Here is a 72,089-nt window from a genome sequence, read left to right as displayed (position 1 = left end):
GAGCTGAAGATAGTGTTGCATTTTTTTATTGTCAGAATAATATCATATACTGGTCTGTCAGTTCCATGGATTATTACCCCAGCTAGACTGCTTGCTCTTATTTCACCTTATTGGTGGTCATCTTAAACTCAGTGTATCAGTCATTTACATCTTCACACCAACTTCTGCACCATCTGTTAACTATTAAAAGCTTATTAAATCCATAAGCAATCATATTATGGGCATACACATAGGTTTTTTAGGGGTTTGTACCATAGACTGGTGCTCCATCTGTAAGAAAGATCTAGAAGGTTCCTATGACATTTTGTTCCTGTAGCAGTTAAGTACTTTCCCAACTTAACTCAGCAAAGACATTGTTGGGCAATCGCTGCTTAACTGGGTTCTTTCCACTTCCCTTCATGGATTCTCACCTCCAAAATTCCATTCTCTATTGTTTATTGACCAGTACACCATTTCCTTCAACTTCTCTACCAAAATGAATGACATTCCATGTACCCTTACCACTTCAAAACAAACACAATAATAAAGCCTATGTACAGTCTGATCTTGCTGTTACTGACTGGCCCTGGGCACTAGATTGGTCACATTATTTCCATTTCTAATATTTTATATACCAAGGTCATAGCTGAATATGGGATCCTGGTTCCAGTCTATGTCCTTTAAGTAAATAAAACAAATAATATACAAGCGACTAACCATTCATGTATTTGCAGAGATACACCTGATCTGCAGAAGTTGATTTGAAGCTGCAGTCTAGTAGCAATCTGTCAGAGATGACAAACTGTGCATACATGTCGCACATGGCCTACATGCTTTCTGTCACGAGAAGTCTAGACATTCATGTCACCTGCTGACAAATGTATGTTAATGACCAATAGTGCTCCAAAGGCAGCAAGATCACATGCCAGCTAGTTAGTATACCACATGAATGAAGAGCCACAGCATTGTTCAGAAGGGCAATTAGTGGCAGATTTAGTTGGCTAATATTTTCTTAGAGATGGAGCACCATGAACAGCTTCATGTAGAGATCAGTTTCAGCTCTAAATGTCTATTGATCTAATGCCTGTAAGTATGAGCTTCTAATTGGATTAGAAACTTGTGATAATCACCAAGGGCATAACGGCCATTAATATTAATTCCCAGAAAACTTTAGTCTGGTGTAACACTCTTCTCTACTTGATGTTAATTAAATTAGGCCTGCTGTCATTGTTTCTATGCTAGTTAAATTTAGCAGTAAAATCTGGAACCAAATTAAAAAAGAAAGTTAACAGACTTTTTCAAGAGCTGTACAGTAATGACATAAAATGTGCTAATAGCTGCATCTATGTAACTTCATTATTTCTAGCCTGTTCTTTACGTTTTGTGCATAAAGCATATGTTCAAAGAACAGTGTTATGTTGCATGTAGTTTCTGCCTTTATTTCTTATTTGATTTTTGTTGAAAAGCAGTTCCTTAGTGACAGAGTGTTTCTGCAGCAAGAAGCCTCATGTTAGTGATGACATTAGAGCAAATCTTCAAGAATGAACTTCAGTCTTCTGACAAATGCTGATTGATAATTTCTTCAAGCAAGAGAAGCTTTTTTTTTTTTTTTTTTGCTGTTGAAGTCTGCATTGGTGTCTTGTTTACCTGACACCACTTCTGTCAGAGTTCAATGTTCAGTGAGTCAAATCAATAGACAGTTATCTTCTGACCAAACAAGCACGATTGGAAAGTTTTCATGACTTCGCCTTTCTACAGTACAGCAACAGGGTTATTATTTAATTAAAGTCAATAGTGTAAGTTGGTGTCTGCAGCAGTTTACCATATTGCAAGTAATACTGAATTACTTGAAGCAGTATTATATCTTTTATAAAACAAAATCATTGCAAATAGAGAAAAATAAGCAAAAAACTTTTAATGGATTAGCACTTCCCACTCATTCAATTCTTTATCAGAATAAAATCAATCACTTTAGAACTTTATTATATAACCCTAAAACAGTCATATAGTACAAACACTTTACCAATCATTTGTTGCAACTTCTTTTTCATATTTTAATATATTTCATGTTAACTGCTATTTTAACCTGGGTAGTATCCTCCATTTAATCAAATCTAATATAATACGTTTACTGCAAAAAATAAACATCACAAAAAATAAAACATTATTTAACTGACCTGACTGATACATTTTTATGTTTTTGTAATAGATGTTTTGCAGTGTGATGAAAGGGAAGGTGATTTTAATACCCTTCTAGAAAAGAAGGGATATGAATATGCCTAGGCAACCTTAGATTGCTTATCGTGTTTACCTAAAGAGTGAAGCTTAACAAAGATATGCATGGCCCAAGAAAAGAGCTGCTATAAGAATTAAAGACCAGCTAACAATCTGAAGTTTATTAGCACTGGTCACTAGCAATGAGAGATTTAACATTCTTATGGATAGTTAGGCAACCATTAAATACGGCAATCATTGTTGTGGAACTAGACACTTCCACATAGGAAGGCACTTGAAAATGAAAAGAATATTGTTTAGGATCTCAGTAAAGAATCACATATTTTGACTTTAACACAACTGGTAGCTGATACAGGTCTACATGACCTTGATGCCTTTGTATCACAAATATACAATGATCAGAACAGAGGTATTACACAGGTTTACAGATATTGTGTGATGCTGAGAGATACCGAAAGAAAGATAAAGACGTTGTAGCAATTGACTAAGCTACTGAGGTTTTTATAGTCATATGGGCATTGATTTATTCTCATCACAGATTATAAACCACCTGAAAGAAAATGGAATGACTTAAAATCTCAACCATTTTCTAGAACAGGGAGAAAGGAATCAAAGCTGCAACTATACTGATTCACACTTTGGCAGTCACTTTAATCATGGACCTACTCATTGAAAGTACTATTTTGCCAAGTTACCCCTTTTCCTTAAAGTGGTATGACTAATGGGATGTAAATCTCTTTACAAGGAGGGGATCAAGGCAGCAAAGCCCTTCCTGTAAAACTCTACAGTTTTCCACTTTGAAATTTGGACCAAACTCAATAAAACAAGACTGTCAGCAAATTTGTACTTGAGATTAAGCCTTCAAAATGCTATATATTGGATGGAAATCTTGCAGATTAACACAGCAGTGCACACTTTACCCAATATATTTTTGAAATGCAGTAAGCTATCTAAAATTGTCTAGAATTATGCCAGTTTCACAGCCAGATATATTGTGCCCACAACTCTGGCATTAGGAAAACAATAGAGGTGACAAGTAAATAATTGCTCCTTCAGAAATGAAGAAACTATCAAAATTATACCTACTATAAAAAATGACACCTAGTATACAATTCATAACAGTACACCCTATGCTTCCAAGCACAGCCAGATTCAATAATGCCTACAATTAGTCTACTCTAAGTGTGCATGATCTGTATTCAATAACATCACTACCACATTTTTTATGCCTTCTAGTCATTCAGAAAGATTACACTAAGCGTACATGCTATCTACACTTTGTGGTAACCTTTATGAATCCCCCTCAGTATTTAAGGCTGCAGGAAAATCAGTAGGAAAATTAAAATTAGGAGGAAAAAGGTGTGAGTTAATGTTTGTGTGTTGTCTGTTCACTCAGAACTGTGTACACTTCATGTACATTTAGTGTTGGCTTTAACAAATCCTAGTAATAAAGTTTTCAAATTTTCAAGCTGATTTAACAGTTTCAATATATAACCATTTTGTATAAATAAAGACTTCTCATACAACATCTTCAGTGAACAAAACTCTTAGAATTAGCTAAAAAACACTGCGAAACAAGAAAAACTAGGGCGCTAACAGTCCATGAATACCCTTCTAATATCTTAGCCTGCTATGGTACTATTTGCATAGAAGTAGGTATCCCCTCAGCTAAGACAGACAGTCTCACATCAGTAACCCCACAAGAAGTATGTTCTGGTTGTCAGCCCCATCCCAAATTGTGACTTCTGAATGAGGAAACTGATGAAAGGAAACACACATACATTGTCACAAAAGCATATAAAGCATCAGCTTACACAGACACACATAAACACACACACACACACACACACACACACACACACACACACACACACACACACACACACACACACACACATGCTCACAGACGTATACAAACACACATACACACACACGCACACACGCTCACACACACACACACACACACACACACACACACACACACACACACACACACACACACACACACACACACACACACACACACACACACACACACACACCCTGCTATGACCACTTATCATGAAACATATTCTACACAGTACAAAACTGGTAGTATAGTAACATGTAACCCACACAATACATAACTATATTATTGATGCTCCACCTCATTATTGAGATTACATATACTCTGACTTATAAAGCCACTGCACTGCACATGGATGCAGTTTTCTGTCAGCCCTCTTTTCTATGTCATATATGCCTACTTAAAAGTGCATACCAGAAATTAAATCTGGTGCTGCCAGCATATTACCATGCTTCGAAATATGCAGACTGCCAGTGTGGCTCTGCTCTTAATACACATGACAAGATAAGAATGTAGAGTCTGTCTAATTGCATATTGGCAGCCATACCACATGTCTGCAGAAACATTCTACGTCTACCTCCTGCTATGAAGGAGCTCCCATCTCACATGGGCTGCTGATGCACAACATCCAAAATAAGCCTGCAGTGTTTTCACACCATAGTTGAGCACAGACCCTACCATAATGTCACATTATATATCCAACTGCAATACAGAACTGTACTGTACTGTGACTCTGTAGCTTAGAATTAGTATATTATATTACATCAAATGACAGGAGGTCCAGACACAACACTTCATACATTTCAGCATCCAGTCTTTTCCCTTGAATACAACATGTTCTAAATCTATGTACTTAGATTGCACAGGTACCTATGCAAAAACACCTGAATTGTAAATAAGCATGTGGAGACTTTGCTACTCAGTTTCCCCTTACTTATATATTCCCACAATAAAGTCAGAGTAATTTAGAGAAAGAGCGATCATTTTGAAAACATGAAAAAAAATTATGCATGTTTCTTCACTGCCAATCAGTCTAATAGACACATTGCAAATTAATTGCTACAATAAGCAGAATACAACTAGAGTATGAAGAAATGAGAGCTAATGTTAAGACACATGACAATTGTCATCTGCTACTGAGTCTGTTGTTTTACACTATACATATGTACTATAAACTGAAGGCAGCAGAAACACTGCAACTGTTAAAAAAATGCAAACGCATATGAGCTGTCTCCCAGGTAAGACAACACTGTATAACAACAAACTAAGACTAAGCCCAGGGTGTCGGTACTGTGTATCTGATTATCACACCATGCTAAAGATGCTGTAAAACCATAACATTGAAAACACCCACTTGGTAACCTACATGGGAAGACTGAAAGCCCTGTCATTGTACTCTGTATCCTATAATTTGTTTAGATTCAACTTGTTAAAACCAAAAAAAAAAAAAATACAAAAAAACTAATAAATCCAAAAGGCGTACACAGATTTGGAGTACCAAACAGCTTTAATCCTGGTACCTCGGCATTTTGCCTTCAAAGGATATCAACATATCAACTTCTATAGCTTAAATATACTAAACAATTAAACAACTGTGTTTCAAACTTTGTCTGTACATCCACTTTTAAAGTGACCAGTGCACATTATACATAAACATATCCCTTAGTCATGAAAAACTACATTTCCCATTGAACTTGTCTTTGCTTGGATCTTGGCTCATTATCAGCAGTTCAAAATAACTGCCTGCTCACACCCTTGTTCTCTCCCTCCCCCTTCCCTGTTTATTACCTTAAGCCAATCACAAAGTTAATAAATATTACATGTGCAGGCACCATTTTTAAAACTACAACCACCCTTTGAGCACTTTATGCTCAGCCCTGCCATAAAACTTACTAAAACTGCCTGAACTGGGGCACAGCTAACTGATAGTTCGTGGAAATACAGGGTACCTACCTGAGACTCCACATTCACTATCATATGTTCTTATATCAGTTTACTCTGTTACCTGATTGTTTCCAGCCCCCTCGTAAGAGCAACTAACAGGGTCTCTGCCCGTTTTGCTTCCCATCCTGCCCCCAATTACCTCCCGCCCCCAGAAGTCCTACCTTTATTACACACGCAAACCCCTCCCATCTTTCCAACAGCCAACCATGGCACTAAACCCAACTCTACCTTCTCCATCTTCCCACTACTATCACTCCTCCTCAGCTAACATGTATAAGCATACCATACCTATGCTCACTGCATGCACTCTCCTTGCATATTTTACATCCTACCAAAACTCCATCATTCCCCCACTCAACCACTACCACTGTACTACTGCTCACACCACCACTCATGTCTCACCCTCACTCAGTTCCCCTCCCACCAACTCAAGAACCATCCCTATACACCCCCACATATTCTATCAACTATATTACTCAAACAAAAAGCATCCCTACAACTTAACATAGTAACCCTCCCACCATACCTATTACCCACAGAGCACAATCATAAAGTTTCCCTAATAAACAAACACATTCAAAAACTGAGAAAACGAATGCCCTCATGCATATCAAAACTACCCCTAAGTGGAGACATCCACCCCAACCCTGGCCCTGGCATCTCCAACCCCACTCCTCATAATCAGACTAGAAACCACAACTTCTCCCAAATCACAGCGAATAGAAAGCCAAGTGATCTCCTTCTACTAAGCCTAAATATTAGAAGTATATCCAACAAGGTCCATGAACTCCATGCCACCATAGACTTGCACTCCCCAGATACAGTCATCCTGACAGAAACCTGGCTAAAACCTCACATTACCAGTGAGCAAATCTTCCATACCATTACGGCATACTAAGAGTAGACTGGCTAAACAAGAAAGGAGGCGGAATAGCTATAATATTTAAACAGCATCTAAACATCCAGATCTTAAAATCATCAGCTCCACAAATAGGCAATGAAGAAATAATATATACCAACCTCAAAATAAACCAAAATGAAACCATCAGCATCATTGGATGCTACTTCCCACCTGGCCAAAACATCCCTTCACTAGAAAACCTCCTCAGCTGGACTACCCACCATCTCCCCCAAGAAAGTATAATTTTAGGTGATTTCAATATTAACTGGCAATCCTGTTCTGGTAACCATCCAACCCATCATCTAAACCTTCATGGCTTCACCCAACTAGTCCAGTCACCAAACAGGATAAATAAAAACTCCAACAAGCACACTACCCTGGATTGGATACTAGTCAGTAAGAGCCCCCAGTCATATATAGCAGGTTGCTTATCAGATAGCCTCAGTGATCACTCCCACCAACAAATGCGTAAAAAACTAAACTGTAACCCACTCACATTCATCTTATCCCTCAAAGAATGTAACTGGAATCCTCTAAACTACCTCAGTCTTGATGACGCAGTTTAATTTTTTAATACTACCTTCCTGAGCATCCTTAATTACCACGCCCCCATAAGACTTTCCAGAACCAAAGCACAACCCTCCACATGGCTACAGAAAACCACTAAGTCAGAAATGAAAAACAGGGATAAAGCCTGGGAGCACTGGCACAAAACCAAAACCCCCTCAACCAGACAGAAATGCCCAGAACCACACAATAGAGTCAAAAAGCTAATAAAACAGGACAAATTCCAATACTACCAGTCTGCCCTAGACTCTTCCCAACACAACCCCAAACAATTCTGTCCCTGCATAAACTCCATCCTTCACCCAGGTAAAGTCAATACCCATCCTCCTAACATCCCTCACTTCTCCGAAAATATTGCTACCTCATTTAACACACACTTCACACAAATCATACTATCACTAACTAGACAACACAACCCCCCTCCCCTCCAACCCACATTTTCAACTAGTAATCTCCCCACTGTCTTCTCTTTTTCTCCTGTTCCTACCTCCTGCATAAAAATACTCTTAACTAAACTTAAGCCCACTAAATTAGCATCAGACAACCTCCCAAGTGAATACCTACAAATTGCAGCTGATGCTCTAGCCTACCCAGTATCCATTTTGATTAACCGATCTCTGTCAGAAAGTTACGTTCCCACACTATGGAATGTATCACATATAATTCCCCTCCACAAAGGTGGCCCCTCCACAGAACTAACCAATTACTGCCCCATAGCTATTCTCTCTCCACTCTCCAAAATACTAGAGAGATGCATTCACTCTCAGGTCTTAGACTACCTCCTTACTAACAACCTCCTTTCCAATACTCAGCATGGTTTCTGACCAAACCATAGCACCACCACTGCCTTACTCTCCTTTACTAACACTATCCTTCAGTATGAAAACAATGGCCATCTCTCCTCTGCTACTTTCCTAGACCTATCTAAAGCATTCAACATGGTCCCACACAAGCAACTCATCTCTGTCCTCAATAACCTATCCTTCTTTCAATCAGTCACTGACTGGTTTCAGAGTTACCTTCTGACCGCCAACAATCTGTTGTATGGCAGAATGACATTTCTCCCCAACTACCTGTCTCTATAGGGGTTCCCCAAGGATCCATCCTTGGACCCCTACTCTTCTCTATTTTCACCAATAATCTAGCCTTTGCCACCAAACATGGCACATTCATACAATACGCAGATGACTCAACCATCATCTGCTCAGCCCAATCCCTACCCAAACTGCAAAAAATAACACAAGAAGCCTTTTCCTCTGTTGAAACGTGGTTATCCAATGCCCAATTAATACTCTACCCAAACAAAACTGAACTACTCATGTTCCAACACACCAAACATACTCAAAACAACTCTCACCTTAACATCACAGCAAAAGACAATACCACTATATACCCAACTGAACACATCAAATTGCTAGGAGTGGAAATAGATAATAAACTAAAATTTGACATTCACATATCCATGACCATATTAAAAGTCCAAAAAAACTAGGAGCATTATACAGAGATAAGCAACTTCTCACCAAAGCAGCAAATATTTCAGTAGCAAATTCCCACCTTATCTCCACCCTACTTTATGCCTCTCCAATATATACCAACCTAAGGCAATGCAATCTGAATAAGCTCAAGATCTATTCCAACAAAATCACCAAATTCACCACAGGGCTATCCTACCATAGTCACCACTGTCTCTTACTTGTTGATCTGGGCTGGCTTGAACTCCTTCACCTCCTTCAATGGTATCAACTCACACTCACCCACAAACTAGTAAACCATCCACTAAAAGTCCCATCCCTCCAGAGTCTACTCCAACCCTATCGCACCACCAGATCACTAAGATCCAGCAACAGAAATAACTTACAGGTCACTAAAGCCAATAACTCTGCTGGAAAAGCACTATTCTCTTGTGCCATAGCCAAATTATGGAACTCCCTCCCACCCACAATTACCTCTGTACCATCATGCACCCACTTCAAAACTTTACTAAAAGCACACCTAAAAACATGTTGGCTATGCCCTTGCAACTCCCTCTCTAATATCACCCACCCCATCCACCCACTACCTTTCTTTCCACCCCACTAACTACCTTGATTATAGCAAGCTCGGATGCTCATAAGCCTAACTACTTATTATACAGCAGGGACTTCTTATTGTAACAATTGTTAATGTCTGTTATGTACTCCGCAGATGATAAAGATTCTAGTTGTCTACTGATGTTCTTCATCTGTAACTATGTTTGTAATTTTTAATTGCTATGTTGATCAAATTGTTAATTGCTATGTAAATCCAATGTAACTACTGTCTGTATATTTTAACTGTGGAGTTTTTCTCCCCGGGCCTCCACTGAAAATGGACCTACGTCCAGTCGGACACTCCCGGTCAACAAATATAAATGTTGTTCCTTCGGCTTTTACCGGTTAGGGGTCGCCACTGCGGAACTCCAGTCTGCTAATGATTGGCAGTAGATTTTCACGGTGCCAGCTGGATGCCCAACCTTCAACAAAGGAATGCCCACTCACGCATGTCTTTTGAACGCCATTTGACCACAGGGAGGACATGCAGACTCCACACAGAAGGCACTCCAGCGAAGAATCGAATGGGAGAACCTCTTGCTGTGAGGCGACAATGCTACCACTGCACCACCGTGGCTGTCACGGTCAACAAATGTAAATAAATAAATAAATAAATAAATAAATAAACTTCAGCAGCAGCAGCAAAATTACAACAGCAAAATTACAATAAATTCTGCAGCAACACCATCATCAAAAAAAAATTGCAATCAAGTTTACATAAAAAAATACAACACCTTCTCATAACTCCAAAAGGTCTACGTATAGACCAACTTTCAGCTGGAAGGTTCATAGAGGCAGAACAAGATTTATTGCTAGAATGGCATGAGGTTTCATTACAATGTACTTTGGGCTGGTTAAAAATTCTAGTGAAAAGGAACTTGCATACTTTGAAACAAGTTCAGCTAGAGATTACTAGACTAAAATTCAATCAAGTTTACATAAAAAATATACCACCTTCTCATAACTACAAAAGGTCTACGTATAGACCAACTTCCAGCTGGAGGGTTCACAGAGGCAGAACAAGATTTATTGCTAGAATAGCGTGAGATTTCATTACAATGTACTTTAGGCTGGTTAAAAATCCTAGTGAAAAGAAACTTGCATACTTTGAAACAAGTTTAGCTGGAGATTACTAGCCTAGAGAGCTCACTATAACAACAAATTTCTGAGTCCTCTTTTATCACAAAATTTAGTGACATTAAACAAAAACTGAATAAAGTGGAAGCTGAAATGATCAGCAGAAAGAAGAAAAAACTAGAAAGGGACATAAATGATTTTGCCAGTGGTTCTGTATATTGAGTTCATCGTTTCCCTCGAAAGGGAAGGTAGCAAAATAGAAAGAACTTTTTTTTTGTCATCTAGTCGTGATTCTTCATATTCTTCAGCTGAAACTTCGTCAAAAAATATGTCTCTTTTGAGATGCTGCCTAATGGAGGATCAGATGGTCAGGAGAACCAATCGGGTTCAACACAGGGCTCTCAGGGTTTTCAGCACAGCAGCAGCAATGGGAATACAGGCCTCAGGTATCCCTCATGGGCAGACAGGGGCGGTTGGTACTGATCATAGACTTGCTCTGCAAATAACAATGATCTAACCAAGGTCAATTAGAGAACATGGGTATAACATTGCTAGGCTTGTAAAGGTCCTAGGACCATTAGCTTGGCAACCTCCCGTGAACCTATGAACCTATGGTAACACATCCCTGGTATGCATCACTACTGGAATTAAATGGCATATGCTATGCCATCAGTGACAAACAATGACACATGCATCACAGCAGGCAATATGTAATATTGCAGATATACTGCTGTGAGAGGATGCACAATGACACTTGCAGAATTTTTTGCTAATTGACTCAGTTAAGCTTGTCCCTATTTTATTGTCATGTTTATACATGAGTTCACAATTTTAATCTGGAGCATGCATGTATCTGTGTATAAAGTACGGTGGAGACAAATATAAAAATTCCACAGTTGCATAGATGAAGCATTCCCTGACTGAGTGCTGTTGGAAATAGGAGAAAACTTGAAGTACAGTCCTCAGAATTGCAGAACTTCAAGTGCAGATGAAGGAGTTATAAACTAATATTTTTCATGACTGAAGAAGAAATACATCCAATAATTCATTGCCAAATTGCATGCATCAAGAGCCTTTATTAAAACATTCTGAAAACATTGTATCACCTTAGATGAAGCCTTCAAGGAATCTCCCTGAAGCCATTAAATAATATATTTATGATGTTTTAATAAAAGTTCCTGAAGCATGTAATTTGGCAGTGATTTATATGAGGTATAAACTAAGCCATGGTTTACAGAAACTCAGAGAATGGAAGACACAGTCATGGAGCTGCAAGTATACACTCACACACACACACACACACACACACACACACACACACACACACACACACACACACACACACACACACACACACACACACACACACACACACACACACACACACACACACACACACACACACACACACACACACACACACACACACAAAACTGTACCTAGCTATTTGATTACCTGTGCAGATCTCCAAGCTGGTGCTCCCGTCCACTCAAGGATAAGGAGCAAAGCAAAAAAAAAATATTTTAGTAAAACTAACAAACACTTTCCTGCATTCAATATACAATCACTTTTCATACTAAGCACTGAAATGCTTCAGTCATGACTAGAAATCAAATGCAGTGTCAGCATTCATTTATGAAGCCCTGATGTTCTTGTGGCTTCATAAATCAGTGTTGCCTTTGCGTTTTTAAAGCACTGATACTTGATGATCATGCCCCTAACAGCTTGAACCTGGGACAGTTCCCCCTTTCACCACTAATCTACTTATATATATATATATATATATATATATATATATATATATATATATATATATATATATATATATATATATATATATATATGTATATATATATATATATATATATGGGATACGTCAATATGTTTGAAGTTTCACTACTTCGAACTCCACTTCACTGAGTCCACTTGTTCGAACTAGCGAAACTTTGAACATTGACTTCAGCAGTCACACTACAGCACGGAGTGGGAATATTGCCTTTTCCCCACTGTAGCGCAATCTCTGAGTTAGTGTATTTAAGTAGGGGTTGAGGAGCAGAGCCCCCCACATGGGGGATGCAGGGGGGCTTGCCCCCTGCAAAAAGTAGCCTGGTAAAGTGGACTTTCACTGAAGTCTAGGGTCTACTGCTCTATTTCGAAGAAGTGTATTTTCGATGTAAAGCAGTAGACCCATATATATATATATATATATATATATATATATATATATATATATATATATATATATATAGATTCACTTTATAATCCCAAAATACTGAAACATCAAATTTATCAAATTTCAGTATCTCAAGACTATAAAGACAAAAAATCACAAACCTGAAACCCCAAAACCATGAAATTCAAAACCGCAACTATCAAAAAAACACTACATCACACAAACACAAATACACCTACCTCCTGACACTACAACTAACCAAAACAACACACACGATCACAACAAAACAAACACACACACCTACCCTTCCTATAAGCAGCCCCCCACACCCCTGCTACTTATATATACTAACTCCGAGGTCGCACTAAAAAACAAAAGACAAAAAACCCACCACCACATATTCTACACCTCCCTTGCACAAACACACATCACATACATACAAACACCACCACTCTCAACACTTACACACTCACACTCTTACCTACCTACCCTAACCCACACCTAAAACTCCCCAACACACTCACATTCACACAAACCCTCCCCAAAACCCTTAAAAAACATTACACTCACTACTGCGGGTTTGACATTTCCGGGTTTGATATTCTGCAGTTTCGCGCAACTGCAGATTCAACACTTTGGTCTCAAGATACTGAAATTCGACATTTCAGTATTTTGAGATTCCAAAGTGAACCTATATATATATATATATATATATATATATATATATACACACATATGTACATATGCACACACATAACATGGGTGTAGTTGAAAAAGCTCCCTTCACTGTGGAGTGTCTCAAAATGCTTGAAAACTATAACAGTGAGTTTCACAATTTACTCAGTTTTCCCATTTGAATTGCAGTTTATTTTTTTGAATTGTTAGAACTCAATCCCATGTCTCCTGCTTTTACTAGGGACCCTTCGGAGTAATGTTTCTAACTAAACTGACAGGCTTGTATGTATTCCCACATTGCACAATGCTACTACCATACCACGATGCATAGTTAAATATGGAGTATGTATGTATCTTCTAGGTGATAGATCAATCCATTCTGTGCTGTCATTCATTAATCACAGTGAAGAAATGTTGAAATCATGGACATAGTAAGACATGCTTGACACACTCAGCTGAGTGCATTTGTTGCACATGAATCTTAGAATTGGAATATTCTAGAAAGGACAATACATGTCACAGCTGTTTTAAGTTGTACAGGTAGTATCCACAAAAGAAGCAGATGTGTATAAAGCACAACAGTGCTGAGAAAGACGTTTTCTGTGTCTTCAAATTCAAATGTTTACTTGTTGTTTGAGTTTATTTATGCCCTACTGTCCTTTGCAAGTTGTTCATTATCTTTTTAATTGTTTGTTAACCTTGGAATTATTATTACAATATTATTAGTAGATTTATAGTTAACATTCTGGCTTGGTTTACACCTTCAGTATGTTGAATTATACCTATTTGAAACTACTGAATTGCAATTCTTTTCTTGGCTTCCACAACAAATCACTGAGGCCATAGTGATTTAAGTAAAAATTAGCCAATCACAAAACATAAAAACTAGTTCTCAGCATTGCCACAAAGCGCCATGATATTTCCTATTGTTCCATTAAACTGTGCCTCACCCTGGTGCCAGTGAGCTGTTGGTGAAAGTAAATGTACTCCCACTTCTGACAATGGAAATAAATTGTGAGTTAGAGAGGCTAACTACAACAAATAATTTTCTGGAAGTGGCATGAGAAATCTTATAATGTCTATGGGCCAGTGCTATCACAGAGGAATTAACCCATCCTTATAAATGAAGGCTTTTAGTACCACAGTGGAACATATGCTTTATGACTGCTCATATGGGGGCTGTGTTCAAAAATGAACAGGGAGATTCAGAGCACAGTTGACACTTTTGGAACATTAGACTGGGCCAAGTTTGTGAAATATGTCAGCTCTACTTCATCCCTCCACTTTTAACAAGGTAGAAACTGCAAGTATCATGAAAACTATCAAAACAGAAGCCAGCACACCTGTACATATTTCACCAACAAATTGTTGGAATGCCACATAGAATGAGCCAGTAAAAAAACAGTTTGAGCTTTTACTAGGAAAACGGCACTGTGGCAGCTCATATATAAGCACAAAAGAAAGAGTTTGTGTACTGAGCAGAAAGTCATTTTCGCAGTTTTGGATGCATGCCTTGAAGATGTGCCATTACACACTGCAATCTTTGTCTGATGGAAAAAGTTGTGAAGCTATACTTGGGCTGGATTCAATAAAGCTTACACAGTGCTCTAAAACTGTGTGTGTATCATGCCACAATGTGCACACAGTAACGCACTGATTTGTATTCAGTAAGCGGCTCGACATGGTGTGTAGAGCCTGGCAAACAGGGTTGACATCATGGCATGATAAATACAGCATAAGCAGCTGAATTGTATGCTAATCAACCAATCCAAGATGGAGGAGCTATTCAACAAGCTATAAAGCAATCATGTACACTCAGTGCAGGTTTTGGCCTTGAATTCTAAAACCTATTAGAATACAGCCACAGAATCTACTCTACACAGAAAGAATGTTAGGGGCTGCTGTTGCTCTTCTTCATGTGTATGTGCAACAGGCCTAAGTCTATGCTTTTGCTGCTGCTGCTAATAGACCTCGGCTAAGAAGGAGAAGGGTGTCTAGACCCCATTTAACTTTTCCTGGTCTGCATGAAGTGCAAATAGTTGGGCGCTACAGGGTGGATAGAGACACACTACAGGAACTCTGCAATGTCTGCCATCCTCAACTGCAAGCAAGGACAAACCAAGGGAAACCAGTACCTGTGGAAACTAAGGTATGTGTAACAGTTAGAATATTAACTACAAGAACCTTCCAGAGATGAACAAGGGATATTCAGGGGGTGTCACAGACATGAGCATCCAGGATCCTCCATCAATTCCTGAATGCTATTCCACAACATGCAAGTGACTACATACATTTTTCCATGTACCTGAGGACAGAGTTACAACAAGATGTCTATCCTGTAGCACACTTCCCTGAAGTCCTGGGTGCCACAGTCTGCATGCACATTGAGATCAAAGCACCACATGGGGAACAGAGAAGGGTGTACATAAACAGAAATGACTTCCACTCCATTAACTGCCGGGTCATGTGTAATGCTAAGAGAATAATCCTGAATGTGTGTGCTGGCAACCCCAACAGTTGCCATGACTCTAATAGCTGGCACAGCCCTCACCTCTATCACGTGTTTTTTAGGAGGGTTATCCCATAAGGTAATTTACTGGGTGATGCAGAGTATGCACTTGAATCGTGGCTGATGACACACAACAGAAATACACACCCACCTACAAAAGAATGCTATAATTAGGCACATGCTCAAACAAGAACTATTATAGAGTGTGTGTGTCTGGGCTTGTGAAGTCATATTTCCAGTGCCTATATACATCAGGAGGAGCCCTGCAGCACAATCCCCATACTTGTGCCAACATTTTTAGTGTCTGTGCCACCCTTCACAATTTTATCCTGAGAAAACAGCTACCACATGAACACCAAGGGGAAGGGACACACATCCCACCACCACTGGCAAAGTCACCACAGCCACGAGCAGGTGAGGCATCAGTGGCCCGGGAACCACCAGCCACCGAAGGTGTCAGTAGACATAGGTGTGCACAAATATGCACTCACCCTGACCAAGATGCAAGGGATAGCAAACATGTTGACCACTGAAGGGAAACAACTTTCATCCTATGGTTCATAGGTTCATAGGTAGGTACTAAGCTATCGGCCCAAAGGCCTACATAAACCTAGCCAACAAGGTTCCCTGGCTTATGCCACCCAAGAAAGTTAATTTCCTGTGCCTTTGTCAAGCAGAGCCACAGAAGTGATCCCCGGGGTGTATTTCCTATTTCCCATCCATTCATCAAGATTTTTCTTGAAGAGGACTAATGAGGAACTTTGCTTGACATAGATGGGTAGTGTTTTCCAGAGTATAGGAAGTCTCTGGGACAGGAATCTATCCCTTCCACATGTCCTGTTTATTGTGGTGACAAGGTTTAGGTCCCTAGAGCATGTAGCTCAGAGGGATTGGTATTTCTTTAGGTGTAGCATGTCCAACAGCTCTTGGTTTAACATAGCTTTATATGTTAGGCAGAAAACTTCTCGGAGTAGGCGATATGCTACAGAGTAAAACTGGAGTTTTTTGAGACAGTCAGTGTAGGGCATCTGTCTGAGGCCAGTAACCCTCTTTGTGAGGTACTTCTGTTGCCTTTCCAGCTGCTGCAGATGTCTTGTGAGGTACATTCCAAAAGGGGCGTTGTACTCCATAATGGGTCTAATGAGTGCCGAGTAGAGGGGAACAATGACCTCTTTTTTCCTGGATGAGAATCCTTTTATGATGAGGCGTGCACATAGAAGGAGTTCCTGACTACTATGGCGATTTATCAAAGGAGAGCTACTGTCCACCTGGGTCCCAAGGTCTCTTATCACACATTTGGCATTAAGTAGACTGCTGTTTATGTGGTAGTTCATGGGTATATAGTTTTTACCAAAGGGGATGACAATGCACTTTTTGGCATTGAGCTTGAGGCCATGCCTCTGACACCAGGCATCTGTCTCAGTGAGGCCCTTCTGTAGGATGTCCACATCATTTGGGGACTCAGCTTTGGCTCCTAGTTTGGAGTCATCTGTGAACTTTGTTAGCCAGAGGCCTTCTGTGTTAGCTTGTACTTTGGAGAAGTAGATACTAAACAAGAGAGGTCCCAGGACTGAACCCTGTGGTACTCCACTTGTCACTGGTTTGAAGTCAGATTTGGAGTCTGCAACTTTTACAGTGTGGGCTCTGTCAGTGAGCCAGTTGGCAACCCATCTTGTGACGTAGGGACTTATACCTAGTTTAGTGAGTTTAGCTATAATTCCAGAATGGGGGGTGGTGTTGAAAGCCTTGTCGAGGTCAAGATAGGCTGTGTGAACCACCTTGCCCTTGTCTATGGCTTTGGTGACTGCCTCAAAGAAGTTGATCGGGTTCAGAAGGCATGATCTGCCTTTCACAAACCTGAACTGGGTGAGGTCTAGAGTTTGGAGGTTACCAATGTCTTTGTTTATGAGTTCCATGATGATACATTCCATGGCCTTGCAGAACAGGCTCATCAGGCTAATAGGGTGACTGTTCCCGGGATCAGTGGTGGCTCCCCCTTTGTGGAGTGGGATAACTGTTGCTGTGTGCCATTCAGTGGGCACAAAGCCTTAGGTGGGGAGCCAGTTCGTTCTGAAGTTCATGTAAAACGCAGCCTGGAATGTTGTCTGGTCCAATGGATGCTGTGTTTTTGGTTTTAGAGAGTGCAGCTTTTACTTGCATAGATGTGATTACAGAGACACTGCATTCTTCCTGTATAGATATGGGCCCTTTAGGGGGTAGCACTGAAACTATCTGCCAGGATTTTGGCAATATCAGTTGGTTCTGTAATTTTCGTGCTGTTGTGCTGTAACTCAGAGCAGATCTGGGTATTACCATTGCGATTCTTGACATAGCTATTAGAATGCTTTGTGGTTACCCTTAGAATCAGTGGTTATTTTTGTTTTGGTAGCTAGCTAGCTTTGGAGGATCTTATAAGGAATCTCAGTTTCTTACTGAGGCTGAACAGGGAGCTCCTCCACTCATGGGATTTTACTCTCTTTTGCAACAGTTTCTTGCTTCTGTTCTAGAGTTTGTTTATGGCAGGGGACCACCAGACTGGCTTTCTTTTTTTAGAGGATAGCATCTTGGCTCTGTTTGGGATATCACAATCCATGCACTCGTGTAAGTGCTTATAGAGTGCATTTGTGTAGGATTCAGCAGTCGTAACTGTATTGTCCATCTGCATGGGTGTCATGAAGTTCACCACTTCTGTCTTAAGAGGCATGACGTTGGCTTTGGAGAAATTTTTTACAGTGGTTTCCTTAATGGTGGGTGGGGGTGGAATGCGGATATCTAGGGTGATTAGCTTATGGTTGGATCTGACCAACAAGGAGTTGATTTCAAGTGTGAAACACCTGTTACTCATGTTGGTAATGACTAGGTCTAGGATATTGCTGCACCTGGTGGAGGTGTGGATAAGTGTATCCAGGGCATTGGAATTTATGAATTCCAGAAAGCGTTGAGTGAAGGAGTTGGTACATGAGTAGTTTTCCCAGTTAATGATGGGGTAGTTATTAGGGTGTTTGGCTGAACCCTAATATTTTCCAGTATATCAAGAAAAGAGGAGTGGGAATCCTGAGGCATGGTGGGAGAACTGTAGCAAGCTACAATTTGGATTGCAGTTTTGCCCAGAGTAAGTTGCACTTGAATAACCTCGGATGCATTATGCTGCACAACCAGCCTGAAGGTGTAGATATCCTTAATGAATAGGGACACACCTCCCACCTTTGGTGTTCTGGTCCAGGTTAGATGGCTGAGAAGTGTGGTATGAGTTATAGACTGGTAATGCAGGGGTGCTCTCTAGAGCCTTGAACCAAGTCTCAGTCACTGCACAGATATCCATGCTCTCCATTTTGAGGAGTGCCTTGAGTGAGTGCATTTTGAGATTTAGACTTCTAGCATTGAGTAGCATTACCCTCAGTTCTTGCTTGCCTGTTCCTGTTACGGTGGTGAATTTGACATTCAAACCTTGCTTAAAAAACGCACTATAGGGGTGGCAAAAGCCTTAACCAGTATCTGGAATCCCAGGGGCAACAGGTGCAGGCCATCTCTGGCAAAGCATCATGGTCAGTCGACCATGTCGTCCCAGGCAGACAGATACAGGATCCCCTTAGAATGACACCAGTAGCTTAGCCAATTGTTGAAGTCAATCATTTTGTCCTTGTACTGCAGTATCATTCTTGGTGATGGCAGAATGCTACTCAGGGATAGGGTCATACCTGCCTGGGCTGCAAGATTGGAGAGCTCTTCCATGTCTCTTTTCATGTAGTCCAGGGAGGTACATTTCAGATTGTTCATACCAACATGGACAATGACAGAGTCATATTTGTACTTGTTGTGGAGTGACCAGAGTGCGTGTGTTATGTGGCAGATCCTGGCACCCGATAGGCAGCTGACAGTAACCTTCTCCTTGTTTAGTCTGGTTAGTGGGACATCAGTGTGCCTGACTATAGAGCCATCTATGACTAGTGTGTTGGGTATGTTGATTTGCCTTATGGGCTGTGGGTTATTGGCACACTGAGTCTGTGGACTAAGTGTCATTTGGGTTGTGTTGGGTGGTGGAGGTTGCTTGCGTTTCTGCTTTGTAGGTCTCTGTTGCTCGAGCAAATTATTATTGAGAGCTTCTGCAAATGTTTTTGTGTTTCTATGTATGGATTTTAATGGTATATGTTTAGTGGGACTATGTGATGAGTGTGGTGTGGTGGAAGTGTTTACCTTCTCCTCTTGACTGTCAATTTCAGTCTTGGTTGGAGAGAGCTTTACCTCCAGTTTGGCTAGATAAGTGCATCGCTCACAGGAGAATGAGAGGGAGGATTGAGGAATGCAAGGAGTAGAGGTGGTGAAGGTGGATGAGTTTAAATACTTCGGGTCAATAGTTCAGAGTAACAGTGAGTTTGGAAGAGAGGTGAAGAAGAGAGTACAGGCAGGATGGAGTGGGTGGAGAAGAGTGTCAGGAGTCATTTGTGACAGATGAGTACCTGTAAGAGTGAAAGGGAAGGTCTACAAGAGGGTAGTGAGACCAGCTATGTTATATGGGTTGGAGACAGTGGCATTGACAAAAAGGCAGGAGTTTGAGCTGGATGTGGCAGAATTAAAGATGTTACGTTTTACACTGGGTGTGACAAGTGTGGACAGGATTAGGAATAAGTATATTAAAGGCTCAGCCCAGGTTGGAAGGTTTGGAGACAAAGCCAGAGAGGCATGATTACATTGGTTTGGACATGTGCTGAAGAGGGATGCTGAGTAAATTGGGAAAAAGATGCTAAGGATGAAGCTACTAGGTAACAGGAAAAGAGGAAGGCCTAAGATAAGGTTTATGGATGTGGTGAGAGAGGACATGCAGGTGGTTGGTGTGACAGAGCAAGATGCAGAGGACAGGAAGAAATGGAAACAAATGATCTGCTGTGGCGACCCATAATGGGAAAAGCTGAAAGAAGATGATGATAGTTAATTTGAAAGTAAAACTATATTTTCATTGCAGTAATTTATTTTATGTAACATATGATGGTGCTAATTATCTTTTCTTTTTTTTCTGTTACCCACATCTTATCTGTCTTTTTTATTTTTATATGTGTGATCACATTGTTCTGATGTCATAATTTTCTGACAAGCAACAACATAATTTTCCAATGCAGGGAAGTTTGTCAACTGATGCAGCTCAGCCTGCCACCCCTCCAATGTCTGCCACACCAAAGCCCAGCAAATCTGAGACACAACCTGGTAGTACTGCCTCTGAATTCCCTGCACTACCAGGGCCCTCAACATCAGATAGCATTACCAGGGTAGCTGATGTAGTGGTACCCTCTGCAAGTATTGATGGAGGTGGTATTTTGTCATCTACCAGGAGCTTCCAGGCATGGTGTGTGAGATCGTAGAATGTACCATTGGTGCATGCCTCAGTTGTATAGAGAAGATTTTTGTTGGAATCCTGAGAAAACAAAAATGTCAAGCACTCCAATAGGAAGCTGAGGAAGGGGACAGTGTTGAGAGTTCTGAAGTTGAGAACTAGAGTCTCACTGTCCCCATGCTTGATGGGCATGAACCTCCGATGTCCCCTCCCTATCCACAGTCATGATGTCCCCAACCTTTTGTGTCCCTCACCATCCCTGTCTCTGTCTTGTTTGATCTATTTGTCTGTACCCACTTCCTCACCTACCTTATTTACCTGACTCTGACATACCTAAATCCTTTAACCAGTATTACCCTCTTACTGAAATAAAATAAAAAAACTGGGCACCTGCCCCACAAAAAAAAAAAAAAAATTTCAAACATAGCTCTCCACTTCACACGTGTCTTCTTGACACACTCGATTTGGTACAATTGGGTATTCAACATGATTGCAATGTTGTCACCCATCTGTGTTGTGGTGACAATCCAAATTCATCCAATTTTATATACATGCTTATATTACACTGTTGAAGAAGTGGATAGCTATCGTTCTTTCCTAAATTCATCCTGCAAATTCCTATATAGCTTCCTCATTGATCTTTCTTCTGCATGTACACCATTTCACCAGTTTCCTATCTAGCCCATTTTCACATCTTTAATATGGTCAAAAAATCGAATCACATACCACACACACATGGCAAAAATGTCCCCTAATAAAGCCCTTCACATTTTTGTCCTCAGAGTTTGGCATCACCCACCATTGCTTCTCGATGGTGAATGGCTGTTCATGTTGTATTGGCATAGTGCGATCACCTCAGCACAATCTTGTTTAAACTCGCTGCACTAAGGAAAACACAGTTACATCAGATTAAATTTAGTACTAGGAAACATTTACTCCAACATTTATTTAGACTGCTGAATGTATAAAATGCAAATCCATATCCGTAATGTTGACATAATCAGTTGCATGAGTTTCCTTTTCATACAGTACTTTACTGTAATCATTGTCTCTCATATTTGCAGACATTATCACATTTACTTATGTAATGCCATTATGACGTGTAAAAAATTAGATTGAGCTAGATTCGAACCCTGTGTCATTTGTACTCAAAATATAAGTTCACTTTTCCTATATCTGCTGTCACAGGTAAAGCTAGACAGCAGGTATATTTATTACACTTAGTACTATCCAATGTGATGACAGCCACATCTCACTGCTTAGCATTTTTGCACAAAGCAAGGTGACCCAATAGAAATATTACTATTTTCCCATTTAAGCAGAGAACCACACGTGCTCATCAGTTTGCATAAACAAAGAAGGTGATAGCAACATTCCTTAATGCTGTAAAATTTATGACACTACATTTCCAATATCAACTACAGTATGAACACCATAGCATCTGTCAGCTAGTTCTACCCAAGCATATATGCATAAGTATTTCTCAAGTTCAAGTTGTATTCATTAAATGTAAACCTTGCATGTGCAAACACTTTGCCATCGATCACACAAATCAGTTGCTTGGTGGTGCATTATAGAATAGCATGTATTACTATATTTACTGCCCAGTTAGTCTTCATCCCATTAAAATCCATGTAAAAACACAACCAGAGGGAAGGGACTTGTTAGTGGCTGAACACATATTTACTGACCCTGCACCCAAGCACTTGAAAATGTGTATGTCAGTAATAGTTCCCAAATGTGAACTGCACTGTAAAAATAAATAGCACAACTGCATTGTTACAGCACTGAAAGCTTTATATGGATAGGCATAAAACAGAAATATGGACATGGTAAAGAGATCTGATATGGTGCAATAGTTACACAAAAGTGAAAGCCAAATTAATCAATACAAAAAAGCTGCCCCAAAGATATTAAAATATAAATACTGGCAAAGGCATCCAGATATGGGAAATTTCACAATACAAAAATTCAGATCATAAAGTAGGACTGTAGAAAAGAAATTTAGTAAAGTAGATGTTAAAACATAGAAGCTGAAGTTATGGAATACCTACAAAGTCAAAGATTTAGTGTAGAAAGTCTAACACAGGTTATATCACAGCATAATGGAACAGTGAGTCCCCTAAGTAAGGAGAAACAGGAGGAGCAGGAGACATCTGAAGAAGAAATATGGACATGGGAAAGAAAAAGATTTAATTTGGTGTAATATTTATGCAAAGGAGAAAGTAAAACTAATCAATACAAAAACAGCAGTACCAAAAATATCTGAAGTAAAATACAGGCAGAGGCATCTGCATATTGATGGTTTTACAATAGAAAAAATAAGAAAACAAAGAGGAAAAGTAGAAAAGAGGATTAGTAATGAAGAATATATAAAAATAGAAACTGAGGTTATGGGTTATCTGCAAAGTGAAGGATTTAGTATAGAAAATCTAACTCTGATAACACCACAGCATGGTAGAGCAATGGATCCATAAATTAAGGAAAAAACTAATTGTTCTGGAAGCATCTGATCGGTTGCCATATGAAGGTGCTTTGGAGCCTTCCATAGGAAACTGGTAAACAATTTTACTTGTAGTTGCACAGCAAGAGAAGGAACAGGAAACTTTTGCAACTCTGACGCAGTCAATATTCTGGAGTGATAGGCCAGTGAGTTCCCATATGAAAGACTAATGGATGACACAGGATGAAACTGAAGAGAATGTGGCACAGGAAGATGCTCTGGAACTTTCTGTAGAATGCCCGCAGGAAATGGAGAACAAGGAATGTTCCCTCAGTTTAGAGAAAAATTATCAAAGAGAAGAGTTGCTTGATTTAAAAGAGATGGACAGGCATATTAAGATTGATAAAAGAAATAGTGAGTCAATAAAACCCTAAAAGTTAGAAGTCTGATAAAACAAATGAACACAGTAATTAGGACTGTTCATAGAAATTCATGTGATAGAAGTAAACAGGATGTATTACTACATGGTTAAATTAATAACAGATAATGTTTTACCATAAAACACAGATATAGGGGAAAGAAGGGGAGAAATCAAATGCCATCATGGAAGTATTGAATAAAGAAAACTATAAACTGATTAAGACAAGAAGTGTCACTGTTAGAAGAGTACAGAATCAACAAAAATACTCTTAAAGATATACATGATAAAAGCAATGTCAGGTATCAGAACAGATCAGGATCTATTGTGCACTGTCACAAATAATAAACTAAAAATATCAGCAGAGGCAGAAAAATGTAGAAGATATGCAGATAAATATAAAGGAAAAGTACAAAATAAGCAATTATTGATGACCCAAAATAAATTATAGAGAATTGGGAAATAAGGCAAAAGGAATTGAAACACCACTAAAAATGAAGAAATAGATACATTTTAGAGAACTATATATGAAAATCCTGAGGAACATAAAAAGTATATAAGTAAATGAAAGAATAAGAAGTTTAAATGTGCAGGATATGAAATGGGATGAAGTTACGGCCAGAGAAATTAAAACAAAGTTAAGAAAAGCTACTTTGTGGAAACCCTGGGCTCAGAGGCAGTACCCAGTTTCTGGCTAAAAGTATTAACATCTTTACATGAAGATTTAGCCATACCATAAGTAAGAACTATTTATATGCACACCCCGAACAGATGCCAACCTGGTTAATAACAGGAAAAACAATACTCCTCTTTAAGAGCAAACCTGCAAGCTATCCTAAAAACTATAGACAAACAACTTGCCTTTTGAAGATGCATAAACTATAGAATGGAATTAATGCCTACAAAGGTTGCAGTCATTTAGAAGAAAAACTCAGTTGTTGCAATAGAATAAAAGTGTAACAAAAGAAATTCATATGGAACAAAGAATCATTTATTGTTAAAGTCATAATGGAGAACTGTAAAAAGGGGAAGGATCTAAGTTTGGCATGGATAAACTACAAATAAAAGCATTTGACAGTATTCCACATTCATGGATAAAAGAGTGGTTAACATGCATCAGATACACCCTACACTGATCAATTACATTAAAGCAACCATGAAACAGTGGCAAACCAATTTACAGTTAAGCCATGATAAAGGACAAATTATTATTCTAGGGATAAAAATTCAAAGAGGAAAATTCTAGGGTGACTCATTGTCACCACTGCTCTTTTGTCTTACCCTTAACCCATTAAGCTGTCTACTTAACAGATTAGATCATGGCTACAGTTTGGCTTCCAGAAAACAGCAAAGTGTAAAGACTTCTCATTTTCATCAAGAAAAAAGGAGTGGGAATCCTGGGGCATGGTGGGGGATCTGTAGCAAGCTAAAATTTGGATTGCATTTTTGCCCAGAGTTAGTTGCACTTGGATATCCTCAGATGCATTATGCTGCGCAGCTAGTCTGGATGTGTGGATATCCTTAATGAATATGGACACACCTCCACCTTTGCTGTTCTGGTCCAGGTTAGATGGCCGAAAAGTGTGGTATGAGTTATAGCCTGGTAATGCAGTGGTGCTCTCTAGAGCCTTGAACTAGGTCACAGTCACTGCACAGATATCCATGTTCTCCATTTTGAGGAGTGCCTCGAGTGAGTGCATTTTGAGATTTAGACTTCTAGCATTGAGTAGCATTACCCTCAGTTTTTGCTTGCCTGTTTCTGTTATGGTGGTGAATTTGTCATTTGTTCCCTGCCTAAAAAAGGCACTATAGGGGCGGCAGGATCCTTAACCAGTATTCGGAATCCCAGGGGCGATAGGTGCAGGCCATCTCTGCAAAGCATCGTGGTCTGTCGACCATGTCGCCCCAGGCAGACAGATACTGGATCCCCTTAGAATGACACCATAAGCTTAGCCAATTATTGAAGTCAATCATTTTGTCCTTGTACTGTGGTATCATTCTGGCCAATGGCAGGATGCTACTCAGGGCAAGGGTCATACCTGCCTGGGCTACAAGATCAGAGAGCTCTTCCATGTCTCTTTTCATGTAGTCCAGGGAGGTACATTTCAGGTAATTCACACCAACATGGACAATGACAGAGTCATATTTGTACTTGTTGTGAAGTGACCTGAGTGCGTGGGTTATGTGGCGGATCCTGGCACCCGACAGGCAGCTGACAGTAACCTTCTCTTTGTTTATCCTGGTGAGTGGGACATCAGTGTGCCTGACTATAGAGTCATCTATGACTAGTGTATTGGGTACATTAGTTTGCCTTATGAGCTGTGGTTTATTGGCACACTGAGTCTATGGACTATGTGTCATTTGGGTTGTGTTGGGGGGTGGAGTTCGCTTGTGTTTCTGCTTCGGAGGTCTCTGTTGCTTGAGCAGATTATTTTTGAGAGCCTCTGCGAATGTTTTTGTGTTTCTATGTGTGGATTTTGGTGGTGTAGGTTTAGTGGGACTATGCGATGAGTGTGGTGTGGTGCATGTGTTTACCTTCTCCTCTTGACTGTCAAGTTCACTCTTGGTTGGAGAGAGCTTTACCTCCAGTTTGGCTAGATATGTGCATCTCTCACAGGTTGTGGTGTTGGGTGGTAGGAGGAGAGGTTTGTCTGTCTACATGAGGCAATTGCTACATTGCTTAAAGATGCCCACATACATACACTAAAATTCATGCTAGGCAATGCTCACAACCTTTACTTACCCATGTAATGGTTATGTACTGCTAGTATCAGACAAGGTCAGCCCCAAATTAAAACATTTGTAACTGCTGGACTATCAAGGTAAGTGTTTAACCTGGAATAGTACAATAAATGGCTAAGAACAAAAATGAATGGCAGATATCTGCATACTATTACTTGCTAATATAACTAAGTAGAAGGTGGATGTTTTTTACAGCAGTGGCATTAATATGTGACAGCACTGACTTATGTCAGTAGATGTGTACTCTTTATCAACTAACAGGCTTCATGCATGAAAGATATACACATTACAAAAACCTGTAAGAAAGCAGTACAATTTTCAAAACAGCATCACAAACACATATATACTAAGCACTAAGTCTGCACTAAGTCAGCCATGCACCTTGAGCATCAGACAAATGACTTATGTATCCTTGAATCCAAAAGATAGAAAATGGGGATATGGCACATTTATTATCATTTGCACAGAGTATTGTGGGTGTGGGGGCAGGAGGCCTGGGCTGACACAAAAGGTAGTGAGTGTGTGTGTAAGTAAGAAAGATAGGTAGGCAAACATTTTGATAATTATCACATGACCGATGAGACAGAATGAGCTGCAAGCCTCATGAATGACTCATTTAACTGCAATGTGTGTGTGTGTCTGATTGCACAGTCAAGGTGAAATGTGTGTGTGAGTGATTGCAAGAACACAGCCAAGCTCTGTGTTAACTCTATGTTCTGGTATGTCGGACAGGTGTGAGCCATGTATGGTAGAGGTAACAGTTCATCATTGTCTCCACTGGCTAAATGAACTGGTTCTGACAGGAGTTGCACTGGCAAGTCCATGCCTATGGTCAGATGTGTGCTGCTGCTACATGAACACATTTGATGGGACAGCACAATAATGGTAGGTGGCTTCCCACACCTGAAACAACAAATAGATGAAAGTTTGTACAAAACAAGGAATACCACATAATTAAATTGGTATATATTCGTTCAACACAATTATTAGAATGTGTACACATTTACAACAGAAAACTCAATTTATGATTGTCAGTCACTGTGCCCACCACTCCTCTAGAGTTGTCTTTGGGCCATCTCAGAAGCATAACACCTGTGTCAGTGACATATACATTAATTTCACTGCAATAATATAGAAGATTGTAAAATAATTTTAACAATGACACGTGATGAAAGTTAATAACCTGTCTATCCGAGAAATGTAAATGCCTGCCAAAAATGCCTCTACCAGCAGTGAACTATAAGCAGTGAATACAGATAAAAGTTCCATTTTATACTACATAAATATCATTTGCTTTGTAACTTGTAACATCTCAATAAACACTGGCTTTGTTCCTGCACTAATCCTGACTAATGCCAACTCTTCTCTCTTCCATTACCCTTGTTAAAAAAAAAAAAAAAAAACTTTATTTTTTATATTATCTGGTTAACCTGCTATGTTGTCATGTGAACTTTTATGCCAATGTATTTTTTTATCTGATTATATTATTGTTTTTATTTCCTATCTTTCTTATGTAACCATTTATGCCTTTTTGTAAAAGTGTACAACTGATGGAGCTTTTCTCCCCGGGCCTCTACTGAAAACGGACATATATCCAGTTGGACTAGCCCGGTCAACAAATGTAAAATAAAATAAATAATGTTCCAAAATCTAGAATGTACTTGAAAAATACAGTCATACCTTAGCAAAATTAGAAGCCTTCTCTGCAGATAAATCAAAAGGAGTAGCAATCTTCTGTTTTGTCCAAATACAGAAGTCTTATCACCTTCAAGTTCCATAGCAGCACAGTTCCCCTTTTAAGGTGTAGATTCAAGCCTCTGAGCACAGTGAAGATGCAAATGATGCATGAACTCATTAGAATTGCCAAATACCAAACGTTTGACTTCCTGTAGCACGTGTAAATGTAGTGCAGACACTGCCTCATTGTTAGTTGCTAATGGATTGCAACTGTGAATGATTAGTGAGAGACAGAAGGAAGACATAGCAGTTCAGACTAACTGATCTGCTTTGGGTGTGTCACCCAGGATACAATTGCAAAGTGTAGAAGTAACTTTAGCAAGCTTTAAAATGGAACCAAACAGCAGACATTTATTTTGTTCACTAATAGCCAAACTCTCCTTTCTTTACTGAAAAATGTTTTTCACTGTCATGTATTTTATCATACATTTTAAGGACAATGATACAAAATGCACTATAGACTGCATGACTGAGAGCACAGTACAGATACAAGAAGAATGAATGCAATACAAGGAGAAGGCAGAGCTGCATTGCTGCAAACATATCCATAACTATTTGTGTAAACACTCATTGCACTAAATATGTAAGCCACACATGTACAAACAAATGAGAGTGTGCAAATGTATATGCCTTGTTAATACTGTGGAAGAAATGGGAATTGTTTGTATGTACACAATTTTCTTTCCTGCTGCAAAGTTGTTAATGTGACAAATCAAGTTAAGAAATGCACAATGTGGTTTGTAGGCTCATTAGTATAATAGTACAAAAAGAATGGTTGCTTTGTGGTAAGGTCTCCGATATAAAAAGGAGTAAAGTCAAGTAACAATGTACAGGAGACCAAATTGGCAGTGCAATATGCTCAAAATCAGTTATTTCTCGACTAATCTTCCTTACAGGTCACCAACATGAGATAACAGAGACACAGTCCATAAAAAGGGCAGTTTTCACTTCACCAAAAGATAGTCCAAACGAAGATGGATATAAACTGGTTTAATGATATATAATACTCTAAACGGCAAGAGCTTTCACCACATGGGTTTCCTCAGGCCAAACATAATCAATTTTCAATTAGATGCTTATATACTCTATAATTTAATGACATCACTTCCTCACAATTAATTAAATTCATATAAAAATCATAATCACTTTAAAAATTCTAAAATAATGGTGAGTCACAAGCTGAAAACCAATCGACTCACAATTGTACTTGCTAGACACAATAAAAAGTATTAAGAACATACATTTTTATAAAAGTATGATATAATATTCTATTCAAATCACACATATCAAATAATAAATAACAATAATAAAATAAACTTCAAACATCCTATTAATATGTGTATGATCAATTATGAATCTTATAAACAACTAACTAATCACCAAACTGGCCTGGGTAACAAAATACCTTATAACCCACACTGAGCCATAAAATTATATATGTGCGACATATATCATAGCACAATAAATTCTAACCTTTCCGCACTGGTCCATAACAGAAATTAGCTACTGAAATCATGTAAAAATATATATAATAAATACATGCAAATAAAACTACACATATATATATAAAAAATATATACATACATATATAAAACATATATATATAAATATACATATAAATACACAAAAAAACAGAGCTTATGTCCTAATAGGTTTACCTTTCAAAATGGGTCTAATGGGAACTCTTATCATTTAGCCCAGGCTCTCGATCAGCTGTTAACCTAATGATCCATTTAGTTTCATTTTGTTCAGTCTTGTTCCTGATGTCCCCCCTCCTAATGTTGGTATAATTCATTTGGACAACTAGGAATTTAAATTTATGGTTAAACGATGTTTCAGTAACATGTTTGGAAAGTGCATTTTTATCAGATGTTATCCTAACGTTATATACATGTTCTCTAATTCTTTTAGTCTTCTGTCGGTATTGCCCACATATAAAGCTGGGCAAGCTCCACAGGTAGCCAAATGCTGAGAGTCACAATTAGCCTGGGTATAAAAATTGAAACATCGTGACGTTATAGGATGTACAAACCTAGCTGAGCTATCTATAAATTCACAATAATTACATCTTTGGCATGGTCTCGTTATATTACCCAAAGTCCCAAGCTGAGGTCTATGCTCCAACCTATTAGAACTACATAACATCCTATATAAATTAAGCCTATTTTTATAAGTAAATTTCGGATGACCACCTACAACCTCACAAATACTAGGGTCCACCTTTAATATATCCCAAAACTTTAAATAGGCATTCCTAATTTCATTCACATCTTGTGTATGATATATACATGCTTTTATTCCATCTTCATATACTCTGTTTTCTTTCTCTAATGTCAAAATCTTCTGATTACTATCAGCAAAATAGGGAAAAGCCCTCCCCTTCCTAAGAAGGTCAACCCCTAGGAGAACCTGATTCATTTCTTCAGAGCCATACAACCTCTCAACCAATTTCTGTTTAAGTTCTAACAACTCAGTTTCATAGCCTTTATCAGAGTAGTTCAAACGAGAAACCCTCATAGCTTGCCCTCGAATAATATTTCTAAAGATGAACCTTGGATGCATGCTAGACCTATGTAGCAGGGCATTCCTATAGCAGGCTTTCCTAAATACACCAGTGTTTAGGAGACTACTAGGCATTCTCTCAGCGAACACATCTAAATATGACACAATATGTTCAGATGCCGTCATAGTAAATTTCAAGTAACTTGTTAACGCATTCACTTGTTGTAAAAATTCATGTGATTCTGTTTCCCCAGAATTCTAAATAAGGAAAAGGTCATCCACAAAGCGCACATAAAATCTAACGTGTTGTTTGTAACTGTCTAACATAAACAGATGTCTATTCTCCCAACCAGCCATAACAAGTTTGGCGTAGCTATTGGCACTCAAAGTGCCCATAGCCACGCCATCCCTCTGCATATAAACCTGATTGTTGAATGTAAAAATATTATTAATCAAAACTATCTTCATTAAATCACATAGTGTGTCTATGTGAGTATCAGTCAAAGTTCTATGAGCCTCTAGGCATCTAAGAACACTCTCTATCCCTTCCTGATTTGGTATAGTTGTAAAGAGTGACTGGACATCAAGTGTTACCAACCAAAACTTATCTTCCATTGATACATCCTTCATCTCATCATATAGCATGATCAAAAACTGTCTAGTATCTTTCAATATATATGCATATTTATTCACTATAGGTCTCAATCTAGATTCCAAATATAGCAAGATGGGTTCGGTGACCCAGCCTCTCCCTGCAACTATAGGTCTCATAGGAGGGTTTTCAGGATGTTTGTGTATCTTCGGCATGCCTTGAATACACGGTATCATTGGTTCACTCACAGAACAATACTTATATAATTCATCATTGATTTTCCCAGTATTCAGATTCTCTAATAGAAATGTGGACACTTTATTAATTATTTTATCTATGTGATGGAAGCATATACGACTATAATAGTGTGTATCGCTTAACATGTCAGTCATACTCGAGATGTAATCTCGACTATTCATTATAACTATGGGGCCCCCCTTATCTGCTGGCCTAATCACAATACTAGGGTCATCTTTGAGACCTTTTAGTGCCGACCTTAACTTGGGATATAAATTGCCATACCATCTCTTATGCCTATTCCGTTCATCTATTTCATGTAACTCTTGTTCCACTAGCTTAGAAAATGCATCTACAAGCGGATGTAAATTCAGTACATAGCTGCTAGGTTTTTTGAATACATGTGTATCATAAACAGAATTCGATTTACCAAAGTCCAATTTTAATTGTATATTCCGGACAAACATCTTGAGATCCACTACTGAGTCTGTGATGTCACTCCTGGAGGAAGGTATGAAGGAGAGACCTTTCTCTAAAACATCAACTTCATCTATAGTAAGATGTCTACTGGAAATGTTCCAGACTAATGACTGACTGTCTTTTCCCACATTTTCTTCAAAGTGGGACCTACATGCTCTTCTTCGGCTAATCTCTTCTTCTGTCTCCCTCTGCTCATTGAGCGGTCCCTCCCTCCCCTCCGAAAATCGGAAATAGGGAAAGGGGCCATCTCGGCATCACCTAGGGTACTGTTTTTATTATTTATAGCAACTTTCCTTCTAACAATTGCCTCCCCTGAAGCAGGTCTATTAATAGATGCATTAGTAATAGATGCTCCTTCTGCTGATTCTAAAACTTCATTACCAGAGTTGTTACCTAACTCATTAATAGGAATGTTTTCCGAATTAGCAAGTGGTACTACATTTATTTCTCCCTCTCGATGCACAACTGCTGTGGTAGTAACTACATTTCTAGCATTAATTGTGCTATCACTAGTATCTTTAGATAATCGACTTTAAGTTGTATTAATATTATTCATGTCATTAACAACATCGCAATCATCAATTTGATTGTCCAAATTCCTTGTCACATTACTATAAACATTCCTATTTTTACTATTATATTTATTATTATCACTTCTCATAGGTCCATGAGTCAGATTATTGTCCCTCGGCCAGGTAAAAATCTGACCGTTTTTAAAATCAACAGTGTCCCTTCGAACTTGAGTTCGCTTCTGCTCCAGCAGTTTCTTTTCAAATAAATAGACATTGTCCAAGAGTTTCTCAAAGACTTTATCCAAAACATGTTTCGGATAGGTCTCACTAATGTATCATTGTTGTTCTCTTATTCTGTCTCTCAGCATAATTTCTTCTGGCAAGAAATATTCATTCATTAACTGCATATAACGTATACTTGTGTCTATATTAATCATTTGCCATTTATACAAAAGATCAGGATATGCAGTACCTGTAGTAGGCATCATTAAGATACGCAAACCTCTAGGGATAATCTTGCATGCTATACAAATTTCAAAGTGTTGTCGCTGAAGCTGCATTCGTTTCAATTTCATAAAATCCAATTCCATTTGACTAAGAAGTGTAGACAAACGGCTATAACTATTCTTCGCCATGGCGTCTTCCATAGGGTCACTGGCAATGTCATACGCCGATAACGGATTCTCTTCTCCGGCAACGCAACTTTCAAACCTCCCTTGGTTGCTATAAACATTCTCAGGCTTATACGGTAGCTCAATCGAATTATTAGCAAGCTCTGCCATCACAACAAAGCAGCAAATAAATATAAGTAAAAGTACAAAAAGAATGGCTGCTTTGTGGTAAGGTCTCCGATATAAAAAGGAGTAAAGTCAAGTAACAATGTACAGGAGACCAAATTGGCAGTGTAATATGCTCAAAATCAGTTATTTCCCGACTAATCTTCCTTACAAGTCACCAACATGAGATAACAGAGACACAGTCCATAAAACGGGCCATTTTCACTTCACCAAAAGATAGTCCAAAAGAAGATGTATATAAACTGGTTTAATGATATATAATATTCTAAACGGCAAGCGCTTTCACCACATGGGCTTCCTCAGGCCAAACACAATTAATTTTCAATTAGATGCTTATATACTCTATAATTTAATGACATCACTTCCTCACAATTAATTAAATTCATATAAACATCATAATCACTTTAAAAATTCTAAAATAATGGTGAGTCACAAGCTGAAAACCAATCGACTCACAATTGTACTTGCTAGATACAATAAAAATATTAAGAACATATGTATGATATAATATTCGATTCAAATCACACATATCAAATAATAAATAACAATAATAAAATAAACTTCAAACATCCTGTTAAACTATGTATAATCAATTATGAATCTTATAAACAACTAACTAATCACCAAACTGGCCTGGGTAACAAAATACCTTATAACCCACACTGAGTCATAAAATTATATAGGTGCGACATATATCATAGCACAATAAATTCTGACCTTTCCGCACTGGTCCATAATAGAAATTAGCTACTGAAATCATGTAAAAATATATATAATAAATACATGCACATAAAAATATACATATATATATATATATATATATATATATATATATATATATATATATATATACATACATATATAAAACATATATATAAATATACATATAAATACACAAAAAACAGAGCCTATTTCCTAATAGGTTTACCTTTTAAAATAGGTCTAATGGGAACTCTATCATTTAGCCCAGGCTCTCGGTCAGCTCTTAACCTAATGATCCATTTAGTTTCATTTTGTTCAGTCTTGTTCCTGATGTCCCCCCTCCTAATGTTGGTATAATTCATTTGGACAACTAGGAATTTAAATTTATGGTTAAACGATGTTTCAGTAACATGTTTGGAAAGTGCATTTTTATCAGATTTTATCCTAATGTTATATACATGCTCTCTAATTCTGTCTTTTAGTCTTCTGTCGGTCTTGCCCACATTGGTTTTTAGCTTGTGACTCACCATTATTTTAGAATTTTTAAAGTGATTATGATTTTTATATGAATTTAATTAATTGTGAGGAAGTGATGTCATTAAATTATAGAGTATATAAGCATCTAATTGAAAATTGATTGTGTTTGGCCTGAGGAAGCCCATGTGGTGAATGCGCTTGCCGTTTAGAATAGTATATATCATTAAACCAGTTTATATCCATCTTTGTTTGGACTATCTTTTGGTGAAGTGAAAACTTCCCTTTTTATGGACTGTGTCTCTGTTATCTCATGTTGGTGACTTGTAAGGAAGATTAGTCGGGAAATAACTGATTTTGAGCATATTGCACTGCCAATTTGGTCTCCTGTATGTCTTCTGTCTTCCATTGTGAAAGCACACTAAGTGGTGTGACACTGTGGTCAACATGCATACACAGCACCTGTAGTACCATAACACCTGCAAACAATAAAGAGATATTGTCAGTTTCAATAAAGATACATTGTTACATGTGTGGCCTTCCATCATGCAAACACGCTTAGTGACATTGCACAGCAGTCAGCACTCATGCACAGTAATGAGTGCAAAAATAAAGCTGTACACTCACCCTCCCTGTGACAACAGTTGCAAATTAATGGCCTCATTAGAGATGAGGCAGGGTTCTAATCCAGCAAACTCCAGTTTTTAATAATGCTGTTACACTGTAATTTATATAAAGATAACAATATAAATATAACTGTACATAGAAATAGCTATGTATGGTAGGTGGGTTGAGCATACGCATAAGGTCCTCTGTGACAAAGAGCACTCTGGACAGTAATGGGTATAAAAAATAGACCGACTGCTCTGCCTTCCCTGTGGCAACTGCTGTAAGTTAATAGCTGCAATGCAGGTGAGCCAGTGTTCTAATATAGCACACTACAAATCTTACTAATGCTGTTCCACTCAATTTGTTAATAAAAATTGACAATATAAAGATAATTAGACATAACAATAACTATGTATAGCCGTGGATATCATATGAATTGTGTGACTGGGGATATCTTGCCAATTATGTTTCTATAATTTAAAGTTTCTTTTCTGCCCTGGGATGGACTTCATACTTAAATGTTAGCCATATACACAGCTCACATAACACAAGTTTAGCTGCAAACCTATATGTATTGCTTGGTCTGAACCAGAACTCATTCATCTTTTCTGCAAATAATGCAAGTATATGCATTTCCAGTACTTTGGTATACATTACTCCTACATCACACATGAGAATGCATAAACGAGGACCTTGTTAGGTCATGCACATACATGGTTAACAACGCCATCTTTAATGTGTCTGTATCATTAACTAGCACATCTGATCAACACTTCTTCTGTGGCAAGGAGAAAAAAACTCCTATGTAAAAGTATATGTATATTGTGTTTTACATGGGTTTGACCCCCACCTTGTAGAAATTACTTTTATTAGTGTGTAAAGCAACACAAAAAATGTGTCAAGTCATAAATTGTATACCCCCCAATACATGTCTTAAAAGTTAAGTTCTCTAACAGCTATAGCACCAGACAAGCCATAAATTAATGACAACTGCCACATTACCCTTTCTATTTCATAAACTGCCTTCCACTCTGCTTGGCAGTGTTGTTCTCCACTTAACATTGCTCAAACGCGGATGGTATGGTTGTGCAAGTTGTACACTGGCCGTAAAATGCAATATCACAAATTGGCAGAAAAACACTTTTACTGTTGTTGGACGACATGCTAGACATGGCAGGAACTAGGAAGGAAGGACAATGTCTAATTTAGGGCTCAAAGATGGGGTGCAGAGGAGTCTAGCATATTCATGGTACTCATTGTAAAGCACCACAGTCGTAGGCCTTTGTAGTGGGACTCTACCAGTTCTCAATATAAATTGGAGGCTTGGAACAGTCTACCCAAGGCTGTCTCCAGTGCAAATGGCATTAAACTCCCTGGAGAACAATGCAGACACCATTACAATGACCTGAAAATGCACAAGCAAGAACAACTCAACCCATGGCTGGATGAGTTTAGGACTGCTGTCATCCTACAGTGGTGTAAGTATACAGATAAAGATACTTTAAATTATATGCAAATCTGAATATAGCCAAGACTTTTACACATAATGGTCGTCTCTTTTTCTCTCCTCTTTATTTTAGTTGCCCAGGAGAATTTAGTGAACAGGGAAGCCCATGATGAATGCTTAGAAAAATGAGAGTAGCAAGGGGTATGTATGCAGCATAAATGAATAATTATTTTATTAAAACTATTGCTCTTCCACACATTAGTAGCAAATTAAGCGTGCGTAACTTAACTGTAAAATCAAGCATGCACGCTTCATTCTGTAGCTCAAGTTAATTGTAGGAGTCAATTATAATAGTATATTCAAATGTTGTGGGTTTAAATCCCACAAGTTGCAAATAAATGATAAAAAGAATATTAATTTCAAGAAAAGTGGCATAAATGCCATGTTGTTATCTTAGTCTGTATTATTTTTAAAAGCATATGTGCAATATATGCATATTGCAAGGATTATTTGGAACAATACTCAGTCCTATTTTGGATTTTTAAAAGTATAGTTAATATGAAAGTAAAACTATGTTTTCATTGCAGTAATTTATTTTATGTGACATATGATGGTGCTAATCATCTTTTTTTTTTTTTGTTCTGTTGCCCACACCTTATCTGTCTTTTTTATTTTTATATGTGTGATCGCATTGTTCTGATGTCATAATTTTCTGACAACCAGCAAAATAATTTTCCAATACAGGGAGGTAGGCCAAGCGATGCAGCTCAGCCTGCCACCCCTCCAATGTCTGCCGCACCAATGCACAGCACATCTGAGACACAACCTGGTAGTACTGCCTCTGAATTCCCTGCACTACCAGGGCCCTCAACATCAGATAGCATTACCAGGGTAGCTGATGTAGTGGTACCCTCTGGGAGTATTGATGGAGGTGGGATTTTGTCATCTACGAAGAGCTGCCAGGCATGTTGTGTGAGATCGTAGACTGTACCATTGGTGCATGCCTCAGTTGTATAGAGAAGATTTTTGTTGGAATCCTGAGAAAACAAAAATGTCAAGCACTCCAATAGGAAGCTGAGGAAGGGGACAGTGTTGAGAGTTCTGAAGTTGAGAACTAGAGTCTCACTGTCCCCATGCTTGACAGGCTTGAGCCTCCGATGTCCCTTCCCTATCCACAATCATGATGTCCCCAACCTTTTGTGTTCCTTACCATCCCTGTCTCTGTCTTGTTTGACCTATTTGTCTGCACCCACTTCCTCACCTACATTATTTATCTGACCCTGACATACCTACATCCTTTAACCAGTATTACCCTGTTGCTGAAATAAAATAAAAAAACTGGGCACCTGCCCCATAAAAAAAAAAATGTTCCAAACATAGCTCTCCACTTCACACATGTGTCTTCTTGATACACTTGATTTGGTACAATTGGGTATACAACATGATTGCACTGTTGTCACCCGTCTGTGTTGTGGTGACAATCCAAATTCATCCAATTTTATATACATGTTTATATTACACTAATGAAGAAGCAGATAGTTATCGTTCTTTCCTAAATTTCTCCTGCAAATTCCATATTGCTTCCTATTTAATCTTCCTCCTGCATGCACCCCATTTCACCACTTTCTTATCTACCTCATTTTCACATCTTTAATATGGTGAAAAAATAGATTCACACACCACACACACATGGCAAAAATGTCCCATAATAAAGTCCTTCACATTTATGTCCTCTGTGTTTACACAGAGTTTGGCATCAGCCACCATTGCTGCTCAGTTGTGAATGGCTGTTCATGTTCTATTGGCATAGTGTGATAACCTCAGCACAATCTTGTTTAAACTCACTGTGCTAAAGGAAAACACAGTTACATCAGACTAAATTCAGTACTAGGAAACATTTACTCCAACATTTATTTAGACTGCTGAATGTATAAAATACAAATCCAATATCCGTAATGTTGACATAAATCAATTGCATGATTTTCCTTTTCATACAGTACTTTATTGTAATCATTGCCTGTCTTATTTGCAGACATTATCTCATTTACTTATGTAATGCCATTATGGCATGTGTAAAAAAATTAGATTGAGCTAGATTCGAACCCTGTGTCATTTGTACTGAAAATATAAGTTCACTGCTCCTATATCTGCTGTCACAGGTAAAGCTAGACAGCAGGTATATTTCTTACACTTAGTACTGTCCAATGTGATGATAGCCACATCTAACTGCTTAGGATGTTTGCGCAAAGTAAGGTGACCCAATAAAAATATTACTATTTTACCATTTAAGCAGAGAACCACAATTGCTCATCAGTTTGCATAAACAGCGAAGGTGATAGCAACAGTCCTTAATGCTGTAAAAGTTATGACACTACATTTCCAATATCAACTACAATATAAACACCATAGCATCTGTCAGCTAGTTCTACCCAAGCGTATATGTATAAGTATTTCTCAAGTTCAAGTTGTATTCATTACATGTAAACCTTGCATGAGCAAACACTTTGCAATCGATCACACAACTCAGTTGTTTGGTGGTGCATTATAGAATAGCATGTAATACTATGTTTACTGCCCAGTTATTCTTCATCCCATTAAAATCCATGTAAAAACACAGCCAGAGGGAAGGGATTTGTTAGTGGCTGAACACATATTTACTTTCCCTGCACCAAAGCACTTGAAAATGAATATGTCAGTAATAGTTCCCAAATGTCAACTGCACTGTAAAAATAAATAGCACAACTGCATTGTTACACCATCAAAAACTTTATATGGATAGGCATAAAAAAGAAATATGGACATGGTAATGAGATTTGATATGGTGCAATATTTACACAATGGTGAAAGCCAAATTAATCAAACAAAAAAGCAGCCCCAAAGATATTAAAAGATAAATGCTGGCAAAGGCTTCCAGATATGGAAAATTTCACAATACAAAAATTAAGATCATAAAGTAGGACTGTAGAAAAGAAATTTAGTAAAGTAGATGTTAAAACATAGAAGCTGAAGTTATGGAATACCTACAAAGTCAAGGATTTAGTGTAGAAAGTCTAATACAGGTTATATCACAGCATAATGGAACAGTGAGTCCCCTAAGTAAGGAGAAACAGGAGGAGCAGGAGACATCTGAAGAAGAAATATGGACATGGGAAAGAAAAAGATTTAATTTGGTGCAATATTTATGCAAAGGAGAAAGCAAAACTAATCATTAAAAAAGAGCAATGCCAAATATTTGAAGAGAAATAAAGGCAAAGGCATCTGGATATGGATGATTTTACAATAGAAAAAATTAGAAAACAAAGAGGAAAAGTAGAAAAGAGGATTAGTAATGAAGAAGATATAAAAATAGAAACTGAGGTTATGGGTTATCTGCAAAGTGAAGGATTTAGTATAGAAAATCTAACTCTGATAACACCACAGCATGGTAGAGCAATGGATCCACAAATTAAGGAAAAAACAATTGTCCTGGAAGCATCTGATCAGTTGCCATATGAAGGTGCTTTGGAGCCTTCCATAGGAAACTGGTAAAAAATTTCACTTGTTTTTGCACAGCAAGGGAAGGAACAGGAAACTGTGGCAACTCTGACGCAGTCAATATTGTGGAGTCATAGGCCGGTGAGTTCCCATAGGAAAGACTAATGGATGACACAGGATGAAACTGAAGAGAATGTGGCACAGGAAGATGCTCTGGAACTGTCTGTAGAATGCCTGCAAGAAATGGAGAACAAGGAATGTTCCCTCAGTTTAGAGAAAAATGATCTAAGAGAAGAGAAGAGAAGAGTTTCTTGATTTAAAAGAGATGGACAGGCAAATTAGGATCGATAAGAGAAATAGTGAGTCAATAAAACCGTAAAAGTTAGAAGTCTGATAAAACAATCGAACACAGTAATTAGGACTGTTCATAGAAATGCATGTGATATAACAGAAGTAAACAGGATATATTACTACACAATTAAATTAATAACAGATAATGTTTTACCATAAAACACAGGGCAATAAGGGAAAAGAAGGGGAGAAATCAAATGCCATCATGGAAGTATTGAATAAAGAAAACTATAAACTGATTAAGACAAGAAGTGTCACTGTTAGAAGAGTACAGAAGAAGGAACAGATCAACAAAAATACTCAGAAAGATATACATGATAAAAGCAATGTCAGGTATCAGAACAGATCAGGATCTATTGTGCACTGTCGCAAATAATAAACTAAAAATGTCAGCAGAGGCAGAAAAACTTTGAAGATATGCAGATAAATATAAAGGAAAAGTGCAAAATAAGCAATTATTGATGACCCAAAATAAATTATAGAGAATTGGGAAGTAAGGCAAAAGGAATTGAAACACCACTAAAAATGAAGAAATAGATGCATGTTAGAGAAATATCTATGAAAATCCTGAGGAACATTACAAAGATGCTGGATGAATATAAGTAAAGGGAAGAATAAGAAGTTTAAATTTACAGGATATGAAATGGGATGAAGTAACAGCCAGAGAAATTAAAACAAAGTTAAGAAAAGCTACTTTGTGAAAACCCTGGGCCCAGAGGCAGTACTTAATTTCTGGCTAAAAGTATTAACATCTTTATATGAAGATTTAGCCATGCCTTAAAAAGAACTATTTATATGCACACCCTGAACAGATGCCAACCTGGCTAACATCAGGAAAAACAATACTCCTCTTTAAGTGCAAACCTGCAAGCTATCCTAAAACCTATAGACAAACAACTTGCCTTTCAAAGATGTATAAACTATACACTGGAATTAATGCCTACAAAGGTTGTAGTCATTTAGAAGAAAACTCAATCATGGCAATAGAATAAAAGTGTAACAAACAAAATTCATATGGAGCAAAGGATCATTTATTGTTAAATAAAGTCATAATGGAGAACTGTAAAAAGGGGAAGAATCTCAGTATGGCATGGATAGACTATAAAAAAGCATTTGACAGTATCCCACATTCATGGATAAAAGAGTGCTTAAAATGTATCAGATACACCCTACACTGATCAGTTACATAAAAGCAACCATGAAACAGTGGCAAACCAATTCACAGTTAAGCCATGATAAAAGACAAATTATTATTCCAGGGATAAAAATTCAAAGGGGAATATTCTAGGGTGACTCATTGTCACCACTGCTCTTTTGTCTTGCCCTTAACCCATTAAGCTGTCTACTTAACAGATTAGGTCATGGCTACAGTTTGACTTCCAGAAAACAACAATGTATAAAGACTTCTCATTTTCTTTTGGTGGATGATTTAAAACAGTATAGCTCATCAGATGAGGAACTGGAAGCACAACTGCAAGTGGTCAAAACCTTATTAGATAATATAAGAATGTAATTTCGTCTTGATAAATACCTTTCAAGCAGGAAAGATGCAGCACCAAGAAAACATCAGCCTGGGACAGAAGTGTAATATAAAAGAATTTTAACAAGGGGGAGTGTATAAGCATTTGGGAACTGATGAAGCGTCAACAATAAAACATGAACAAATGCAAATAAAACTTAGTAAGGAATATTTTAGAAAACTAAAATTAATACTGAAAACAGCTCTACCATCTATGAACACAGTCCGAGCTATAAACCAATTTGTTCTTCCTGTCCTAACTTATAGTTTTGGAGTAACTGACTGGCCTCAAAATGTACTGTATCAGTTGGGCAGGAAAACAAGAAAAATGTTTCATACTTATCAAATGATTTATAAATATATTCCCTGGTCTGAAGGTGGTGTGGGGCTTCTCATAATTGTCTCATAATTGATTACATGTATAGATCTCAATCATAGGACTATCTACTGACCTCACAAGACATAGTGAAAGTTTTAAAACATGAGGAGAATAAGTCTAAGATGACTTCCCTGCTTAGTTTAGCAGAAGCATATCACTGTCATGTGGGAATGGAAATAAACCAGAAGAAGATAAAAATCAGGTATCAACTGGATGTGCTAAAAAATAAAAGTAAGAATATAAGGTGAATGATCAGATAAGAAGGCAAGAAATGTGGAAAATGCATAAATATAGTTGCAAGTACAGAAAACTATTGGAAAAACCTCATGTTGATCAGGACTGAATGCAGGAATGGGTAAGGAGAGGTGAATTTAAACCAAAAGACAAAAGGTTAATACTGGTGGTCCCAAGGTAGTGGACTACAAACACATTGGTTTACAAAGTCCATTGAACATGTGGGAAAAACAGAAAAATGTAGGTTTTGTAAAACAGAATTGGAAACAGTTACACATATTGTTGCTGGATGCACTATACTAATGGCAAGACTGTATACAAAAAGGCATAATAATGTGGCAAGACTGTTGTATTGGGGATTGTGCAAACATAATATTGATCTGGCTGAAAAAACACTGGAAACATGAGCCACAAAACATTATAGAAAATGATGAAGTTTATATCACATGGGATCACCCATTACCAACAGTTCAAAAAATAGGTGCAAGAAAACCAGATATAGTAGTTCATGAAAAGAATACAAAAGTAGCATTGATCATTGAAATTGTTACTCCCCATGATCAAAGTGTCTTATGTACAGACCAACACAAAGTCAAAAGATACCAGGATTTTCAGGCAGAAATGAGGGCGATATGGAAGAAGGATTCTGAGACAGTTCCAATAGGTGTAGGAGGAATGGGTCTTATAAAAATAGCTTACAATTGTACTTAGATATATTACCGATCCATGTAACTCCATATGACTAGCAGAAGGAGTCAGTTTTGGGCACACTGTGGTGCTGCAAAGAGTACTTCTGGCTAACATCAAAGATGGAAACAATATTAATTTCATGAACTTTAATTGTACTTTGACTTAGAAATGGGCTCCATTCCTGTCATAGTATTAGAAATCCAAAATACTTGGAGAAAAAAAAAACATAGACAGATATTCAAATTGTCTTATACATGTCTTAATGTGGACTCCAATTCATCATAAATATGAACACATGTACATCTCCGGTTGCATCCATGCTGATTACAAAATATGAGTATGTGTGTGACTGTAAGTATGTAATGTATGCAGCATATTGTGGAACAGGTATATATGTCTCATTTCTGTAACATGCAGTCCTGTCAGCTTATTGCATCTAGTTTGAGAAGCTGCCCTTTAAAGTATATCTGCACATTGGAACCAAAATAGAAAAATCCAAAGTCCACACTTTGCACACCACTTTCATAACAGTATATGTGACCTACATCATGTAATGATGATGTCATCATCTATAAATATCACTGTGACAAGGAAAAAGCATATTTTGGGGATGGCACAAATATTAACTACTGTAGTCTGAAGATGGGAACAAAATAGTTAGGTAGGGGTTAACTTACAACAATAGCCACATTGTGTTTGTGTGTGTGTGTGTGTGTGTGTGTGTGTGTGTGTGTGTGTGTGTGTGTGTGTGTGTGTGTGAGTGTGTGTGTGTGTGTGTGTGTGTGTGTGTGTGTGTGTGTATGTGTGTGTGTCTGTGCATAGCCAGTACAGCATGAGTCTTGATCCTACTCTCAGCAATCAAGTGTCATGGAGAGCAAAAATGTTTACAATTGTATGTGCCTACACAACCATTTCATACAGGCCTCCCAACATTTTCTACCAAACATACAGTGATGATGTTATCCATTATAAAGTATTCTACAACAGTATAAAAGTCAGACTTATGCAGTGGTGCATGCATTAAGCACTGTGTTCTCTAGTTTCTGTAACTAGTTAGGTAGGTATGCTAATCTCACTGCACTGGTGTGTGTGTGTGTGTGTGTGTGTGTGTGTGTGTGTGTGTGTGTGTGCGCGCGCGTGTGTGTGTGTGTGTGTGTGTGTGTGTGAGGATGATTCTGTATCTTTAGCAATATTTTTCACAGTTGTACATGCCTACACAGTCATTTCATGCAAGTCTCACAGCATCTTCTCCTAAATATACACTGGTGATATCATCAGTTATGAAGTGTTGTCTGACAATGTAAAGCCAGAGTTGTGCTGTGGTGCGTGCATTAAGTACTGTGTTCTGTAGAAAGTAAGGTAGGGATTTTAGTCTCACTATGGTCAACTGGTATGTGGAGGGGAGGGTTCAATTAGTTCACATTCTGGAGACCATTTTAGAACAGCACATGAAACATTCATGCTATCATCTTCTTCTCAGCAGACACTGTTGATGTCAGCTATAAAGTGTTGTCTGACACTATAAAAAACAGACTTGTACTTTAGTACTGTAGATAGGTAGAAGTACTAATTTTACTACAGTGAACTGGTGATTGTGTGTGTTCATTCAACAATCAGTCTGTTTTAGAATAACATGTGAGTTCACAGCTATGTCAGACTCCTTCAAACATCTTGTTAACATACACTGATAATGTCATCCTCTATAAAGTGCACTCAGGTACTATTTAAGTCAAGTTTATGCTGTGGCACTAATGCTAAGTACCATATTTTCTTCTAAGTTCTTTAACTTGAGAGTTAGGAGTTCTAATTTAGCAGCAATTATTTAGAGTCTATGTTCATTCATATAATGTTTTTGAGACACTTTTACACTGAGATATGACTCTACATCTATGACAGATACTCCTCCCGACATCTTCTTCTTCTCATACAATGATGCTATCATCCTCTATAAAGTACACTATGACAGTGTTAAAGTCAGACATATGTGGCAGTACTAATCTTACATTGCATGGAATCCAGCTTCTATACCTATACAGGTTTAATGTTCACATAACATCATTCCTACAGAGCACTGCAGGATGTTCTCATCTCAAAGATGCACATACACATCATGAAGCAGAGTCCTTACATGAGCCACTGCAAACCATCTGCAGACTACTTGGTGTGCAATTGCTGATTCTGTCATGGAGTGGTACACGTGACACATATGGATAGAGACACTATCTAATGCAAACAAACAAATACACACATATGCACACAGTCTTACTATCTTCCATCCCATAGATATAGCAATTTTGGTTTAAATGTTAAAATTATGGCTAGGATTTCATGTGATTTTGGCCGTTAGCCTAGTAATGTCCTATGGCCCTATGGGCATTTCACATGTTAGTGTTGTTGTCATTCACATGTGCTATGTTGAAGTGTGGATGTACAGTAGCTCTACAAGAAGGTATTGCAAACTGTGATGTGAGGTAATATAGTGATGGACGTTTCTGCCATTTGATTACAAGTTCCTTCAATAACAGCTGTATTAATATGCCTCCAGAAAATTATTGACATGGGATGATACTATGTATATTGTTAGATTAGTAAGGCTTGTGTTTTTGTAGTGGAGCATATCAACATTCTACGCAGTTCTCATTCAACCTTTTCAGTGACACTTGCAGTATGGTACACATGTGCCTGTGTATACATACCAATATTACATGCTCTGTGACATACATCAATATAACATCATACTGATTACACGGGGCGCACACATTTTGTTTCATCCACATGTTTTGATGCTGTTATACACACAAACATATCACAATTTTTGATTCAACTGCAACCTTGTGGAATTCTTTGTATACACAACTGTGCTGCTATTCCTAAGGGTTATTGAGGTGGTCCCCAGCAGCATTGTGTGAATATCAGGATTTGTGTCAGTAACTGTTCTGCATGAGCCACATCCGCCTCAATTGTAATGTGTCCATATATGGTATCAAGGCACTCACGCGCAGCTTTCCAATGAAAAACATATCAGCATATGCTGTGCAATTGACGTAATTATGTGACATAGGTAGAGTTGTATAACTGTGTGAATAGTACCACTGAGGCATGCAATGCATACCCAAGGTTGTATTTGCATGTGTTCTCACAAATTATTTTTTTAAACGAGTATAAATTGTTGAGGGGAATACACAACTAAGCGCAGAGCTGTTTGTGAATGCCACCACCCATACTCAACCAAAGAAAATAGACTATCTTTTGGCTGAAAGTTTGGATCAAACTTCATTCCCTGTCCTCACTGGCCATTAGCCAAAGCATACATGCAAACATTGCTCAGATTATTTTCTCAGGACAGCAGCTCATCTGTGTGCTCTCCAAGGCTGAAAACACAGAATCAATGGCTCTGACAACATTCCAGGTTGCCTATTCAATAAATTAAAACCTGACCTAGGAGACACAGATGGATCTTTACTTAAACACAGCCTCCAGATAGCCTATGTTTTAGCAAAAGGGTGTACAGCAACAGCCATCCATCTGAACAAGGGGGAACCATCACCTAATCTAGAGAATTATAGACCATAATACTGACTCTTCTCATCTGTGAGGCAGACCAAATGATCATCATGGAGCTTATCAAAAAGGAAACAGGTAATCTCCTGATAGCACACCCATCCCATATTTGATTTGTTAAGGCTACATCATGTCTGTTATATCTGGTTGACTTCTTAGAGAAGGTCACCAAGGGTATGCATGAGGAAAAGACTATCACCCTGCATAACTTGACATGGCCAAGGCATTTGACACAAATCCACATTCCGTTTATTACTGAGAAACTGTCTTAAGTGGGCATAAACACCCACATCACCAAATGGATAGACAAATGGATCACAGACAGGACATATTCTACTGAAGCATGAAAGTACACCTCTAGTAAGATTCCAGTGAACAGAGCTGTACCTCAGGGTTCTGTACTAGGAAATCATTGAATCCGAGAAAGTTATTGATATTCTACAGAAAGTACTAACACACACAAATAATTGTTACCAGAGCATGGTGACACACTAGATGAACAAAAAAAAATAATTATTCCCTTTCTGAAAGCAAATACACAAGCTAATTACAATATAGACTGCACATCCCTATGAGAAGACCAACTGGTACGTGACATGGGAACTCAGGTAGATAAGTAAGTGGAACTTCCGTCAGAATGTAACCACAGTGATACATTTCTTGCATGTAATACATATCAAAAGACATTATAATTCCATTATTCTTGGCCATCATTACACTAATATTTGAGTACAATACACCCTTTTGCATGAACTCCACCACACACCAGCAACAGCTGGAGCAACCCCTGAGTTATTGCACAAAGAAGATGCACGGTATAAACAAGTCCTATGTGGAGAGATTGAAAGCCCTCTCACTGTATTATATCTCCTAAAGACTACTAGGGGTTAATCTGTGTCTAGCCTACTGGCCACAGTGGAAAGTTTGCACTTTGTTAATGCAAACTGCGCAAGGGTCAGTTGTTCCAAAGATGATAACTGAGTCTCTGATATAATAAATCATGTTGTAGACATAGATACATCTCTCATACACTAACCCTTCTCTAGAACAAGTTTCCCAGTCATGTAAAACAAAGGCATTGTCTAACCCTCTTCAAGTGTAATTTAGATCAATGGATGGCTACTCATGATTATACTCCTGTTGTTGCAGCCATGTCCCTTGTGGATAAAGGCAGTTGGTATTACATAATACAGCAGAGGCTCATACCTGTGTGAACATAGTTCATATCACTATTTAAAATTGTAAAACTCATGTTGTACATAGCTAGGCTCTTATGGGATCTTCAGACTTTAGCCTAGCACTCTTTTATGGACTTATAAACCGATGATGTACAATTGTATCCTAGGTACAGCTGTAGTGTGACTGTACAGCATCATGGACGTACCAGGATATCACATCAGTATTACCACTTGAACATCTGCATGAACAGTTATGCATGCATGTCAGTGTTTTGTGGTAGTATAAAAGTTTCTGAGGAAATGAGCGGCACAGGTTTGACATGTGCTGATATAATGGGTGCTCCATGTATTATTTGGTGTGTGAACAGTATCACAGTGACAGCGTCCTTGCTGATTGATGATACACTTTGCAGTGCTGTACTTTCTGTGTACATGGGCAGCTTATGCATTGCCATAAGTCTCACATATTGCTGTGCCATTCATTATAATGGATCACGTCTTAATTCACACATCAATTGCAGATTCTGTAGACAATATCCATTGCTATTACCTGTTGCAGATGAACCCAATACACAGTGTTTGTGGGAAATCTACTGATAATAGTGTGTTGTTTTTAAGTGTTGTTATCCATATGGCTGATGCCCATGTCTTCCAGGTGTGATTTATTCAAGTGCATCACTTTTGCCACAATGAGGTTTACCACATCTTTTTGGTCATATGTAAGTATTCTTTGTGGTGCATATCCATTAGGAATCAACAGTGCAGACTTCCCATCAAGATGTTCTACAAGATGCATGTGTGATACGTCTTCCTGTGAAACACCCAACATATACACAGCCCATTGACAATATTGTTGGCATGGGTTACATTCTTGCAAATGAGGATTGTGGTATATATATATATATATATATATATATATATATATATATATATATATATATATATGTGTGTGTGTGTGTGTGTGTGTGTTATGCAAACCTCTCAACTAGCCCAGACTGCTCAAAATTTAAGCTATACGTGTAACAGTGTCCCTTGTAACACCTCCAAAAAGTGGTCAATTTTGAGGGAGGTATGCTTGATTCCCCTTATAGATTACTGACAAATCACTACAGTCGGACAAGTGTGTTCATGCAGAACATGTATAATAACTCACAATCTCATATTTTGTATCAGCATCACGGATTAATGGTGGTATTATTCTGATGTTGTCCATGATTGTGCCTGATTCTGTCTAATGTTGTACAACAGCCTGTTGCTATGTGTTAGAAATGAGTGAAACCTATGCTGACATTTCAGTCATATTCAAGAAACTCATTTTACACACCTTCACAATATACATATACCCTTTTTGTATATATATATATATATATATATATATATATATATATATATATATACTGTTCTTGCTAAATGTCCTCTCCAAAGAGCATGCCAGGGTGTTAATATCACAACCAACCATCTTCATTGATATGTGACCTTGTGTGACAGTCACATAACATACAATAACTGTGTGATGATATGACTATGCCCACACAGGGGGGGGTGTAAACAGCATCACATACTGTATTATGTACATATGTGATTACTTTTCTTGCTACTGACTTGTCTTTGGGGTGTAAGAATGCCTATACAATGCCTGTGGTGCATATATAAAATTGGTGTTATACATGCATATCTTTTAGTCATCTGCTTCACTGCCTATATTTACACTACTGTTAATTATTTTCACCTCTGCTTACAGATTTGGCTTGTTATATGTGTCATATACCTAATAACTGCAAGTGAAGCTATTCTAGTGTCCCTCGTACCACTGGGTATGCACAACAATGTCATACTGATGCAGACTGGGCTGATGGGATATGCCACCTCCACTTGCATGTAATTTGGACCTATGTGGCTGGGCTTATTTATTGCCATGTACCTATCCATCCACCATGTCTTTAATGCACAATGTCCTTGTCAGCTTCAGAAGTCTTCCTCTTACACTGCCCTTTAAGCTTCCCATGCCCGATATTAGTTATGCCTGGTCCAGCATGAACATGCAGTTTTGTGGCTGTTGGGCAATGCTTAATGATGGTTGTCATATGTCAAGGTGCAGGATTACCAGTGGGTACAGCTGCCTTATGTGTATTAATTTAGGAATGTTGGAGCAGGTTATATGTTGCACAGTCTCCTCGTAGTGTGATGTTAACATTTGGTAGCCTGTGAATGCTGTCTACCTCTAAACTCCTCAAGGCTGGCACTACATGTTTAGGAGGTTGATGCAGTCCACCTTTGTGCCCTCTTGTGCTCAAACTGTTTGCCACTCATGGTCTGTGCCACTGTTTTACTCATAGCTGACTGGTTAAGTGTCATGGAAGCTTAGCCCTTGTTGTCCTCATAGCTCTGCAGTACATATCGCTTGTAGTTTGCCATTGCATATTCAGTGCATTTTACTCTTCTGCCAACCACTGTGGCACACACTTCTCATATATTTTTTCTCCTCGTTATCTTCTTATTTTTTATTTGTTCTTTGTTGCATTATGTCTCTCCATTCACATCCATGTTTTTGTGTAGCATGTGGATTACAAGTCTGATTGCCTAACAGCAGTAGCATGGAAAGTCATGGACAAATCCTAAAGGAAAAGCCAGTTGCTATCTTAGAGGATAATAATCAACATAACTTTATAGCCAAAGTCTTCTGTCAAACCTGATCCATTATAATAGGTTCATAGGTTCATAGGTTCATACTAGGCTATCTGCCCTAGGGCATTTATAAGCCTAGCCAGAGTGTGTTTGGCTTTCGCCACCCATTTTAAATGAATTTTGCTATGCCCTTTTTCGAGGTTAGTACACTGTGCCTCTGTCTAATAGTGACACAGAAGTGATACCCAGGGTAAACCTACGATCTCCCATCCACTCATCAAGATCTATCCATCCACCATGTCTTTAATGCACAATGTCCTTGTCAGCTTCAGAAGTATTTCTGTATATTTACACTGAATTTAAGCTTCCCATGCCCGATATTAGTTTGTATTTTCTAGCATGAACATGCAGTTTTGTGGCTATTGACAAGGTCACTTTAAATGATGAATGTCATATGTCAATTGCATTATTGCCAGTGGGTACAGCTGCCTTAATTAGTTTAGGAATGTTGGAGCAGGTTATATAAACCAATTGTTTGTAGCAAGCAAATGTGATAGCCTGTGAATGCTGTCGAGGTACCAGGTCTAAACTCCTAAAGGCTGGCACTACATGTTTAGGAGGTTGATGCATCCACCTTGTGCCCTCTTGTGCTCAAACTGTTTGCCACGTTCTTTGTTGCATTATGTCTCTCCATTCACATCCATGTTTGGTGTGTGGATTATAAGTCTGATTGCCTAACAGCAGTAGCATGGAAAGTCATGGACAAATCCTAAAGGAAAAGCCAGTTGCTATCTTAGAGGATAATAATCAACATAACTTTATAGCCAAAGTCTTCTGTCAAACCTGATCCATTATAATAGGTTCATAGGTTCATAGGTTCATACTAGGCTATCTGCCCTAGGGCATTTATAAGCCTAGCCAGAGTGTGTTTGGCTTTCGCCACCCATTTTAAATGAATTTTGCTATGCCCTTTTTCGAGGTTAGTACACTGTGCCTCTGTCTAATAGTGACACAGAAGTGATACCCAGGGTAAACCTACGATCTCCCATCCACTCATCAAGATTCCTCTTAAAGAGAGTCAATGAGGAACTCTGCCTAACCTGGACTGGGATTTTATTCCAGAATGAAGGGAGCCTCTGGGTTATGAATCTGTCCCTCCAGCATGTCCTATTTATTTCAGTGCTGAGGTTCAAGTCTCTCGAGCGCGTAGCTCGATGGGATTTTTTTTTTCTCCATAATAAATTTTTATTGATATATATTTTCAAAAAACAATAAAATCACACACATAATTCACTACTATTACTATCAAAACTATATACAATATCTACATGAAATGCTTCCATATAAAAATTGTCATTATTCCAAAAAAAGAAAAGACACCAGGGAAGAAAAACAAAGCCGAAACATTTGTAGAAGTACTTTGCGTCCATACATATCATACATGTTTTCAAAACAGTGTTTCCTCCACATATACATCCAAACTTTAGTATATTCCTAATAACAGTATTATGCTAATATAATGTTGAAAACCTTTTCCCATATTTTCAGATTATTAATATTTTTGTTACTTTGCTTCAGGAGTAATTTATGTGCTAATATATGCTTTATAGCCACAAGCTTGAAATTATCCCATGATGTCTTGTCTGGTTCTAACCAATTTGTAGCTATATATAACTTCATCAGCAAAAAAAATATTCATACATATTATAGTTTGTGACCTAGAGAGCTCTCTTGGAGGAACATGTAGAATCATAAATTCCCATGATAACATTGAACTTTGATAACCCATCATTTGAAGTTGTGTTCTAAGAGAGTTCCAAAGCTTATATATACACTTGCAGCTCCAGACAATATGAAGAAGATCCGCCGTTTGATTTGTGCAATATGGACAAGTTGGAGAATTCCTAGGATTAAATTTATGTAACCTCAGACGAGTATAATAAGCATTATTCCAAATCATCAACTGCGTATACATCAACTTTTGAAAAGAGACCGATTTTATTGTTAAATCAATTGCTTTTAATACCTGATTATCTGCTACTGTCATTTTGTTTACCCAATACCCTGACAACAGAATTTTATCCTGGAATTTTAAATCTTTAATTAATTTATTTGTTGTTGTTATAAATTTGACCTCCTGTTGGAGAGCCTGCCACAATTCAGAGCATTTATCCACAATTCCGACTACCTGTTTAAAGTTTTCAAAATGACTCAGAGCAAGTTCTCTGATTTGTCTCATGACAACCACATAACTCTTAGGAAGATTCAATTCCTGCCTAACTCTGAAAGCCGATAAATGAAATTTATTAAAAACATCAATCAGAGTCAAATTAACTATTAATGGGAATTTACTAAGATCAATCAACTGATTATTTAGTTTAAAATTGGGATTCCTATGGAAAGGCTGAAAAACTATCATATATTGCAACAAGTCTACTGATTGGAATAAATTTTGCAAAGATGACACATATGTTTTTAAGTGGTCCATAATCCCATACTTTATCAAACTACTTTTATCCAAAAAGGGTAAAGCTTTAGGAATTATGTTCCGATCTAGAATATGCTTGTAATTCAAGACCACCCAAGTTGGTATCCACTTTGTACTAATTACCTTGTAATTAGCAAATCTTAAACACCTGTTGGCATTCACAATTAAATAGTATACTTCAAAATTCGGTAACTCAAGTCCTCCTCTACTCTTCGGGGTCATTAATTTCTCATACGATATTCTAGTTTTCTTTGGCTCCCAAATAAACTTAGCTAGATCTTTATGAATTTGTTTAAAAACTGTCTTTGTAATTGATACTTGAGCAGACCTAAAGATATACAACATTCGTGGTAATATATTCATTTTCACTATTGATACTTTTGCCAATACCGGTAGTCTTAAATTCCTCCATCTGCCCCAATCAGCTACTATTAGTTCCCATACTCGTTTAATATTATTACTATAAAAGTCCTTATTATCCGTAGAGAAGCTAATACCCAAATATTTGATATTTTCTTTATATGATATCTTCCCCACCAGGGACATTAATGAAAAAGGTTTAGGGAAAATACTAGTTTTCTCCAAATTAATTTTGTAATTAGAGACTTTTGAAAATTCGTTTATAACATTTAATATCTTTTCACTATCAGAAATTGGGGTTGTACAATAAATAATAAGATCATCAGCAAATGCCGACATTACTAATTTATTCCTATAAAGTATTGGTGCATTATGATACAAATTTTGCTTAATATATAAAAATAGAGGTTCTAAATAAAGGTTAAACAATAAGACAAAGGGCAACCCTGCCATGTACCATTTTAATCTGTATTCTTTTAGTATAACTCTTATTAATATATAATGTAGTAATTACTATATAATATTTGTAGTATCTGAATAAATTCCTGTGGCATATTGAAATAAGGCAACACATCAAACAAAAGTTTATATCCACTCTATCAAATGCTTTCTGAGCATCTATTATAAGGGCATAAATATTAGAGTTGTTTTGTTTAGCATACATCATCATATTATGTAGTGTAAGTGTGTTATCACTAGTTTGTCTAGTTGCTATAAATCCAGCCTGTTCCTTAGAAATTAAATGGATCATAATCTTTTTTAATCTACATGCTATAATGGTAGTTAGAATTTTCATATCCACATTTATTAATGCTATTGGCCTGTAATTATCCGGGCTTTGGGGGTCTGAATTAGTTTTATCTATAAAGATTGTTTTTGACGCATTAAGGTGGGGGTCACTAATTTTAATCCTGATTATGTAGTTAAATACATGGGACAATATTTTACCAAAACTATCAGTAAACTCTTTATAAAATTCAACTGTCAAACCATCAGGACCTGGGGACTTATGTACTTTCATATGTTGAATTACATATACTATTTCTTCTGAAGATATAGGTTTAATCAGATCACCTTGCAGACTCTCTTCTAATTTTGGAAAATTAATTTTTTGCAAGAATCTTTTATTCTGTTTATGTATAGACCTATCAATTTGACCCTCATAAACCTTGGTATAGATTTTTTTGAAAATATCAATAATATCCTCAGTTTTAGAATACACTGTGTCATTGCATTGTATTTCCGAAATATGTACAGTTGTTTTCGATTGATTTAAAATCCTTGCCAATGCTTTTGATGGTATTTGAACATTATTGGCATATTTCACTAAACACCTATGCTCCTGAAGTGTTACTCTACTATTATGCAGCAAGAAGAGATCCCTTTGACATTTCAACATTTCCTTCTCTGTTTGAGCATTAAAATTCTGAATCAGTTCTTTCTCGAGTAGCTTCACTTTTGTTTCTAGTTTTTGAATATCAGTGTTTTGCCTTTTCTTATAATATGAGGCTTTTTGCAAAAGAAATCCTCTAATTTGAGATTTAACTGCTGCCCATTCAATATCAGGAGTATGTTCCTGAAGCTTCATCCTATCTGTTAAATCTTTCAGATATTTTATAATTCCATCTATTATATCCTTTTTATTTAACAGATTTAGATTAAGTGACCAATTGTAACCTCTATGCATTCTTGTATCTTTTAAATCCTTAGAAAACGAAATTTTTGAGTGATCCGATGTATGTATAACCACTACTGGTTCCAAATTAATTAATGCTTTGGATATCAAGAAAAAATCTATCCTAGACCACATTCTGTGGCATGGTGAATAGAAGGTATACTTAATTGCATTATTAATATTATGTGCATAACAAAAGGTGTCATATAATTGAAAATCTTCCTTGAAGTCATTTAATGCTATCCCGGCCTGCTTATTAAATGCTCTTTGTGGACAAGACCTATCCAACTTTGGATTTTGAAAGGTATTCCAATCCCCACCCACAATAAAATAATAACCATCATACTGTGTTAAGATTGGATATAATGATGTTATGAAACTTTGTTGGTCATTACATGGTGCATATATATTCAAAAGTAAAAGAGGTTTATCAAACGCATTATCCGATAAAATAACATAACACCATCGCCCATTTTGATCCACTTTAGAGTCTAAAATCTTGTCTTTGTATTGAGTTTTAATAATAATAGCTACTCCAGCACTGTTTGTCTTACCTTCTGATGCCACTGCCGCTCTAATCCAGTTCTTTTTCTTAATATCATCCCACCGATCATTTAACAAGTGTGTTTCTTGTAAAAATGCAAACAGTGCTTTGTCCTGTAGCAGTATGTGTAGTAACAGCTTCCTCTTCTTCAAGTTCTGGAGCCCTTTAACGTTCCATGAGTCTAATTCCCACATTGACAGGTCTAATTATCCAATAATAGTATAAAAGGGAAATTGTCCAATGGATATGTATTAACTGCATACTAAACATAATCTGGAAGCATTTCCTACATCCCGTCCCCAGCCAGTGCCTACCCACTTTACCCTTGGACCAGGACTTATATAGGTCTGATATGTGAAAAAACATGAACAAGGTTAAAAACTCAAACATATTTAAAAGCTTCATGTAATAAAACTTAAAACATTTCCTAAACTTACAACCTATATATTCTAACTTAGCTACTACAAAGTCTAAACTAAACATTCCCTAACAAACACTGCTATTGCTCTACAGCTTATGTTCCAACTATTAATTAAGCAAATCTGTATTGTAAGTTAGTATTACCATTTGAAGAAAAAAATTTTTAATATATTAACTAGCTACTTATACTTACCCCAAATACCTCTTTTGTTACAATCATTATTTATATACCACTTTTATTGAGAGAGAAAGAAAGAAAAAAAAAAGAAAACAAAAAAAAAAACAGGCAGCAAAAAAATAAATGCATCCCACATTATAATTCTGTACCATACACAGTGCCTGCAACTACCAATTATCAAAGTTGCAATTGCATGCTTTAGTTCCTAACTATACTGACATTAGTTGCCTGATTAACACCACCCAATAGCCAGTATTTACCTATTTAAATTCATATATATATATAGTGCTATACCTTGCACCCACTGCAGATATTGTAAAAATATAATTTGGTTCAAAACTATAAGCAAAAGGAAAAAGAAACAGGAAAAACAGATGTTATTATATGCTTTACGTACATATTCTAATGTTATTTACTTGTTAAAAAAAACATTAACACATTATGTCAGTTCTTTTCAGCTTCTCAAACCAGGAAACCATCAGTAATACCGCTTTCACAGCCGGACCACAGGAAGTGTTACATCGAAATCCACACTCTCAGCTGCATTCAAGGGATTTCCTGTTTACCACTCGATGAAAAAAGTTCGTAGAGGTCATAAACCAGCAGACCCTCGGATTATCACAAACAAACAGTTTTATTGCTTTTACAGAGGCCTAAACGACTTAAGCAGGGAACAAAGGATTACCTAAGCCTCGAAGTATAGTAGATACTGGATCTGACCTCAGGAGCATGCCAGTCTCAACGAAAGTTTCTTTCAGCCCTCTGATGCAGGTAAAACTTTAAAAACCTTCAAAAACACTCCCTTTGCCTCGTTTTTAGTAGAAACAGAGTATTTAATCCCATCCACCATAAATGTAAGCACATTAGGATATTTCATCTGGAATTTAATTTACTTGTCAATCAGAAATTTACAGTATGCAGATAAAGACTGCCTAGCTTGCCTTACTTGCAGTGGTAAATCCTGAGCCAGAGATATTTTATTATTTTTCCACATAACAAAGCCACCATTCTTTTTTGCAGTAAAAAGTATTTTGCTAACATCTTGAAAGTTCAAGATCTTAGCATATACAGGTCTAGGCATATTAGAAGCTTGTACCTCTCTCAGTGCTCTGTGTGCCCTTTCAATAACAATTTGTTTCACTCCATCAGCATCATTTAACAAAATTTCAAGTATTTGTGTTATAGCTGGTATTAGCTCTGCATACTGAATGTTTTCAGGGATCCCTCTAATAATAATATTATTTCTCCTAGACCTCGCTTCTAAATCAATAAGATTGCTTTGGATGGCTTGTAACTCCACATCATGTACCATTGTTTTCTTCTCCAGCAAGTCTATTTTGTCCTCGGTTTCTGAAATTCTAGCCTCTGTTTTGTCCATTCTCTGCAGCAACTGATTACATGAAACTCCAAAAGTTTGTATTTGAGTAGTCAGGTCCTTTAAAGCTTCTTGTATAGGCAATAAAGCATGTTTGATATCGTCCATGTTCAGTGGCTGATCAGTTTTAGATCTAGTCTTTGGTTTCTGTTGTTCCTGCTGTCTAGAAATTCTTTGTTTATCCTTTACTGGTGACTGCAATTCTGACAGCTTTGTTTTGGTAGTAGTTGTTTCCATGCTTTTTCCTTCTTATGACATTTTCCTTTCCCCAAGCTGACAGGTAAAATGAAGAATGCAGACAGTCCTTTGTTTATTTCTCTCTTCAGAGCTAGCTAATCACTTGGAATCCTGATAGATAAAGACTTTTTTTTCCACTTTTTTTCCTGGTTATAGATTAATCAAGTGTAGATGCATCTTTTTTGACTTTAATTTGATGTACAAACCTCTTGGTATCGACTCAGGTTACAGATTTTTCTCAGGTTTATTGAGGAGCTGCAGGTCAGCAGTGTTTACAGAATGGCAGCCATCTTTGAATCAGCTCGATGGGATTTGGATTTTCTGAAGTGCAGCATGTCCATTAATTCCGGGTTGGACATGGCTTGATTGCCTCTGAGCAGGCGGTATGCCACTGAGTAGAGCTGGAGTTTCTTTAACTGGGCAGCATATGGCATCTGTTTGAGCCCTTTGATCCTCTTGGTGAGGTACTTTTGGGGTCTTTCCAGTTGCTGCAGGTGTCTGGTAAGGTACATCCCAAAAGGGGCATTGTACTCAACTATGGGCCTGATGAGGGATGAGTAAAGAGGCACGATGTCCTCCCCTGATCTAGATGTGAATCCCTTCATGATTAGGTGGGCTATATAAAATATTTTTCTAAACACTTTGGCCACGTGGTTTTGAAATGAGAGATTGCTATCAACTTGGGTCCCAGGTCCCTAATTTCTTCTTCAGTACTTAATGGATTACCATCTACGTGGTAATTTGTGGGCACTTTGTTTTTGCCAAAGGGGATGACTATACACTTTTTGGCGTTTAGCTTGAGACCATGGCTTTGGCACCAGTTGTTTGTTTCTATGAGGCCCTTTTGTAGGATGCTTGTGTCGGCTGGAGAGTCGATTATGGAGCCTAGTTTGCAGTCATCTGTGAACTTGGTCAGCCACAGTCCTTCCATGTTGGCCTGTACCTCTGAGAAATATATACTGAACAAGAGAGGTCCCAGGACTGAGCCTTGTGGGATGCCACTTGTAACTGGTTTGGAGTCTGACATGGCTCCAGCAATTCTAACCATGTGGGTTCTGTCCTTGAGCCAGTTTGCAACCCATCTAGTGACATAGGGGTTTATATTTAAGCTGGTGAGCTTATCTATAATGACCGAGTGGGGTATTGTATCGAAGGCTTTTGTGAGGTCCAGGTAGGCTGTGTGGACAACCTTCCCCTCGTCAATGGCCTTGGTGACTGTTTCAAAGAAATCGACCAGGTTTAAGAGGCAGGATCTGCCCTTAACAAAGCTGAATTGGGTAGGATCCAGTGTCTGTAGGTCCCCAATATCTTTATTTATGAGGTTCATGATGATCCTTTCCATAGCTTTGCAGACCAAGCTAGTCAGGCTTATGGGGTGATAGTTTCCAGGATCCGTTGAGGCACCGCCTTTGTGGAGAGGGACCACTGTTACTGTACACCACTCTTTGGATACATATCCTGTAGTACGGCTGAGATTGAACAGTAGTTTTATGTTTGGGTTTAGCTCTTCTTGGAGTTCATGTAGGACGCACCCCAGGACACCGTCTGGTACCATTGATGCTGTGTTTTTTGCTTTGGAGAGCATCTGGGATGTCAGGGGCAGCACTCTGCTGGGATAGATATTTTCCATTTTGGTGTGAACCTGTCAGCTAGGATGTTGGCAATGTCTGTGGGTTTGGTGTATTTTTTGTCATTTTAGACTAATTCTGAGCATATCTGGGAATTCCCACCCAGGTTCCTAACATAACTAAAGAAAGCCTTGTGATTATCCTTAGTGTCCTGTGCAATTTTTCTCCCGAAGCTGGCCTTAGACGATTTTATGAGTGCCCATAGTTTTTTGCTAATACTGATCAGAGATGCCTTCCCTTTTTGGGATTTTGCTCTATCATGTAGTAGCTTTCTCCTTCTATTGTATAGTTTGTTTATGGCTGGGGTGCACCAGACAGGACGCCTGCCTTTGGAGGATTGGGTCTTGGTTTTATTTGGGATTGCATGATCCATGCATTCCTGAAGGTGTTCATAGAATGCATTTATAAAGGATTCTGTGGTCTGGGCTGTATTTTCCACAGACACGGGGGCTTTGAAGGATTCCAACCCAGTTTTGAGGAGTGTGAAATTTGCTTTGGAGAAGTTTTTCACTGTGGTTTTCTGGGCAGGGGGTGGGGTCGGGATGTGAATATCCAGTGAGATTAGTTTATGGTCTGATCTTACCAGTGAGGGTTACATTTCTGGTCTGGAGCATAGAGCCCCCATGTTGGTGATGATCAGGTCCAGTATGTTTTCCCCTCTTGTGGGAGTGGTAACAAGTTGTTCCATAGCATTTGAGTTTATAAATTCTAGGAACCTTTGGGCTAGGGTGTTGGAGCTAGAGTAATGCTCCCAGTTTATGTTTGGGTAGTTAAAGTCGCCCAATATAATGGTGTTTGGAGAGACCTTCATATTTTCCAGTGTTCTCAGAAAGGCCGAGTGGGGTTCCTGGGTTTGGGAGGGTGGCCTGTAGCAGGCTATAAACTGGAAGGCAGTTTTACCCACTGTTAGTTGCACATGGATAGTCTCTGATGCTATGCCACCAACCTGGAGGTGTGGGTATCTTTGACAAATATTGATACTCCCCCTCCTTTTGTGGTTCGGTCCAAGTTTTGGGGCTGAAAAGCATGGTATGAGGTATAACCTGGTAGTGCTGGGGTGCTCTCAGGAGCCTTGAACCAGGTTTCTGTTACTGCACAGATATCGATGTTCTCCATGCTAAGGAGAGTTGCATCTTGAGGTTTAGACTTCTGGCATTGAGTAGCATCTCTCTTAGTTTCTTATCCCTTGTGATACCTATGGAGGTGGGTTTGTCTTTTGAGCCTTGCCTAAAAAAGGCACTATGGGGGTGGCAAGAGCCTTTGCCAATATCCGAAAGCCCAGGGGTGACAGGTGCAAGCCGTCCCTAGCAAAGTATCGTGGCTTGTCGAGCATGTCACCCCAGGCTGACAGGCATTGGATCCAGAAAGGCTCATCCAGACTCTGCTACACTTTGCTGTGAAGGAAAGGTTAGTTTGCTGTTACTTTTTGTATTTCTGTATTGCCTTTCTATATTTTGAATACTGTAGTTTGTTTTCTTTATCTTGTGTTTTGCTTGCATTCTGTTTTAAACAGCATATTAAAACTTCAAAAGAGACCACAGCTCTCTCTGTTCTGAGTCAAGCAGAATTTTTCCCTCCCTCCCACCCATTTAAGTTGTCTTGTTAAATACCACTGTCTTTCTAGTTGCCCGCCTCTTATGTTAATCTGACCATACATCTCATTTCTCTCTACTTTCACTGGCTTATGTGAGTAATCACAAAATCATCACTTTTGAAATCCCACCCCTTCAATTATTTAAATTTATTGGCCATCCTACAGTATTTCATAGTACCAAAATAACCACCCCTTTCAGTCCATCTTGCTGTTTTAAAAATAGTAACTCTCCACTAAACCTTAACTTTTAAACAGGTAAAACTCAAGTTACCTACTTTCATATCTAACTTCTCTAGTGCACACTGCAGAGTGCATTCTTTTCAATCTTACCTTTAAGCATCCCTGTTACTAGCACTTTCTCTAATACCTAAAAGATCATCTCTACTTGACTCCAAGTAGACTTTTCTCTATCTGTTAAACCTAGCACTTGCTCCTACAGTACTTATTACCTTGATACGGCACTCTTATAGATAGCACCCCAAAAGGCAAAACCCCATTTCTCGGTCACCCACATCCCCAGAATCTCTTTTAAAGTTTTTTGTCTAGTCCTTCTAGCATGTCGAGGGATCAGTTGCTAGTGTCCTCTCCTGCTCAGCTGGTGAACCTGGGAATATTGAGGCAATGTTACAATTGCCTCATGTACAACCCTCTCCTCCTCCCACAAAACACAAATACATGCGAGAGATGCAACTACCAAACTGGAGGCTGAGCTCTCTCAACATAGGACTGGCAAGACCAGTCAGGAGGAGAAGGTTACCACACACACTATAGACCCAGTCTCACATAGTACCATCACAACCTCAAATCATACACATAAACACACAAAGACATACTGCGGCTCTGATCAAAAATCTACCAAAACAGCAGAGGCCACCAAAGCAGACACCCAAACAACCACCACCTCAGAACACAACACCTGCAACACATAGACCTCACAGTCAGAGTGTCAAACAGTCACAGCCCTTAAGGCCAAACACAATGCCAGACACACTAGTCATTGGTGACTCCATAGTCAGACACACTGACGTCCCGCTCACCAGACTGAGTAAGGAGAAGGTCACAGTAAGCTGCCTGTCGGGTGCTAGAATCCGCCACATAACGCAAGCACTCAGGTCTCTCAACAGCAGGTACAAATACGACTCAGTCATTGTCCACGCTGGTGTAAACGACCTGAGGCGTACCTCCTTGGACTACATGAAAGAGACATTGAGGAGCTCTCTGATTATGTAGCCCAGGCAGGTATGACCCTGACCTTGAGCAGTATCCTACCTTCACCAAGAATGATGCCACAATACAGAGATAAGATGATCAGCTTTAACAATTGGCTTAAACTCTGGTGTCATTCAAAGGGGATCCAATGTCTGTCTGCCTGGGATGACATGCTGGACAAGCCACGCTGCCCAAGGACGGCTTGCACCTGTCACCCTGGGATTCGGATATTGGCAAAGGCTCTTGCCACCCCATAGTGCCTTTTTAGGCAAGGCTCAAATTCTAAACCTACCACCCTAGAACACAAAAAGGAAAAAAACTAAGGGTAATGCTGCTCAATGCCAGAAGTCTAAATCTCAAAATGCTCGAGGCCCTTCTCAGTATGGAGAACATCGATGTCTGTGCAGTGACAGAAACCTGGTTCAAGGCTCCTGAGAGCACCCCAGCACTATCAGGTTTTACCTCTTATCATGCGTTCCGGCCCCAAAATCCGGACAATACCAAGAAAGGAGGGGGTATCCATATTCATCAAAGACACCCACACCTCAAGACTGGTGGCAAGATGCATCGGAGACCATCCAGGTGCAATTAACCATAGGCAAGACTGCTCTGCAAATTGTAGCATGTTACAGGCCACCCTCACAAACTCAGGAACCTCACATGGCCTTCCTGAAAACACTAGAGGGATAAATGTATCACCAAACACCATCATACTAGGTGACTTCAATTACCCTAATATAGACTGGGAACACTACTCAAGCCCAAACACCCTAGCCCAAAAGTTCCTGGAATTCATAAACTCAAATGCCATGGAACAACTAGTCACCATCCCCACAAGAGGAGAAAACATACTTGATCTCATCATCACGAACATGGGAGCACAATGTTCAACACCGAAGTATACCCTCACTGGTGAGATCAGATCACAAACTAATCTCGCTGGAGGTCCTCATCCCACCCCACCTGAAATAAAAAGACCACAGTAAAGAACTTCTCGAAAGCCGACTTCACACTTCTAAAGACTAGTGTGGTCTCCTTTAAGGCCCGAAAACAGTACTCAAGCCGCTGAATCACTTACAAATGCCTTCTACCAGCACCTGCAGGACTGCATGGATAAGGCAATCCCAAGCAAAACAAAGACTCTTTGTACCAAAGGCAAGCGTCCAGTCTGGTGGACCCCAGCCATAAACAAACTCTACAACAAAAGGAGGAAGCTACTACAAGATAGAGCAAAATCCTTAAAAGGTAAGACACCCTTGATCACTATAAGTAAAAAACTAAGAGCTCTCATAAAATCATCCAAAGCAAATTTTGAGAGAAAAATAGCTAAAGACTCAAAAGACAATCATAAGGCCTTCTTTAGCTATGTTAGAAACCTGGGAGGAACCTCCCAGATATGCTCAGAACTAGTTCAAAATGATGTGAAGATTACTGATCCTACAGACATTGCCAACATACTGGCTGACAGGTTCAGTGCAAACTTCTCCAAAAGGAGAGATATCTATACCAGCGATTGCAGCCCCCAAACATCTCCAACGCCCAAGTGAGAACTGCTCTCTCCAAAGCAAAAACACAGCATCCATGGGACCTGATGGTGTCCCCGGCTGTGTGCTCCATGAACTCAACGAGAATTAAACCCACAGCTAGGACAGCTGTTTAATCATAGTCTTACCTCTGGATACGTGGCGCACTGCAACTGTGGTCCCACTTCACAAAGGCGGTGCCTCCACCGACCCTGGAAATTACCGCCCATTAGCTTGACAAGCCTTATCTGCAAAGCCATGGAGAGGATCATAATGGACCTCATAAATAAAGACATAGGGAATTTGCAGACTTTGGATCCATCCCAGTTTGGCTTTGTCAAAGGCAGATCATGCCTTCTAAACTTGGTTGACTTTTTGAAACAGTCACCAAAGCCATTGATGAGGGAAAGGCAGTCCATACAGCCTACCTCGATCTGGCGAAGGCCTTCGATACAATACCCCACTCGGGTATCATTGAAAAACTCATCAGCTTAAATGTTAACCCATACATCACAAGATGGGTTGCAAACTGGCTGAGTGACAGAACCCACAGGGTCAGAGTTGCTGGCGCCATGTCAGACTCAAAGCCTGTCACAAGTGGTGTACCACAGGGCTCAGTCCTGGGCCCACTCTTGTTTGGCATCTACTTTTCAAGTACAAGCAAACACAGGAGGGTTATGGCTGACAAAGTTTGCAGATGACTGCAAACTGGGCCATAGTGGAAAACACATCTGACACAGATATCCTTCAGAAGGGTCTCACAGAAACGGATAACTGGTGCCAGAGCCATGGCCTAAAGTTAAATGCCAAAAATGCATAGTCATACCCTTCGGGAAAAACAAGGTTACCCCTAGCTACCAAATAGGTGGCAATCCACTGAGCATAGAAGAAGTTATCAGGGACCTGGGGACCCAGGTTGATAGTAGTCTGTCATTCGACACCCATGTAGCTAAAGTAGTTAGGAAGACCTTCTACATTGCCCACCTTATCATGAAGGGATTCTCATCTAGATCAAGGGAGGTCATAGTCTCCCTATACTCATCACTCATCAGACCAATGATTGAGTACAATGCCCCATTCGGAATGTATCTGACCCGACACTTGCAGCAGCTGGAGAGGCCACAAAGTTCCTCACCAAAAGGATAAAGGGTCTCAAACATCTGTCCTATGCTGCCCGACTGAAAGAACTCCAGCTCTATTCAGTGCTCAGAGGTGACCTTTGCCTAACATACAAGGCCATGTCAAACCCAGATTTGATGAATATGCTTCACCTCAAAAATCTAGATCCGTCAGAGCCACAAGGGCGGGAGACTTAAACCTTGACACGGCTATTAATAGGGCGCTGGAGGATAGATTCATCACCCAAAGACTCCCTATGCTGTGGAATAAAATCCCGGTATATGTGAGGCAGAGCACCTCGCTGGCCTTGTTCAAGAGAAATCTTGACCAATGGATGGGAGATCGCAGATATACCCCAGGGATTACCTCAGTGTCACTGCTCAACAGAGGCACAGCAAAATAATGGGTATAGTTCCCCATACTAAAGGGGTGGCGTAAGCCACAAAACTATGGGCTAGGCTTGTAAATGCCCTCGGGCAGATAGCCTAGTATGAACCTATGAACCTATGAACCTATGAACCTTCGAATGACACCAATACTTAAGCCAATTGTTGAAATTGATCATCTTGTCTTCATAGTGTGGCATCATTCTTGGTGAGGGTAAGATGCTACTCAAGGTCAGGGTCATACTGGCCAGGGCTACATGTTCAGAGAGCTCCTCTATGCCTCTTTTCATGTAGTCCAAGGAGGTACATCTCAGGTTATTCACACCAGCAAGGACAATGACTGAGTCATATTTGTACTTGCCTTGGAGTGACTTGAGTGCTTGTGTTATGTGGCGGATCCTAGCACCCAACAGGCAGCTCACCGTGACCTTCTCCTTGTTCAGCCTGGTGAGCAGGATGTCAGTGTGCCTGACGATAGAGTCACCTATTACGAGTATATCAGGTGTGTTGTTTAGCCTTAAGGGCTGTGACTGTTCGGCACACTGGCTTTGTGAGCTATGTGTTGCACGTGTTTTGTTTTGGGGTAGCGGTTGCTTGGGTGTCTGCTTTGGAGGTCTCTGCTGCTTAGGCAGATTTTTATTTAGAGCCTCCGAGTATGTTTTTGAGTGTTTATGTGTTTGGTTTGCTGTCGTGGTAGGTCTATGTGAGACTGGAATTGTAGTGAGTGTGGTTTCCTTCTCCTCCTGACTGGTTATGCCAGTACTGAGTTGAGAGAGCTTAGCCTCCAGTTTGGCTATATGGTTGCATCTCTCACATGTGTTGGAATTTGTTGGGAGGAGGAGGGTTGTCTGTGTACATGAGGCAGTTGTAACATTGCCTCAAGATTCCCAGATTCACCAGCTGGACCGGAGAGGAGATTGACAACTGACCTTTGGACATGCTAGAATATTATTGGGAATTCCTTTATAATTGAAAAAAAGGGCCAAAGGGGAACAAGGTACTCAAGGGGAGTTTGTGAGGGTGTAGTGCTTTTAATTTTTTAGTGCTGACTTATATAATTGCTTTAGTGAGCAAGTGCCAGGCTTTAGAGTAGGAATAGGGTGTTTATTATGAGAACTTGATCAGTTCTAAGGGAAAAAGTGAAGAGCAGACTTTGTGGAGCCGAGAATGGTTTAAACCCAATTAAGCGGAGCTGCCCAATGCTGCGCTATGTGCAAAATCGCGCAAAGCCACACCAAAGCGGATTTTATACAGGGGGACTGGAAAGAGCTAGAAATTGGCCCAAAACAGCCAATAGACTACCAGATTCTTGTGCTGGGAACACTCCTCCAGGGATCGATAGGCTGCTCTAAGCTCCCCACTGCCACTGGTTAACAAAGAAGCCTCCCTTTATCCAAGAAAGGAAATGGGCAACACAGGAACTTTCCAAAAGTCCAGAATACAGCAAAGCCTGTATTTGGACTACTCTAGGTCAGAAAAGAGAGTAAACAAGGATAATTTTTTTGTTTTTTTTCTTTTTTGCAACAAACATCAGGAAAATGCATTAAATATGTAACATAGGCTAGTGCACTTGAGTGTGTAGCCTCAACAGGTAAATGCAACAAACAGGATAAAACTTTAAACATGCAGCAAAAACAACTTTAAACAGTTTAAAACAGTTCAAGAAGCAGAAATACTTGCAGTTTAGCTAGATCGGACAGTCACCCAGGTAGTAGCAGGAAAAAAAACACTTTTATCAGGTTAGCAGTCGCTCTTTTAGCCTCTCTGCTGCTAGCACCACTCTGCAGGACCACGAGGAGCTTGGCTTAGTAGTAACAAGTGCAAAAACCGTACCAAAGTGGGTTTTATACAGGGGGACTTGAAAGAGCTAGAAATTGGCCCAAAATGGCCAATAGACTACCAGATTCTTGTGCTGGGAACACTCCTCCAGGAATAGATAGGCTGCTCTAAACTCCCCACTGCCACTGGTGAACAAAGAAGCCTCCCTTTATCCAAGAAAGGAAATGGGCAACACAGGAACTTTCCAAATGTCCAGAATACAGCAAAGCCTGTATTTGGACTACTCTAGGTCAGGAAAGACGGGAAACAAGGATCATTTTTTTGTTTTTTTCTTTTTTGCAACAAACAGCAGAAAAATGCAATAAATATGTAACACAGGCTAGTGCACTTGAGTGTGTAGCCTCAACAGGTATATACAACAAACAGGACAAACTTTAAAAGTGCAGGTGCAAAAACAACTTTAAACAGTTTAAAACAGCTCAAGAAGCAGAAAATACTTGCAGTTTAGCTAGATTGGACAGTTGCCCAGGTAGTAGCAGGAAAAAAAAACACTTTTATCAGGTTAGCAGTTGCTCTTTTAGCCTCTCTGCTGCTAGCACCACTCTGCAGGACCACGAGGAGCTTGGCTGAGTAGTAACAAGTGCAAAAAACACGCCAAAGCGGGTTTTATACAGGGGGACTTGAAAGAGCTAAAAATTGGCCCTAAACGGCCAATAGACTACCAGATTATTGTGCTGGGAACACTCCTGCAGGGATAGATAGGCTGCTCTAAGCTCCCCACTGCCACTGGTGAACAAAGAAGCCTCCCTTTATCCAAGAAAGGAAATGGGCAACACAGGAATTTTCCAAAAGTCCAGAATACAGCAAAGCCTGTATTTGGACTAATCTAGGTCAGGAAAGACGGGAAACAAGGATGATATTTTTGTATTTTTTTTCTTTTTTGCAACAAACAGCAGGAAAATGCAATAAATATGTAACACAGGCTAGCGCACTTGAGTGTGTAGCCTCAACAGGTAAATGCAACAAACAGGACAAACTTTAAATTACAAGCACAAAAGCACGCTAAAGCTGACCTCCTCTACAGGAGAACTTGACAAGGGAGTAAAGGTGGGCATTGTCTAGCTGAACCTATGTAAGACTTTGATTTGGTCCCACACTGGAAGTTGGTACTAAAATTTAAGGGGGCGAATGCTGGATCAGCATGATGTGGGGGCCTGTGTCAAAAGAGACAATGTCAGAAATAATAATACTGACTTCTTTAGTACAACAGGGTTTGGTCCTGGGTTCAATAATTTTCAGTGTGTTTGTTTCAGATATATCTATAAAAAATATCAACTGGATCAGCCTACTCACTGGTTATACAAAGCTGGTTGTAGCACTGAAGGACAGGCAAGAGTCTAGGAAAGGATTTCAGAAATGCTAAACAAGTGGGTGGAAACTTAGCTGAGATTAAATGCAGAAAAAATGCAAAGTGTTGCACCAGGTTCACAGAAAATCTTGGTTGAAGTATCAGCGAGAGAGATTGAAAATGATCACAAAAGAGTAGGAAAAGGATGTGGGAGAATTAATCACACATGGACTGAGCCATTAAAAGCAGAATTATAAGGCAGTGGCAACAACTAGTAGAATGACAGGTGTGTTTCCTTAGAAAGAATAGACTCTAGAAGGAAAGGTGCAATACTCTCACTGTATATAAACCTGGTCAGAAAACACTTGAGGATTCTTTAAGTTTCTGAGAGTATACAAGGAGAAAGACACTAGACAGCAGGGAGACATCCATGAGGAAGGCAATAGAAGAATACATGTAATGGAGGGGAAAATATATTACCAGAAATAAGAGTTGCTAAAGGCCATCTCAATAAGACCTTGAAGATAAAGGGTACAAGACAGAGATACACAGAATCACACCAGGAAAGTATGAAGAAATCATCCCAGATAGAGAAGACAGATGATGGTACGAGCAGTAGATTAAAAGGAGCAACTAGTCTTTGTGTCTGCTAAACATCTTCATGCACAGGGTTTTGGCAGGTCAAAAAGAGACAGTGCGAGGACAGGAATGGAGTTTACTGAAAACTACTATTTTGACAACTTTGAACATTAAGCCTAGGACCCATCTTATTTCTTTGAAATAAAAAAATAAATAAATAAGACTGGATGTCTTTACTTACCCATGACTTTTATTCAAGCCATCGTCAGACCAAAAGGTATGAAAAAGTTCAAAAATGTATTGCAGTGCATTTCAAGTCATGGGGATATAGCAATCCCTAGACCCGCTGCTTAATCTAGTAATTTCTTTCACATTTATTGCTGTGTAGTCTAGGCTACTTAGGGTTTATTGAAAGTTTGGAGAGAAAAAATGAAGAGTAATGCAAAGGGTGAACATGAAGAAACATGAAAGAAGTGATCTATTCGGATGATATTTGTAGGTCAGGATTGGGGGAGGGATTGAGGTAGTGTGGGATGGGAACTGGTGCCATGGAGCCCTTTACCTATGATAGGCACTGCCTATCTAGTTGACTTACACTTCACTGAAGATGTGCATCATCAGCTCAAGTCACTTTTTAGTGAGCTACAATCATGAAAGTTCTGTGCAAAGGAAAAATATATATATAACAATTCCTACATCGTAGCACAAGTCCTAGATCACCCATACAAAGTGCTTCTTCTTCTTCTTGCATCCTATTATTAATACAACTAACTTCAAAGTCACAACACTTCTGGGTAAGTTTTTAAAGGTGCTGCCTGACACCAATTCATTGAACTTGACCCATACCGTTTTGGTTCACTAAAAGCCAACACAAAAACCTGCCATTTCTAAACTTCCCTGTTCGTAAAGAAATCACTGCAGCTTCAGATCCTCTCATGTCATGTTCAAGTAATAACTTCGCTAATCTTACTTTCTAGATTTCCATTGTGATGGCCTGCTGCTGCACTTGAATTCATCAGATGTCAAGTGCTTTTCAAATTCTTTCTGCTTGATTCCTTAGCTCTAATGAAGTAGATAATGTATAGCTTACAAACTGTAACTGAAAATAATCATACTGATCATTTACACAAGCTTTCAACCCCAATAAATTTATAGTTGGTAAGGAACTTGAATGCCATCACAACATTTTGTATGCCTCATTCAAGTGCATCATCCCTTGATATAGAATTGAAAGAGCCAGCAATTGGACACTTGAATGGGTAACAATGTTGCTATCAATGTAACACAATGCATGCTATCCCCAACCCTGGTATAGTGCACAGTTAACTGTATGCATATATTGCATAAGTAAGACAAGTGGCATTAACCAAGCTCTGCAGCTATAACAGAAGTGTATCACTTAGTCTACTGTGTGCATTATAATGTTTATTCTATTCATAACAAACATTTAATTCAGTTGTTACAAGTCTTTACTCATAAAAAATGCAGCCATGAAGAAATTCTTTGGCTTGTTAGCCATTTAACTTTATAAGCAAGTATACATATGTATAAAAAAAGTGGAGTAAACTATATAGGCAGATTTCTCAGGAACAGCCACATTGCTTGATGGATCATATTGAACTGATAACTAATTTTCCACACACACACACACACACACACACACACACACACACACACACACACACACACATTTTAGTATCAGCGGTTAACTGGATGTTACAATAAAAATTTAACACCCCCTTGTGAAGCCAAACTTTTTTTCATAACATTTTTTTTAATTTTGTCTATAATCTGTTGTGTTTGAGAATACATTTTAGAATCTACAGACAGTTTATCAACTTGCATATCTTTAGTCCTACCATATTGTATGTATCTATAAAATAGTTTCCTATAATGCTCAACATCTATAGATAAAACTTCTTCAAAGTCTTTCTCGAACTTGTCTCGCACTATGTTTAATTTGCCCATGCAGCTTGTTTATTTCAGTTTTTAAATTTATAGTTCGACTTCTGTTCCATTTCTTATATTTTTTTGTCTCTTACCTTAATTAAGTATCTTATTGTTATGGAAATATATCCTCCTGAAGTTGTGTGCCTAGATCCTGATTTTAAATTAATTTTTACATTCAAACAATTTCTGTTTCAAAATTTATGTTCCTTCTACTTTTTCCATTGAATGCATCATTCCAGTTAGTTTTACATAGTAACTGTTTTGATTCCCTATAATCTGTTATTAATCTTTTGTGAATCAGTTCAGATTTTAGTTTGGCAGAAGTACCTAACAACCATTAAAACAGTAAAATCCCGGAGGGAATGATCAAGATGGCTGCCGACTAGTTTAGTCCCTACTCCTTGAGCTCCTCACAGCTATTTAACTTTTGGTTTTTTACAACTTTATACCAATCTTTTTCCTCAGTTCTTTTTACTAAAAGATTTTATAAATCTTTTACTACGAATTTGGATTATTTTTTACTCTGGACTTCTTATCCTGGGATTTATTTTACCTCAGAACAATTTTGTTCTCTCTGCTGCTGGGACACCTGCTGCTCCAGTCTATTCCTGGTTCCTGAAATCCTGTCAATTGCAGTTCATCTCTGGGCATGGCTACAAAATCCGACTCCATGGAGACTCAGCCTACAAA

Source organism: Protopterus annectens, chromosome 5.part0 (genome assembly GCF_019279795.1).
Source record: "Protopterus annectens isolate FY-2018-M chromosome 5.part0, PAN1.0, whole genome shotgun sequence".
In the NCBI taxonomy this organism is placed as follows: domain Eukaryota; kingdom Metazoa; phylum Chordata; order Ceratodontiformes; family Protopteridae; genus Protopterus; species Protopterus annectens.
The sequence above is the reverse complement of the archived record's forward strand: the minus strand, read 5'-3'. Positions refer to the sequence as shown.